Genomic DNA, 72,089 nt, shown 5'->3' on the forward strand with positions numbered 1-72,089 from the left:
CTGGCCATTCTCAGAGAACCTCCTCAGCGCCGACGAGTCTGTCATTTCACTCAGGCTGATTGGCACGGTCTTCAAGCAGCCATCAATCATCTGGACTGGTCTCCCTTCTCTACTGCCTCTGACATCAACTCTTCCTGGGAATTCTTTCAAAGTAAATTGCTCTCTCTCATGCACAGATTTATCCCATTTCGTCTTCAGTTGTCATACCCTTCCTCCCCTCCCATCCATGGTACACTGAATCTTGTGGTGAGGCAGTTGCCCTGAAACAACTTGCCTTCACCTCATGGAAGGCTAATGTAACTGAAGGTAATCTCAGTTCCTTTCACAAAGCCCGAAACAAGTGTGTGTCTACCCTCAGGAGAGCCAGGAAGCAATATCTCTCTACTCTCAAACCTGTCTCCATCCTCCAAATCCTGGTGGCGCCTGGTCAAATCCGTTTCTGGTGTTTGTGCCCCTCCATCCCTTCCTTTACCTGAAACGGCAACACGGCTGACACCACACGTGAAAAAGCCGAATGCCTCAACTCTGTGTTTGCTTCAAAATCTTGTCCCGAACCCATCTCTCTCTGTACCCACCTTTCCTAGTCGAACCCAGCTGCTCCTCGACTCTGTGTCCTTCTCTCCTGACAAGGTGAGACTGATTCTGCAACTGGACCAGACGGCATCAGCCCACGGATCCTAAAATCCTGCTCTGCCGCTCTATCTCACCCTCTCTCTGTTCTCTTCACCCTCTCTTTTGCTCAAGGTCATCTGCCATCTGCTTGGAAATCTGCCAACATCACTGCTTTGCACAAAAAAGGTGCAAAAAGAGATCCTTGCAACTACAGACCAATCAGCCTGCTCCCAATTATCAGCAAGGTCATGGAATCAATCATCGTTTCTGACATAAAGTCCTTCCTCTTCTCTGATGGCTTGATCTTGTAACATCAATTTGGATTCAGATCAGGTCATTCTACTCTGGACATGCTGCTTCTGCTGTCTCAACAATGGATGGAGGTCCTCAATGCCAAACAGGAAATCAGAGCTGTCTCCCTCGACATATCACGTGCCTTCGATACGGTCTGGCACCCCGCTCTGTTCACCAAACTCTCCTCCTATGATATCCATGGAAATTTCCACTCATGGCTTGCGGACTTCCTCTCTGGTCGTAGTCAACGTGTGGTCCTGAATGGTTTTCTCTCATCTCCCCCTTCCTGTTCAGGCTGGAGTTCCCCAAGGTAGTGTTCTAGGCCCTGTGCTTTTTCTGGTTAGTCCCCTACCGGTGTACACCGGAGGGGACTATAGGTTTGCACGCCGTCCCTCTGTCTGTCAGTCCGTCTGTCAGTCCGTCACGCAACGAACAGTTTTCCGGACTTTTTTTCTAAACTCTAAGCTTGGCACATGGTTTCCTCATGATAAGTTACAGATCAAGTTCGAACTTCACGACGTTTCGATCATTTTTGACAAAGTTATGGCACTTTGAACTTTGGTAATTCTGATAATTCTGATGATCCTTAACTCAGTGCCATTTTAAGTTTAAATTTCCTTAAAAAAAAGATTTTCTCTGCAATAATAGGAACGATTGAGATAAAATTTTCACCATACGGGGGGGACTCGGTCTGTAGAATATTTTAATGGTAATTATGACGTCACAGCTCACGTGGTTCGGCCGCCATATTGTTTTTCGTGAAAACACGAAACCCCCTTTTTCTCTGCAACGGCTGAACAAATCGAGGCCAAACTTTGCAAGCAGAATCGCATACTCATGACGCACAAAAAAGTCAACGAGCATGACGTCATGCATCACATGGTTTCAGAGTTATGACGTTTTTAAGCATGAACCTTTAAAACCGAGCTCCTCCCTCATTTTTGATCCAATCGTGAGGAAGCTTCACATATCTGTTCAGCATGTCAGTCTACTAAAATGTCCTTTTGGAATTTGCGATAGGTCACGTGGTTTGGCAGATATCGTTAATTAAACGAAAAAAAAAAATGGATATTTCTTGTTTATTCTAGAGTTCTCCTCAAGCCGCACCGCGCGCCCTCAGCCTCGTCTCGCGAACGTCAACAGCGTGACACAGCGCGCGCTTTCGGGAGGGGCGGAGCCAAGCCGAGCAACATATATATACACATCGATCATTGATCGTGAACCGGAAAATATAATAAATTACTGATATTTAGCGACTCGAAAGGTTCTTTATCAACAACGTATTTTCTCATGCTTCTGCTGACCTGTCTGTGTGTATAAATCGAAGTTCCGAGTGCGAATCACAGGTGAGCCCGTCCTGAGGTAAAATTTTACCGATTGGGAATGATTCAGAACCTGTGGGTAAATAACCCTTGGTAATTTCCCCAAGTTTTCCAGACGACAGACTGCCGGTAGGGGACATGTATTGCAGCGCAATACTCAGAATGCTGGTCTTCATCAATAAATCTCTTTGACTCTCTTGAAAATCCTCTCCATCTCTTTGCTGATGACTCCACTCTCTGCCACTCCATACCTCATCCCTGAGATCGGCAATCTGCAGCTTCCTCACTCTCTGCAGACCTTGACAAAATCAGACTGGTCAAACAAGTGGAACATGTCTTTCAATCCTGACAAATCTCACACTCTTACTAGGTCTCTCCGAAAAGACCGACTGGACAACCCTCCCATCTACTTTCTCAAAAATCCTCTCCAAGAAGTTCTGTCACTCAAGCTTTTGGGTCTCACCATCTGCCATGAACCTTCCGAGGAAAACCACATTTCCAAGCTGGCCTCCAAAGCCAGTCGCCGACTGGGCATCCTCCGTCGTGTGAAGTCCTTCCCCGGCACACCTGAGCTCCTCACCACATACAAGGCTTTCATCCGCAGCTCTATGGAGTACTGCTCTCCCCTCTGGGCTGGTGCTCCTGCCTCACACCTAGCTCGGCTTCACGCTGTTGAAACCAAAGCTTTCAGAATCATTGGAATCTCCCGCGATGAAGCTATCTCCGAGGGCCTTTCACTCACTCACCGCAGGCAGGTAGGTGGTCTTCTGTCTTCTAGCGACTCATCTCCGGCCTTGCTCCCCCAGCTCTCTCTGTGCTCTGTCCCCCAAATATTCCTACAGGTTGCACAAGATCTACCAGCAACCTTCTTATGGTTAAACTGCCAAAATCTTGGCTCTCTGCTCATCTTCACTCTTTCATTCCTCTTTTCTCCCGCCTCTGGAACAAACTCCCTCACTCTCTTCAATCCCACTCCTCCCTCCAGGCTTAAAACAGCTGTTCACCACCATCTCTTATCTTCCCCCATCCAAAACCTTGATCTTTTCTACCCCCGCTAATTCACCTCAGATCCACTTTTTTGAAATTCCAATTTCTTTCCTGGAAGTCCTTGCAGTGCCCATATGTTTTATACCTGTCCCACCTCCCCCCAAGCCCTCTCCCTCCCACAGTTCTCTCGATGTCCCTGCTCTCAAATGTTGTGTTTGTGTCCTTCCCCCCTCTCTCCCCATATTGTCTACCGCTCCCCTTATTTTGTGTTTTATGTGTCGGTTTAACTTTTTGTGTGATTGTTAGCTCTTTCACGAGCCTCGATCGTGTATACAAAAAAAAAAAAAAAAAAATCAATACCTTGATCTTTTCTACCCCTGTTAATTCACGTCAGATCCAATTTTTTGAAATACCGACCTCTTTCCTGGAAGTCCTAGCAGTGTCCATGTGTTTTTTTAACCTCTCCCACCCAACACCTCCCCCTTCCCATGCCTCCTCCCCCTAAGCCCTTTCCCTCCAACAGATCTCCCGATGTCCCTGTAGTCCGGCAGCTAAGCTAAATATAGCATAACAATTGTGCATTTTGTGAGGAAAGCACCAAATTTGGCACACTAGTAGACTATCATATGATGAAAAGATCTGGATATTGGGCCATCTCAGATTCAGAGATTTGATTTTTGCAAGATTTGCAGATTTTGCAGATTTGCAAGCTGAGATTGCAACGCCAGGGACGGCCGACTCCTTCCTGCGAGCTGCCCACGTCACCCGCATAAGAAGAGCTCATCAAATCACTGCAGCGGCACTGCACATCCTGCAACACCGTGCGTATGAACGCCACTGTATGACATATGCTGATGATGCAGAAGACCTGCCTGAGTTCGAAGACCGGTGTCATCAGAGAGGAGAAGACATTCCCAACTTTCAGTACTGGGCAACTGTGCTGGAACTATAGATGTTGGTACTGGTCTACGTGCGTTCTCTGCGGCAGGCTTCATTCACGACGTACCTTGATGCCCTGACGGAACTGGTCCCATGGTTCCATGCCTTAGACCACACACACTTTGCCAGGTGGGTCCCTGTTCACCTGAGGGACATGGTTGCACTCCCAATGAAGCACCCAGATGTAGCCAGAGAATTCAGGGCTGGCAACTTCACTGTACAGAAGACGAAGAAGGTGTTCTCTTCGATCCCAATCGAATCGAAATCTTGCAAAAATCAAATCTCTGAATCTGAGATGGCCCAATATCCAGATCTTTTCATAATATGATAGTCTACTAGTGTACCAAATTTGGTGCTTTCCTCACAAAATGCACAATTGTTATGCTAAGTTGCCCCACTACTGCTCCCCATCTTGTCTCCCGCTCCCTTTATCATGTTTTATGTGTCAGTTTGTCTTTTTGTGATCAATGTTAGCTCTTACGGGAGCCTCGATCATGTATACAAAAAAAAGAGAAAAAAAAAAAAAGAGGATGAACCGGACCCAACTGCAGATGCTTAGAACATTGCCTGAGGAAGAAAAAGGGAAATGGAAGGACTCCCTTGATAAAGTTGTACATGTGTACAACCGGACACAGCACGAGGCAACAAACTACTCTCCATTTTCCTGCTATTTGGACATTCTCCTAGACTTCCAATTGACCTGTTGTTTGGGTGCCAGCGTGGTGAATCAGTTAACAACCATTCTGACTTGTAACTGACTGGCAATGGCGTATGACATGGCGGCAAGGCAATCCACGAAGAGGGCTGCTGCCAACAAGCAGCGATACAACAGGAAAGTACATCACACAACTCTGTCCAGGAGACAGAATTCTGGCGAGGAAGTTGACCCCTCAGAGTAGACCAGGAAAACCTCCTTCTTATTGGGAAGAACAGGTACATGTTGTGGTTCGACAATTGCGTCCCAATCCAGTGTTCGAGGTCAAACAGGAAAAGGGGTATGGCCATGTCAGAGCCCCACACAGGAACTTGTTGATGCCACGTGACACCTGCTGATCCAGTGCCCGCGCCAGAGAAGGAGGTGAAACGGAAGGCTGCCAAATAGAGGGAAACATTGCTGGTTGACTTCTTCGGATTCTGATGATGAGGACATCATCACTGTTAACTACCCAACAGTAAATCATGCCGATGGCTGCCTCAACCCACTGACCCCAGAGTTCCACCTGCGTACAGTCAGTCGGTGCGCCTCTGTTCCCAATTCCTCACATGGTGAAGATCCTGAACCAGCCATTCAGCATTCCCAGCCAGATGTTGGTGACAATATTACAGATGTTACCCCAGTCGACAGCGACGTCCTCCATTGAGACTTACTTACCCCACCATCGGTGAAAACCGGAGCTTCAACGAATCCAGAGTGTATCACTTATGTCGAACTCGTAATACTGTTGTAATGTAAATTACTCATTGTAAATATTATGCTGTTATACATGCACTGTTTCTTCTTTTCGTGTTGTGTATCCTGATCCCGATGTAATTGATATTATATCTACAGAATTTAACTGTATGAATTGTAAGAGCTTCCAGTGTTGTATAGTGACAGGCTTTGTAGTGGGAAAGCATCACTCCAATGTTGAGGGATTGTTAATGAGACGTAGTTAGATGTTTAAACCAACTAGTCCCAGCGAATATTCGAGTTCCGTTTCCATGAAAGAGTTCCGGCGGAAACCGTGTTTCATGTGATGTTAGGGGAGCAACAGACAGTGAAGTTCACCCTAATACAGTTGGTCTAAATGACAATTGGAAAAAAAAAAAATGTCAATGACATTAATTCGGGGGTAGGTGTGAAGCATACAGAAAAATACGAGCATGCCTCACATGGTGGGGGGGGAAAAAAAGGACAACCGGAAGTAGGAAGTGAATGTTTGTACTTTTCTCTTCTGAATAAGGTTTATTAGATTCTTTTACTTTTTTCCCTTTTTATCTCTATTATAAAAGAAAGTTTTTGTTTGTTTGTCTGCGCAAGCTAATCTCCTGAACGGTGAAAGATAGGAGGAAACCTCCAATACAAAAAATGTCGGGACGGGCCCCGGGAAAGTTTTAGGCTACGTGGCGAGGCGGGTGGAGGCCGCTTCGGCCGAGCCGGGCCCATTTCACAATTAAAAGCTGAGCTGAATTATAGTAGTCAATCTTCTACGGCCACGAGTAAAAGCTGAATTATAGTAGTCAATCTTCTACGGCCACGAGTAAAAGCTGAATTATAGTAGTCAATCTTATACGGCCACGAGTAAAAGCTGAATTATAGTAGTCAATCTTATACGGCCACGAGTAAAAGCTGAATTATAGTAGTCAATCTTCTACGGCCACGAGTAAAAGCTGAATTATAGTAGTCAATCTTATACGGCCATGAGTTAAAGCTGAATTATAGTAGTCAATCTTCGACGGCCACGAGTAAAAGCTGAATTATAGTAGTCAATCTTCTACGGCCGCGAGTAAAAGCTGAATTATAGTAGTCAATCTTCTACGGCCACGAGTAAAAGCTGAATTATAGTAGTCAATCTTCTACGGCCACGAGTAAAAGCTGAATTATAGTAGTCAATCTTCTACGGCCGCGAGTAAAAGCTGAATTATAGTAATCAATCTTCTACGGCCGCGAGTAAAAGCTGAATTATAGTAGTCAATCTTCTACGGCCACGAGTAAAAGCTGAATTATAGTAGTCAATCTTCTACGGCCACGAGTAAAAGCTGAATTATAGTAGTCAATCTTCTACGGCCACGAGTAAAAGCTGAATTATAATCAATCTTCTACGGCCGCGAGTAAAAGCTGAATTATAGTAGTCAATCTTCTACGGCCATGAGTAAAAGCTGAATTATAGTAGTCAATCTTCTACGGCCACGAGTAAAAGCTGAATTATAGTAGTCAATCTTCTACGGCCATGAGTAAAAGCTGAATTGTAGTCGTCAATCTTCTACGGCCGCGAGTAAAAGCTGAATTATAGTAATCAATCTTCTACGGCCGTGAGTAAAAGCTGAATTATAGTAGTCAATCTTCTACGGCCACGAGTAAAAGCTGAATTATAGTAGTCAATCTTCTACGGCCGCGAGTAAAAGCTGAATTATAGTAGTCAATCTTCTACGGCCATGAGTAAAAGCTGAATTATAGTAGTAAATTCATTCAAAAAGAACCAAAAATGTCGGGACGGGCCCCGGGATAGTTATAAGCTCGGTGGCGAGACCGGTTGAGGCCCACCTCGGCCGAGCTGGGCCCATTTCACAATTAAAAGCTGAGCTGAATTATAGTAGTCAATCTTCTACGGCCGCGAGTAAAAGCTAAATTATAGTCATAAATTCATTCAAAAATAACCCGGGCAATGCCGGGTGCTTTCAGCTAGTTAATAATAAGTCGATTCCTTTATTTAAGGTGATTATTTGCTTGGGAAGTTAACAGGGTAGAAAAGATAATGGTTTTGGAAATTGTACAATCTGAGATGGGGTGAACAGCTGAAATGAAATTGAAGAGAATGTGGAAATTGGTTTCATCGGCCAGAAAAAGTAAGAAGGAACATCTGAGTGGAGGCGATTCTGGATTTCGGTAATTTCACCAGTTTAAGGGGGTTGCTGGTGGTGGGAATGCGCCCTGCGGAAACATGGGGGGGAGGGAGATGATAAAACATGGAACGAATATAGGATGCAGGAGCAGAAATGAGGCGAAGGCTGATCATAGACAGGTCGGTGGTGTCTGCTCAGACTCGAGATGGGGAGGCAGGGGAGCCAGCCACAGAGGAGAGCAGTACTCCATCAAGCTGCAGATGAAAGCCTTGTAGGTGGATAGGAGCTCAGGTGTGCCAAAGAAGGACTTCACACGATGGAGGATGCCCAGTCGGCGACTGGCTTTGGAGGCCAGATTGTAAATGTGGTTTTCCCAGGAAAGATCATGGCAGACAGTGAGACCCAAGAGCTTGAGTGACAGAACTTCATGGAGAGGATTATTCAGAGTGGATGGGACGGTTGTCCAGTCGGTCTTTTCGGAGAGACATAGTAAGAGTGTGAGATTTGTCAGGATTGAAAGACATGTTTCAGGTCTTTGAGCAGCTTGTGATTTTTTTCAATGTCTGAAGAGAGGGAAGAGGGTGCAATCTGTCTGATGCAAGGATGAGGAATGTCACGGCAGAGGGTGGAGTCATCAGCAAATAGATAAAGACGATGTTCCAGAGATACAGAGAGATCATTGATGAAGATTAGGAAAATAACTGGGCCCAGAACACTGTCTTATGGCACTTCAGCTCTGACAGGGAAGGGAAGTGATAGGATTCCATTGAGAGCCACACATTGCCTACTACAATAGAGGAAGTCAGTAAGCCATGTGTGGAGTTGGCCTTCGATGCCACGGGCAGAGAGTTTGGGAGAGTAAAGCAGACCGTATCAAAAGCACCAGATATGTCCAGAGAGACAGCCCTGAACTCTTGTCTGACATTGAGGGCCTCCATCCATTATTGGGCAAGTTACATTGTTGGCAGCATACCCAAGGTCTAAAACCAAATTGGTAATCTGAGATGAGGCTGTTGGAGAAAACAGGATTTCATATCAGGGGAGAGATGCGGAGGGGTGTGTGGATGGGTGGAATGCGGGGGAGAACGGGGGTTGCTTGGAAGGGTGGGACGAGGAGGGGATGCAAAAAGAGGGGACGTGAACTGGAGAGATGCTGACTGTGGAGTTGGAAGGACACAGGCTTGTAGGATATGTGGGGGAGGGTACTGACATGGAAGGGTTTGACCCCGTTAAAGACATGAAGGGGATTATATTGCCATGAGCAGACAAGCTCTGCAAGCTGGATTTCTAAAGATTCACAAACTGGATATACGGAGATAAGGATCAGGGTATGTGTGGAAATGATTTTTGTTGAAGGCATTGAGGAAGGTGGTGCTGTCGATATGGTAGGAGGGTTAGTGGACCAAGTGCTTCGGTGAGACAGGTTTGGAAAAGAATCCTTTTGAAGAAGAGGAAAAACAATTAATGGGGTACTGATGATGGAGAACTAAAAAAAGTGAAGCATTAAAAAAGTTGAAGATTTGAAAGGAAGAAGTATTTCATTTATTGAAGATTCAGTTTGGAGATATTGAGGAAAAAAAACATTTTAAAAATGTAGTACAGGAAGAAGGAAACTCAGACAGATGGAGATTGCTTTGGAGTAAAAAGTTTTTTTTTTTTTTTTTTGAAGCAAGGAAAGGGAATAGGAACATTGAGGATGCAGAAAAGACTATGCTTAGGGGGTAAAAAAAAAGAAGCAGAATGAGGAACGTGGCGTCAACATAATTTGTACGCCGCCTATCTGAGTAGTAGGCCTTAAGCAACACAAAAAGGAATTTGACAATGCATTACAGCACAACACAAGGTACGATTTAACATGGAAAATTGGACGAAAACACAAACAGCAAGATAGAGACGAAAATATATCAAAAATACGACAGATCCGGTTCGGAAGACTTAGCTTTGAAGAGGTGGAAGGAGCAGCTGCGGATTCAACCGAAACGTGGAGCAAACCCCTCGCCGGAAGGTGCGATTATCAACATCAAATTTTAATCAGGATCAGAGGAACTATTCCATACTCAGGATAACATGTGTGCAACTCTGGATTCTTAAAATAGCAAGCACCTACCGATTCAGAACCTGAAAGAATGAAAATAAATAAATAAAACATTTACATGGAAACAAAACAAGTCAAATAGAAGAGAATATAGACACAAGACCCAAAAGGTACACAAAGCATAAACTCAACCTTTATTTTATAAGAAATAAAACTGAGGAGGAAGTCAAAATGCAAACTGTGCAGTCAAAATTCCTTGTCACAGTGAAATATGCCGTCACCTCCACTTCCAACAGTTTCAAAATAAACGGTAATCCGGCAATTAAAGCTTCAGCAGATGAAGCATTAAGGCAACAGCAAAGAGGTACGTACTTCAACTGCTGGGCCTGCGGCTTTTCTCTTACACCCTGCGAGTGTCGTTCATTGTTGAACCTGGGGAACTCTGCCGGCACCGGCACTGTCCCCAATCAGCGCCACAAACACAACTTTCACATTAAATTTTGTAGTTGAGCAAGACCTGGGTGAGGATTTGGCAGTGGGGAAGGAGGGCTGTTTAAGGAAGATGGAATGGCGTAATTTTATATATATATATATATATATAAGTTTCTGCAGAATATATATACGTATATATATATATATATATATATGCGATCCCTGGTTTTTGACATGTTTATCATAAAATAACTTTGTATGTTGGAGTCGACAAGCAATGGGCTTCGGACATGTCCAAATGTGTTTGCGAGGGCATGCAGAATTTACTTTGTCACTCATTTTGTACTCATCTGCAGACAGATCATTACGCACAAACCAACTCTTCGTCCAGAAACATAAAGAATCACATCGCCACTCCACCATGTCCATAGCAAATGGGTGGTTGGGTTATTCTGACTGCTCAGAAAAAAAAAGAAAAAAGGTCACATTTTGGGGCAAAATGACAATTTGTTTTCCTCTAAAAACCCCTGCCCCTGCTCACCTCAACTACAATCAATACAAAATGCCCGCAAAAACAGGGCTTTAAAAAGAAAAACGGAAATTTTGCAGCCTTTGATACAAGGCAATGCAAAAAGTCCAGAGCAGGTCGGAAGGCCCAATCGTTCCGCGACTGTTCGAGCCGATTGTTTTTATTTTTTTACAAAAATATTCACGCTTTGCAGAGAACTTATGCATTGCATTGCTCAGACAAAAAAGAAATGACTGGGTTTTAAAACAATAATGATGGATTTGAGCTACGATCACAGTCTAAGCTCTACAAAAACCGGGGATGTAAGCAGTTTGTCTCATTTACAGTCAAGATAAGATCTAATCCACGAGGAAGGACTGTGATTGGCTGGCACCACAGATATAATAAATACAGTACAACAGCTGCTCGTCCTGTTCACATAAAATACATCAGCTGTTTTAACTCAAGCAGCTGGAAGGATCGGGAGAGAGGCCCAAACCACAAAACAGCGCAAGTCAGGATCGAGACCTTCGAGGACACATGCTATTATGAAACCCCGGTCGCCACAATCTGCTTACGCAGCCCTTTCAGACCCGAGCAGTGTTCAACAAGGCCGACGGGGTCTATGCAAGCCTTAAGGAACCTAGGTTTGGGCGTGGTCCAGCCTTGCACACCAGGAAGTAATGCAGCGTTAAGCAACTTCACGTGTATCTATCGAGAGATGCGGTAGAAAGAGGAAGAAAAAGAAAAGAAGAGAGAAAGATGACAGAATTTGATAATGGCACTTTGGAATACTGATGCTGCATACAAATCAATACAACGTAAAAAGGGTTCACATTTCGGAAAAAATTAATAAAAATAAAAATAAAAACAACCGACCGTCGATGGCGCAATCAACGCCAGACATGGTGTGCTCAAATTGTTCAAAAATTATTATCGCACCCAGGCAGCTCAAACCATGCTTTCACACATCAAGAAAATATTTGTATACAAACTCACAGTCGCCCATTTATCACTGTGCCAACAAATTGCAATGGCCATTGACCAAATGTTATGCATCTTGATGACACCATTCCGAGGACAGGTGCAATGCACTGCTCGATCCCATTGCCGAGCCGCACACAATCCTCAGAAACCTCAGTCTACACGGATGGAAGCGCCGCCGGCCGAGTTAATCAAGCGTCCGACGTGCAATTCGCAATACAAACAAGCACCAATCGGACCACAACCATTTTGGTTTAAACCACGGCGTCTCCTGCAATGACATGTTTGGTGTGCGAGCGGAGGAAGTTGAAGACCTTCACAGCTGGGGTATAACAATATGGAATGGCCAGAATGGTGGACTGAAGAGATGGTATCGTTAGGTGTTGCTGATGAACCAAAATATGACGAAATGTGGGGACATTTCCTTGAAAGTGACAGTAGTTAAGCTCGTGGTGGGAGATGGAAGGAAGTGAGGGAGAGCGGTGGGATGGAATTATATAATAGGAGGCAAAATTAAAAACATATCAGTACGAAGAATGGAAGTGATGTGGCACAAAGAGCGCAGCAAGGGGATGAGTGACAGAAAGTGCTCTCAAGATGGATAAGACGTTGGAGAAAGCAGTCCAGGTGTTGGTTGCTCAGTTGTTGTAGCCAACTGCCCATCACTTTCAAGCCCCTGTGCACCACCTTGTAGTTTCTGCAGCTGTTCCGGGCTGGCCACACGACGTAGGAGACGGTTCTCCTGCTCTAGATGGACATTACGTTCAAGTAGATCTTTGATCTGCTCGCGTAACAGCTCAACTTCCTCTCGAACAGCGTACATCAAATGGGATTTCACCAGATCCTGAGAAGATGGAAGGAGGGGGGGAGGAATAAACAAGAAAGAAATAAGGCACAGTCAAAGTGAATGATCTCACTCCAGATGTGGACTGCACAACTACAAAGGGTATGGTGTAGAAAGGAAAAGAAGATATTTTAAGTAAAATTATATTCAACATCCAGTTCAGTAGGTGTGCCGAATATATGAGAGGTATTCGACACACCTGCCAATGCATGACTGGTTACGGAATTCAACAAAGGACAGCAGCAGCACCACAAACATTTGATCGGGTATAATGGCGTCAATCACAAGTTGAAGAAACAATACGACACCAAACATCCTAGGTCACCCCCTCCCACCCCCTCTTGCAATAGATCATTCTTCGATACCGTTTCGGTTGTGGAAAAGGGAAAAAGACCCCGGAGGGTAACACTCGACACAAAGGAACCCTTAGCTAGATATCTCATGAGTAATTGTGCTTAGTCAGGTACCTACCACAAGTTTCATCCCTGTTGCAATTCCCCACTTTCCATCCTTCATCTACCCATCCATCCCAATCTCTCCCTCACCCTACCCCCCCCCCCCCCCTCTCGGTCCTCACAAACCCTGTAAATCCCCCTTTTCATTTAATCCATTCCAATCCCTTCCATACTCAATCACTTTGAATCCTTATTCCCCATTTTGCCCCCCCCCCTGCCCCCCACCCCCGGCACCTTCCCACAGCGCAAACCACACCGACACACAAAGCCAGTTCTACACTTCCAGTGAGGAAAGGCTGCAGGACCACATGCAAGCCGTATGGCGGACGCGTGCCGCCAACAAGGGAAAACCGTGGGGCTGCATGCAAGACACGTGGCGGAAGCCGCACGGTGAGTGAGCGGGGATGCCCGGTCAATGAAGGTGCACGCACGCTAATCAAAGGTGACGTGGCAGAGGTTAATGCACTTTGCAGCGAACTTTGCTCCATAAAAGACATGTTCCATCTACAAGCCGATACAAGTTGGCACGCGCCAGAGTTCTGTGTCTGTCGAGTGCATCCAGGGACCTGTGAGGATCAAGACTGAATCTTGCCTTGCTGCATTCCGTTACGAATGGCTGTCTTTACGAGTTACTGCCACATGAATCTGTACGAGTCATTTCCTGGGCCAGCTGGTAAGGGGGCATTGCATCAGCTGCAAAGCCGCACCCCAACAAAATGATGCAGCCAAGCAGCCACAGGCTGCATATGAATACATAAGTTGCCTAGGATGACCCACTGCCGTTCGAGTTGTGCAGATGAAAGGAGCTTAGGGGGTAGAAGGCATGCTGTTCCTGTGTGCGCAGCAGCTCCAAACAGATATACACGACAGTTTCTATCTCTAAACACCCCTAATTCGTCAACTTGAGATGCACGAAAGAGTCATCAACAATTAACCTCTTGACCCATCTGGGCATGGTAATGAAATGCACCTCATGCCTTTCCTTGAACACCTAAACTGCACCCACTGCACCTTCCCTTCTCTCCACTTTCAACCAACGCACGCTTCAGGTTATATCAAATTGGGGTGGGTGGAAGTCGATCCCGGTTCTCATTTTCCAGAACAAACTTTGTTCAAATGGGAACAAGGCAGAGGCCACCCTCTGGCCAGCATTTCTCTGGAAGAGCTGGTAGTTGGCATAAATAACATAACATAAATGGCATAAAAAATAACAGGAAGTTGAAAGGGCAAAGGATCCAAATTGCAGAGCATCATCTGGACATAATCAATGACGAGCGGCCTCCAAATTCCTCACTTTACCTTGACCAGCTCTTTGGAAGCTGAAGTATGCTGTTCAGTAGGCTAAGACTAGTGTCCCTGGTCCAGATCGTTTGACATGCCTTGTGGTCAAGCATTTGGATGAAAGGGTTTTGAGAGTTCTCCTTTCACTATTTAATAAGAGTTTGGAGGTAGGGAAACTTCATTGATTGGAAGCAAACAGTGATTGGAAGCACTCTCTTGTAATTCCTATTCTTAAAGATGGGAAAGATGGTGCAGCCCCATCCTCATACCGTCTGATCTCCCTCACTTCGGTTGTTTCCAAATTAATGGAGAAAATGGTTCATAATCACTTGGTTTACTTCCTGGAAAAGAACAACCTCTTCTACAAAGGTCAGTGTGGGTTTAGAAAGGGACGGTCAGCTATTGACCACATCACGACACTGGCTAATGAGGCCAGGAAATCTTTGAATAATCAAGAGTCACTTCTGGCCGTTTTTCTTGATATCCACAAGGCTTATGACACCATTTGGAAAGAGGGCCTCCTCCATAAGATTCACAACCTTGTGATTGACAGCAGAATGTTTAGCTGGATCAGGGATTTTCTGTCTAATAGATCCTTCCAGGTTAGAATCGGTATGAGCCTCTCCTCAGTTTTTTCACACAGATTAGGGGATTCCCCAGGGCAGCAGCCTGAGTCCAACACTTTTTAATATTATAATTATTGACGTAGCTTCCAAACCTAGGCTTCATAGCAAGATCCTTTTGTTTGCAGATGGCATTGCCATGTGGACCTGCAGCAAGAAAGTGGCCCGTGCCGGAAAAAAAACTTCAGACCGATATCGGTCGAGTGGAGCAATGGGCCGAAGTCTGGTGGTCTAAGCTGTCTGGAGGCAAGTCCAAATTTATCATTTTTTCCCGTAAAAGAAGGATGGGGGGACACATTGATGGTAGTGAATGGCACTTCCCTTAAAGTGTCGTGTGAAGTTTCCTTTTTAGGCATCGTTTTCGATAAGGGATTAACATGGACCCCTCTTGTTAAGAATTTGGCAGTTAAATGTGCCAAAGGCCTAAACTTATTGTGGTGCATATCCGGCACTGAGTGCACAGTGGGGAGCACACAGGGAGAGCCTCTTCCTTTTATATAAGGCTTTTATTCGCTCAAATCTGGATTATGGCCGTCAGGCCTTTTGGAGATATGTCCAACAGCAATCACCTTAAACTGGAGAGCATCCAGTCTAAAGCTCTCTGTGTTTGTTTAGGGGCTTTCATAAGCTCCCCAATGACAGCGCTTCGGGTGGAAGCAGGGGAAATGCCATTGGCCCTTTGTTGAGAATTTTCCAGAATTAAATACTGGGCTAAAACGGTTTCATCTGGAGATAATCATCCTGGTAAAGCCATATTCTCAGATTGTTGGGAATATCAATGGCCGAGAAAGAACTCCATTTCGACTCCCCTAGGCTAGGGCTAGCCTGTATGGAGGTCGCCAAGGACATAGGGGGGGGGGGGAGGGTGGCTGGTGCGGGGGAGGGGGCCAGCAGCCCGGGGCAGAAGTGGCAGGGAGGGGGACACAGTTGGGCCATGTTGACAGCCATTAAACCCCACAATCCACACTCCTGAGGGGGTGGTGAGCAGGGCTCAAACCCCAGCCATAGAGCATTTCCACCCATACACAAAGACCCCAGGAATAACGCACTGTATCACTCCACCAGGTTCGGTACATAGAGGACCCAACCCACACATTTGCTGCCAAAGCACGTTTCAAGCCTCAGACAACTAGAGAGGTTCCAGGGAACCTGAACTCAACTGGTCTATATCAATATGGTTAAAACCACCGTTTAGAGGCCATTTTTATCAATATGTCATGTCATATGTCATGTCATATCAATGTCATTTTATCAATATCAATATGTCAATATGTCATTATTTATATCAATATGGTTAGAATATGCATAATAGAACCACAAACTTTATAGTTTATATGTGCTGAAAATATATGACAAAAATTTATTTTTCAATATGGCCGCCCTGCCGCGCCCATTTTTGGGCGTGCAACGCCCAAATGCAATCCCAAACTAGTTTATGTCTTAAAGATGCTGCATAACAAGTTTCATCAAATTTAATCAATATTTGTGACTTTTAGAGCGTAGACGTCGAATTGTTTACAGACGACAGACAGACAGAGACGGACGACGGACACTGGGTGTCGACAAAAACTCAGCTGGACATAGTCCAGTTGAGTTAAAAAGGCAATAACACGATGAAGCAATTCACCGACCTCAGAAAATGTTAGAATGAAGTCCCCTCAAGAGAATGCCAAGAGATTCTCCCAACCCTCCTCCCTTTTTTCCAACAGCCACAACCATCAATGGTGTGCTCCTGTCGGGTTGGCCGGAGGGAAGTCTCCGGCCCAAGTCCTTCACAAATCAACTGGGGTAAGTGGTAAGTCCCCCCCGAACACACATCAACAATGCAATTAAAGGTTTGACAATAACAAAGCAAAGCAAGGAAAAATCTCGAAAAAAACAACAGTTATCATACGTCTCACAGCCCCTAAATCAGGAGGAAAATGCAAGGGAGAAAGAAGTCAAACCCAGCACCAGGCGGGGCGGGAACGGGTGACGTCGAGGCCACACCCACAAACTGCCACAATATAATTTTGAATTTCATCTAGCGATATCATCATTAGCCATGGTCATAAAAAAAACCAAGTAGCCCATGTTGAACAGGACAGAGGAACTGTGTCAAGTTTGGTGGCAACTGGCCCAGTAGTTTGGGCATGATTGGTGTTTCACACAGACAGACAATGACTTATTTATCAGATTTGCTGCGGTGTACCAGGCAGCAAAAGGCAGGACCAAAATGATGGGCAAATCACCAAAATTGTACATAATAGACAGATACCAGGATGAGAACACTTACCATGGCTTGTTCTATTTTGTTGTCGATTGCCACTACGCTGGCGCCGGATGATCTGAAAGTAAAAGAACAGAAAGAGAGATCAAACGTGAAAACTTGAGAATAAGTTCGCCAAAGTTTTACAAGTACAAAGCAGGGATCGAATTTTGTCAAATAATGTGGTGGACCACAAGGCTAACAGCTCAAAGACTAATGTAGGGGTTTATATATATGCCTCATTCCTCAAACCATACAAAGCAAAAGAAGAGGAGGAAGCGGCTGAAAGCTCTTCAACCACTATTTTCATGCAGGTCTGCAGTTTCTGCACTTTTACTTCTGAAGACACATGTCTCTCCCTTTTTATTCCCAAGACAAAAATCATACCAAAATACAACATCCGTATTTGTCTGCCTGACCATAATACACTCGGTTGTGTTACGGATACCGGCCCAAATAATGGTGGTTCTTGTTATCAGGGTTGATGCTTCTTGCTTATTGATGATGCAGAGGTTGATAATGCTTATTGTGGTTAAAAGGGTTAAAAGCGCTCTGGGTAAAAGGTGGCCGGAAATCGGATCGTGACCCAGAAGAGATAGGGAGATGGGGAGGAGAAGCGGGGAAGATCATGAGGAGACGTGTTCTGATTGCAGCTCCAGACCGAGGAGTCGAACGTGCAGGACAAGGGAACTTTGCCTCTTTGAAAAGAAGTCCGCACGATAGGAGATCGCCGAATTGCTGCGGCGCCCGTGGTCGGGTATCCTCGTGGAGGTTGCCGAGTATCCTCACCTCCCAACCCAAGTGCAAGAGAAAGCCGACCGCCATCTTCGTCACGCGCATCACCGGCAGTGACCGGGTTTTTGCGGCGCGTCGACCAGGCGTTACTCTCCGGCGGGCTGCCGGGGACGGCTGTACAAGCCAGTGGCTGTGGGACGTGGGAGGGTTATTGAGGAGACTCGCGGATTGAACGTACCCGAAATCGTCTTTGGGGGAGGTTTCCCATTCTACCGCCATCGTGCTGGAGATTGGACCACGTGGCCTGCGGGTTGGTTCGATCGACTCCGCTTCCCCAGATTGGAATCGGAAATTGATTCCACGCTCGCTGGAGCGAATCGACGTCGCCTTGGAGGAGTCCAGAGACATTGGGGCACGGGCCGTGAGCTTGGGGGTTAAGGGGCTCGGTACGGTGGATAAAACATCTTTCTGCCGGGGACCCTCTCGGGGTTCGGAGGTCCACCGAGACCAGAGGTAAGGGGGGGGACCCCGTAACAGTTGTTATTTAACCAATCTCAACCAAACTTGCCAGGGGGACTCACGGTCATACGATGGAGGTTGGAGCAACTTAATTTGTCCCCCTCTCCAATGGGGTTTCCAACCTTGGACAAATGCAGTGTTAAGGTGTATATATAGCCTATAGTGGCATTTTCCAAGGCACTTGAATGAATGAATGAATGAATGAATGAATGAATGAATGATCGTTTTAAGGCCATTTTCCCCGCTAAAGCGGGGGTTAGCCTTGTGGGCCCCATGACAATCATGGTTCCCTGTTTGAGGCAATGTTTTTATGTGCACTTCTAATAACAAAATAAATAATAATGCCGAGGAGAGTTCATAGAACACGATACCCCACACAGTGTTAAGTATATACTTCAATTTTAATAAAAATAATGATTTTAAGCAAAGTTTAAAAAAAGAAAATCTGGACGTTTAGCGCCACTGAGGCAGTCTTGTACACTATAATAAGACGACATCGAATCACAGTTTAGGAGATGGAGGCTTTATTGATCACCACAGAATGCAGCGTCAACCAGCATCATATTTAGCCATATTGATAACTTCTTCACCCCGATACTGTACCCTCTCACATGCCACACCCACTTTCCGGGGGATGAGCTTGACAGCTCCTATTACATACACCACCCGACAGAACATATCCAAGTACTGCAAAACTGGTGGTTCTTGGAAGTATTATGAAGGCAATTTGTGTTCTACGGTGTGCAAGTATATATTTTAACTTAAAGTTGAAAAGGGCATAAATTAATTAATTCCTGGTTTTACTGTCGTTTTACCCAATGTCGATTACATCATCCTACACCATTATGTCTAATATCAGGGTTTAAAATAAGCGGTGGCCCGGGTGTCAAATGCCACAAAGTGAATGAGTCATTGAAGAACAACCTATCTAAGCCACCGATAAACAAGACCAATTCCGATTGGATGCTCTCTGCTGAGATCATAATCTCCTAATGCTCCAGGATGGAGGAGCATGTTCAGTGTTCTGTGCTCCAATTGGAGGTTGGAGAGTGTGGGGCGGGGCCATTAAAGAATCCTCGTCATCAACATTTGTGACTGGCAGATGAGATTGTGTTCCTCTTCGACTCCGACTTCTCTGATTGTCTAATTTTAAGAGAAACTGCATCACATGGGGCTGCTCTGATTACGTGGTGCTGCTCTAATGATCACATGGTGATGAGACTCCATCTTAGAGAAGACAAGCACTTTGGTTTTCCATCATTTCATGACTACAATAATCTCCTCAATAGCTGAAAGTTGTGCAGAGTTAACAATTGTTTTGAAAAAACGCAATAAATGGGTTAATATATGAAGATATTTCTCCTCAGCAAACTTTTTTTTCTTGTATACAGAATCGAAGCTCGTGAAAGAGCTAATATTTATCACACAAACAAATCAAACAGACAAAGAAAATATATAAAAAGAGGGAGCGGTAGACAAGATGGGGAGAGAAGGGGAAGCACACAAACACAACATTTGAGAGCAGGGACATGGGGAGATGTGTGGGAGGGAGAGGGCTTGGGGGGAGGAGGCATGGGAAGGGGGGCGGGTGGGAGAAGTATAAAACACAAGGACACCAAGGACTTCCAGGACAGAAGTTGGTATTTCAAAAAAGTGGATTTGGGGTGAAATTAGCAGGGGTAGAAAAGATCAAGGTTTTGGATTTTTATTTTTTTTGTATACTGAATCGAGGCTCGTGAAAGAGCTAACATTTATTTCACAAACAAATCAACAAGACAAACAAAATGTATAAAAAGAGGGAGCGGAAGACAAGATGGGGAGAGATGGGGAAGCACACAAACACATTTGAGAGCAGGGAGATGTGTGGGAGGGAGAGGGCTTGGGGGGGAGGAGGCATGGGAAGGAGGGGCGGGGTGGGAGAAGTATAAAACACAAGGACACCGAGGACTTCCAGGACAGAAGTTGGTATCTCAAAAAAGTGGATTTGGGGTGAAATTAGCGGGGGTAGAAAAGATCAAGGTTTTGGATGGGGGAAGATAAGAGATAGTGGTTAACAGCTGTTTTAAAGACCTGGAGGGAGGAGTGGGATTGAAGAGAGTGAGGGAGTTTGTTCCAGAGGCAGGAGAAAAGAGGAATGAAGGAGTGAAGGTGAGCAGAGTCTTAATTTTGGCAGTTTAACCATAAGAGGGTTGCAGGCAGATATTGTGCGACCTGTAGGAATATTTGGGGGACAGAGCCCAGAGAGAGCAGGGGGGGGGCAAGGCCAGAGAGGAGTTGGTAGAAGACAGAAAGACCACCAACCTGCCTGCGGTGAGTGAGAAAAAGGCCCTTGGAGTTAGCTTCATCGCAGGAGATTCCAATGATTCTGAACGCTTTGGTTTCAACAGCGTGAAGACGAGCTAGGTGTGAGGCAGGAGCACCAGCCCAGAAGGGAGAGCAGTATTCCATTGAGCTGCGGATGAAAGCCTTGTATATGGTGAGGAGCTCAGGTGTGCCAAGGAAGGACTTCGCACGACGGAGGATGCCCAGTCGACGACTGGCTTTGGAGGCCAGATTTGAAATGTGGTTTTCCCAGGAAAGATCATGGCAGATAGTGAGACCCAAAAGCTTGAGTGACAGAATTTCTTGGAGAGGATTATTCAGAAAGTGGATGGGAGGGTTGTCCAGTCGGTCTTTTCGGAGAGACAGCGTAAGAGTGTGAGATTGGTCAGGATTGAAAGACATGTTCCACTTGTTTGCCCAGTCTGTGATTTTGTCCAGGTCTGCAGAGAGTGAGGAGGCTGCAGACTGCCGATCTGAGGGATGAGGAATGGAGCGACAGAGAGTAGAGTCATCAGCAAAGAGAAAGAGAGGATTTTCAAGAGAGACAGAGAGATCATTGATGAAGACCAGAAAAAGCACAGGGCCCAGAACACTGCCTTGGGGAACTCCAGCTTGAACAGGAAGAGGAGATGAGAGAAACCCATTCAGGGCCACACTCAGGGTTGGGTTGAACCAGGGTAACCCACTCAGGGCCACACTCAGAAACCCATTCAGGGTTGACTACGACTAGAGAGGAAGTCCGCCAGCCATGCGTGGAGATTTCCATGGATACCAAAGGAGGGAAGTTTGGTGAGCAGAGCGGGGTGCCAGACCGTATCGAAGGCATGTGATATGTCAAGGGAGACAGCTCTAATTTCCTGTTTGGCATTGAGGACCTCCATCCATTGTTGAGAAAGCAGAAGCAGCATGTCCAGAGTAGAGTGACCAGGTCTGAAACCAAATTGATGATCAGAGATCAAGCCATTGGAGAAGAGGAAAGATTTCATATCTGAAGCAATGATGGATTCCATGACTTTGCTGATAATTGGGAGAAGGCTGATTGGTCTGTAGTTGCTAGGATCTGTTTTTGCACCTTTCTTGTGCAAAGCGGTGATGTTGGCTGATTTCCAAGCAGATGGCAGATGACCTTGAGCAAAAGAGATGGTGAAGAGAACAGAGAGAGGGAGTGAAAGAGCAAAAGAACAGGATTTTAGGACCCGTGGGCTGATGCCGTCAGGTCCAGTTGCAGAATCAGAGTCGAGGGTTGACAGAAACTTTTCCACCTTGTCAGGGGGAAAGGACACGTAGTCCAGGAGCAGCTGGGTACGACTGGGTACGGTGGGTACAGAGAGGGATGGGTTTGGGACACAAGATTTCGAGGCAAACACAGAGTTGAGGCATTCAGCTTTTTCACGTGCGGAGTCAGCCATGTAGCCGTTTGAGGTGAGGGACGGGATTGTACGGGGAACAAACACCAGAAACAGATTTGACCAGACGCCACCAGGATTTTGAAGAGGGAGACAGATAAGAGAGTTCGGTCTTGAGAACGGAGAGATATTGTTTCCTGGCTCTCCTGAGGGTGGACACACACTTGTTTCAGGCTTTGTGAAAGGAAATGAGATTTCCTTCCGTTGGATTTGCTTTCCAGGAGACGAAGGCAAGTTGTTTCTGGGCAACAGCCTCACCACAAGATTCCGTGTACCATGGACGTCAGGAAGGGTATGACAACTGAAGACGAGATGGGATAAATCTGTGCATGAGAGAGAGCAATTTACTTTGGAAGAATTCCCAGGATGAGTTGATGTAAGAGGCGGTAGAGATGGGAGACCAGTCCAGATGATTGATGGCTGCTTGAAGACCGTGCAAGTTGGCCTGAGTGAAATGCCAGACTCGTCGACGCTGAGGAGGCTCTCTGAGAATGGTCAGAGAGATGTCCACTTTAACAAGCACATGATCAGATGAGCCGATTGGAGCAGAAGAAGCGCAGCAGACATTTTCAGGGAAGTTAGTCATAACCAAGTCCAGAAGAGAAGATGCTCCGTTGACTGAGATCCGGGTCGGGAAATTGACAGATTGTGTCAGTCCCAGTGAGTCGCAGAAGTCCTTTGCTGATGAGCCATGGCTGGTGAGAGAGGTACCCACACCCAGCCAACTGGCATGGTGACAACTGAAATCACCACATATGAGGAAGAGAGAGTTGGGATGGGTAGATAGAAGTTGGTCCATATTATCAGACAGCGAGATGTAGATCGAGTCATCACTGTTTGGTGGACGGTACAACACACATATGAACAAAAGGTGGGAGCGAAGGGGAAGCCGTAGCCAAAGGTATTCCAGGGGGTGAGGTGGAGAGAGGGCAGTGCAGGGCGAGTGAGGAAGAGTTTTTTAAATAAATATAGCAACTCCACCTCCAGGACGAGGCTCAGGTCTATCATACCGGAGGAGGGAGTAACCTGAGAGAGATACCAAGGAATCAGAGACATCATGAAGGAGGAAAGTTTCTGTTATGCAGATCACGTCTGGTTTGTCAGAAGCAACCTGTATGGAGAGATCAGTCAAGTTTGAGCGAAGGCCCCGGATGTTTAAGGTCCATACCGTTAATGAAGAGGAAGGGGGAGCATCGGATACAGAACAGGGGGTGGGGGGAGGGGTAGGGTAAGATGTGGAAGAGGAGGAATTGGTAGGGAGAGCTGTTGAAGGTGTGTCAGAGATTTCAGAATAGCTTGGAGAAAGGGAAGAATGCGGCAGACAAAAGGTTTGATGGTGATTGGGTGAGGCACAGTGAGGTGTTATTTGAGGAGGGGGAAGAGCGAGGCAGAAGGTTGGGGGAGATGAAGGTGAAAGTTGGAAGGGGGAAGAAGCGGGGAGGACGCTTTGAGGAGGAGGGGTGAGAGGGGAGTCTAGGAGGGGAGGAGTGAGGGAGAGTCTCGGAGGGGAGGGGTGTGGGGGGAGTTTAGGAGGGAAGGGGCAAGGGGGGAGATTTTAAAGGGATGGGTGATGGGGAAGATTTGGAGGGGAGGGGCAAGGGGGAAGATTTGAAAGAGATGGGTGATGGGGAAGATTTGGAGGGGAGGGGCAAGGGGGTAGATTTGGAGGGGAGGGGTGACGGGGAAGATTTGGAGGGGAGGGGCAAGGGGGAAGATTTGAAAGAGATGGGTGATGGGGAAGATTTGGAGGGGAGGGGCAAGGGGGTAGATTTGGAGGGGAGGGGTGTGAAAAGTGTCGTGAAAATGGAAATGGGGGTAAAACACCTTTAAAATTGTCCTAGTCTTATTTTGCTGTAACTTAGTATGATGATTGAATATCTGACAGGAATGTTCTGTGATTACGAGTTGAGAGGTTGCTGGTATGAAAAGCTCTGAAATTTGATCTGTGAGTGTCATGAGAAATAGTAATTTCAACGTGGATACTGATTTTTATGAACTTTGATTCACCAGTAAATATAATATACTGTTGGGCCACCAAAAAAAAAATTAAGTGTGACCCCTGAATATACATATCATATATGTATATATATATATACATACATATACATACATATACACACACATAAATATACACATACATATATATACACACACATACACACATACATACATTTTGACATTGTGCTCCCTGCTCTTGGTTTTCCGACAAACATGGTCGTTTTTCAGGAAACCGCTCCTTCAATAAACTTGGATTATGCTCGCAAACCTCATTGTTCCCGAATGATCCTTCTCCCCGTTGGCGTGGTGGCAGCATTATCCAAACCTGCGTCCTTTGATCAGTGAGGTGGATAATTCCTACTTTCTCATTGAACAGACGAAGAAATTCGCACTCCAAAGATGGTGGCACATCGGGCTCCTAAACAATGGAGTCTAACAAAGCATGAAACAATTACGTCTTTTGAGAACTGGCAACAAAATCTTCAATATATTCTATTCCTTGACCCAAATTTTTCATATTTTCTCATCGACATCTTCACATGGGAAAAGAAAACCAACCAGTCGCTCCTTTGGGGCCTTGCAGATAATGGAGAGGAAATTCCTGCTGCCGTGTGATGCAATGCACAACAGAAAGTGGCATACTTGGACCTAATGCAGGAGAAAATTGCGAATTATTGTCCAATCATCTCCAGAAGCTCCACTGTGAAGGCCTCCACATCTCTGACCTCCATTTGTTAATCCATTCAGCTCCATTGCGGACTTCAGATATCTGGTGCCCATTTCATAAACTTGGATTTTATACAGTGTTCACCTGATGACCACCCAGAGGATGTTTCCCAAAAGCTTTGGGTCTTTGTGGAGGATACTCTGCTGCAGAAGGATGTTCTGCCCATAACCCATCGTGGAGAGTTCCCAAACATTGATGAAGGACTGTCTCCTACCTTAGAAAACGTGGTGGTGTTAATGAGGCTTAAGCTTATCCACCCGGAGTTACCTCAGCTCATTAAGCAACAGTATGCACTTTGGCATCCATTAAACCAGAGATGTATTTGGCTTTGCATTATCTGCTGTCAGAAATTCAGACATCTGAAAATGCCAGAGTTATTCGTTCCTTTCAGCAATAACCACAACAAAATAGTTCACCAGTTATGACCTGAAAGACCGTTCTTGTGTGCCGAGTAAATAATGTCACTGCGTAATGCAACTGGTCGGCCTTATCAGTATTTCTTAAGTGCAAGTTTCTTTCTGAGTCAAACCATCAATTTATGGCAAGTATTAGTCACATGGAGATTATCAACTGTTGACGGTGAAGAAGACAACCTTGATGTGAAACTTGAGCCTCCCAGCCCTAATCTGGCTGTGAGATGTGTGGATGTGAACAAGTCCCAAATTCATGTTCAAATTTTTTCAATGAGCATCCCTTTCATCTTAAATTGGGCAGTGGTTCAGAAACAAACATGACATGCTTGCCAACAACCAGAAGTGTGGACACGAAGAATGTGAAAATTACTCAAAGCGCATTTCAAGCTGACGGTGCCACACCTTAAAACATCGTGGGCGAAACTCGACTCTTATCGAGGAACTATTTTATACTCCAACTTTACGGTGGTCACTGAACTGGATGCGGACGTACTAGCAGAAACACCATTCTTGATTGCCAATTATAACAGCGTCGTCCAGCTAAGCAACTCATGATAATCTCTGACTATGAACAAATTTATTATGGAGAGGCAACTACGAGACCTGGGCACAACACTCATGTCATTTGTAATACACGAGGGACTCTGCACGCTCCTGCTGGTAACCTCATCATTTGGCCTAGAGACTACATTGAAATGGTGATTCCGGAGGACATCGACCATGACTCTTATTTTGCCATCGAGCCCTACCCTAACTCCCCTCGTACCTGCTCGCTGCCACCTTTGGAATTTTGGCCTGAGTTTTACTTTGTTCACTCTGTGGCTGATCAGATCAGAATTTCCAACACCACTGACCTCACCATAAACCTCAGTAAACACTTTCCAAACCCAGTCATTGAGCAGACAACTTTGAGCCCCCAGACATGGTAGCCGTTTCCTTTTCTGCCAGCATCCTTATGTACAACAGGCATTTTAAGGCCATTTTCCCTGCTAGAGTGGGGGTTAGCCATACGGGCCCCATTACAATCTTCTCCATTTTGCCCTATCCTTAAATACTACCCCCAATTGATATTTATTCTTTGGCTGTGACTTCCTTCACCATCACCTGTTTTATAAATGACAAACGCGAAGCTACACCACTCGATGCCCTGACTGATTCTGCAACTGTAACTGACGGCATCAGCCCACGGGTTCTAAAATCCTGCTCTGCCGCTCTTTCACTCCCTCTCTCTGTTCTCTTCACCCTCTCTTTTGCTCAAGGTCATGTGCCATCAACTTGGAAATCAGCCAACATCACCGCGTTACACAAAAAATGTGCAAAAACAGATCCTTGCAACGACAGACCAATCAGCCTTCTCCCAATTATCAGCAAAGTCATTGAATCCATCATTGCTTCGGATATCAAATCTTTCCTCTTCTCCAATGGCTTGATCTCTGATCATCAATTTGGTTTCAGACCAGGTCACTCCACTCTGGACATGCTGCTTCTGCTGTCTCAACAATGCATGGAGGTCCTTAATGCCAAACAGGAAATTAGAGCCGTCTCCCTTGACATATCACGTGCCTTCGATACGGTCTGGAACTCCGCTCTGCTCACCAAACTCTCCTCCTATGGTATCCATGGAAATCTCCACGCATGGCTTGTGGACTTCCTCTCTAGTCGTAGTCAACGTGTGGCCCTGAATGGGTTTCTCTCATCTCCCCTTCCTGTTCAGGCTGGAGTTCCCCAAGGCAGTGTTCTGGGCCCTGTGCTTTTTCTGGTCTTCATCAATGATCTCTCTGACTCTCTTGAAAATCCTCTCTATCTCTTTGCTGATGACTCACTCTCTGCCGCTCCATTCCTCATCCCTCAGATCGGCAGTCTGCAGCCACCTCACTCTCTGCAGACCTGGACAAAATCACAGATTGGTCAAACAAGTGGAACATGTCTTTCAATCCTGACAAATCTCACACTCTTACTATGTCTCTCCGAAAAGACCGACTGGACAACCCTCCCATCCACTTTCTGAATAATCCTCTCCAAGAAGTTCTGTCACTCAAGCTTTTGGGTCTCACTATCTGTCACTGATCTTTCCTGAGAAAACCACATTTCAAATCTGGCCTCCAAAGCCAGTCGCCGACTGGGCATCCTCCATCGTGCGAAGTCCTTCCTTGGCACACTTGAGCTCCTCACCACAAACAAGGCTTTCATCCGCAGCTCAATGGAATACTGTTCTCCCCTCTGGGCCGGTGCTCCTGCCTCACACCTAGCTCAGCTTCACGCTGTTGAAACCAAAGCTTTCAAAATCATTCGAATCTCCCACGCTGAAGCTAACTCCGAGGGCCTTTCACTTACTCACCGCAGGCAGGTTGGTGGTCTTTCTGTCTTCTACCGACTCCTCTCCAGCCTTGCTCCCGTAGCTCTCTCTCTGGGCTCTGTCCCCCAAATATTCCTACAGGTCGCACAATATCTGCCTGCAACCCTCTAATGGTTAAACTGCCAAAATCAAGACTCCCTGCTCACCTTCACGCCTCTTTACTCCCACCTACGGAACAAACTCCCTCACTCTCTTCAATCCCACTCCTCCCTCCAGGTCTTTAAAACAGCTGTTGACCACCATCTCTTATCTTCCCCCATCCAAAACCTTGATCTTTTCTACCCCCACTAATTTCACCCCAGATCCACTTTTGTGAAATACCAACTTCTTTCCTGGAAGTCCTTGCAGTGTCCTGATGTTTTATACTTCTCCCACCTCCCCACGCCTCCTCCCTCCCACAGATCTCCCGATGTCCCTGCTCTCAAATGTTGCGTTTGTGTGCTTCCCCTTCTCTCCCCATTTTGTCTACCGCTCCCCTTTTTTCTACTTTGTGTGTCTGTTTAATTTTTTGTGTGATAAATGTTAGCTCTTTCACGAGCCTCGATCCTGTATACAAAAAAAAAAAAAAAAAAAAAAAAAAATCCATGATACATAGATTCCCTGATTAGAAATATCGTTAGTATTTGAGCCAAGTAGTCCCCCACCCATGGACTAAGGGAAACAGGGCATATGTGTTGTGAGGACTGTAGTTGGATCAACTTCTCCTCTGCAACCCTCCTGGTTTTATGCCTTCGTCGACAAAGTCGCCGGAGGCAGTACGTTTTCAGGTTGTCCGTCCGTCCGTCCGTGATAGGTTTTCGTTACCGCGATAACTTGAGAACGGTCAGATGTCATGTCAGAACGATCTTAGTCAAAATTGTGCAGGTATGTATAATGAGGTAAAGATGAACTGATTAGATTTGGGGGTCACGAGATCAAAGGCCAAAGGTCATATTAGGTAAAAATCCTGTTACGGCAATAACTTGTGAACCATTGATGGGTTTCTGACCAAATTTGGTACAATTATGTAAAGATGAACCGATTAGATTTTGGGGTTAAGAGGTCAAAGTCTGTAATGGGGTAAAACTTGACAACGGCTGAAGTTATCCAATTCAAACGAGGTACAGGTATGCATAATTATTTAAAGATTAACTGATTAGATTTTGGGGTCAAAAGGTCAAAGGTCAAGCTCTGTAATACATCTATAACTTTATAACAGCTGAAGTGATCCAATTCAATCTTGGTGCAGGTATGTGTAATGATGTAAAGATTAACTGACTAGATTTTGGGGTCCCAAGGTCAAAGGCCAAAGGTCAGATGTCATGTCAGGTAAAAATGCGAACTTGAGAACAGCTGAATGAATTTAAATCAAACTTAGTACATGTGATGAATCAGAGGAAGAAGAAGAGGCGTGTTGCGGGCATGGAATAAACATCTGTCTGCCATGGGTGGATGCCTGCTGATGTAAGAGGATTTAAGTATTTAACCAGCTGAAAGAGTTACACTGCCAGTGCTGCTATGAATTCTGAGAGATCTTGGTAAGCTGTGATTACGAGCTTTGACTAGTGACTTAGATGGCTTAGTTCATTTAATAAACGGTCTTGATGTGCCTTCGGTTGCTTTGTAGAGCTAATAAGATGACTGCTGTGTTTATATAGGTGAACGCCAAGTCGATTACAATAAAGTCTCATATTCTGAAGAGAGGTCTTGGTGTCTGATTTTCACTACAATTGATTATAATCGACTTCTGGAACGACCAAGGAGTATGGAGAAGCTGATCTGGCTGGAACGCTTCTGTGGGGATCCAAACGCGAGCGACGCGGCCGACCAGCTGACCCACTGGCTCAATTCCCTGAGACGTTTTACAGCCTTGGTTCCAGACATTTTGGATGCACAGAAACTCGATGTTCTGTCCAGCAACGTGTCGCATGTCATCTACAGATATGTTTCTCATTGTGAGACGTACGACGCTGGTGTGGACGCCTTGAAAGCGCATTTTATCAAGCCGTGCAGCACAATATACGCTCGGCACCTCTTGGCTACGTGCAAACAGGAAAGCACCGAGTCCCTGGATCAATACGCCCAGGTTTTACGGCAACTTGGCCAGGACTGCGCGTTTCCGGACCACACGGCCGTGCAGTGCACGGACGACCTGGTGCGTGATGCCTTCATTACTGGGCTTCAGTCTCCTGCGATCCGGCAGCGTCTTCTCGAGAACGATATGCTGGATTTCAAAACTGCTTTCGACCAAGCCCATGTTCTGCAGTCGGCTCAAGCCATATCTGAAACTTACGGCCGACCCTTTGAAACTGCCTGTGCTACCGCCCACGCGAACGACTGTAGGGATTCTGAAGCAAACGCTGAGCGAGCTTCCGCGTGTGCTAGCACGCGCCGGTGGAGAGAGCTGAGATGATGAGGAGGCGAGCCAAGCACCGCAGCCATGGCTATTCCTGCTGGTTCGACCGCCAAATGCTACTGTTGCGGGAACCGCCGTCACCCTCGCTCGTCGTGTGCCACACTCATTGTCTGTTGTGTGCACGGGAGACGCCGTGCTACAACTGCGGGACATGGGGGCACTTTGCTACGGTCTGCCAATCGGCCAAAACTAAATGGGCTACGCTCGCGGGGGCGCGAATGTCCGCGGGAACACAAAGAGCTCTGATGGGCCTCGCGCATGCTGTGGTTCCGGTGCAAATCAACGGCCAGTCTGTGGAGGCGCTGATCGACACGGGAAGCGATCGGAGCTACATAAGCCATCAACTCGTTGAGAGTCACTGGTGGCCCACCGTTGTTGCGACTCAGCACGTATACATGGCCTCGGGTGCCCTGTGGCAGCGATCGCGCGGATTGTGTGTGGTTAAGCTAGTTGCTCATGATGTGGCTTACGCTGATGTTAAGCTGTTGGTGCTTCCGAACCTCTGCTCGGACGTCCTTCTTGGGCACGATTTTTTGAATCGGCATAGGCGATTAGAGATGCAATTCGGCGGGACTCACCCTCTCCGTGGGGTCCGGCCTGGCCCCGGTATGCGGCCTCGCAGAGATAGCGGTTGAACCGCCTCAACTATTCCTGAGCTAAACAGCTAATTGCCGACCGGTCATCATGAAATCTAGACAGTATTCACAGCCAGATGTAATCTTTATAGCCGAAGAAACTAAACACCTTTTGCTCGAAGGCATCATCGAACCCAGCCGTTCACCGTGGCGAGCACAGGTGTTGGTCGTAAACACCCCAAATCATCGTAAACGGATGGTCGTGGACTACTCGCAAACGATTAATCGTTACACTCAACTCGATGCATACCCGCTTCCCCAAGAGGAAATGGCGCCATCTACGGACCGATTCCACCATGGCGTAGGCCTCCTTTTCGATGGAGGAGTGGCTCCACTCACTGTCAGATAGAGTGCATGAGAAGAAAGCTACCGGTGGGCCCCCCTGACTCAGACCTGCGGCACTTTCTGGAAGTGGCTCGTAAATACCAGTTGACCTTCAACGAGGCCAAATGCAGCTATTCTGTGAGAACCATAAATCTCTTGGGCTACATGGTGTCCGGAGGGGAGATAAGGCCCGATCCGGCTCAGCTCCAGGCACTACTCGACCTTGCCCCTCCGGTCGATTGGGTGACTTTGAAGCGAGCTATGGGCTTACTTGCGCATTACAGTCAGTGGGTCTCGAGGCTCTCAGAGAAGATAAGACCGCTCGTCGAGTGCAAAACATTTCCGCTGACCTTGGCTGCTCAAACGGCTTTTCAACAACTCAAGAGTGACGTCGCCGGCGCAACTTCAATCAACGAGACGTTCCCCTTTGTGGTGGAGACGGATGCGTCAGATTGCGCGATTGCCGCAACACTGAGCCAGGGGGGCCGACTGGTAGCTTTCTTCTCACGCACTCTATCTGGCAGTGAGTGGTGTCACTCCTCCATAGAAAAGGAGGCCTACGCCGTGGTGGAATCGGTCCATGGATGGCACAATTTCCTCTTGGGGAAGCGATTCAAAGTAATTACTGATCAGCAGTCCGTCTCGTTCATGTACGACAGGAAACATTCTCAAAAGATTAAGAAAGAGAAGATCGCACGGTGGCGCATCGAACTGGCTGACTATTGCTTTGAAATCGTGTACAGACCGGGGAAAGAACCATGCGGCCGAAGCTTGGTCTAGGCCTTGAGTTGACCTTTAACCTCAAAAATAGCTAGCTTCCCTATTTAGTGACTCAGTGTGCAAATGCTGTTCAATTTTCAAGTCAATCGGATGAAAATTGAGGATTTTAAAAAACTTGGCCGATGTTCACCTCAAAAATAGTTGGTGGTTGAAATCAGTGACCATATATGTAAATCCTCTTAGAATTTCAAGTCGATCAAATGAAAATTGGCGATTTTAGAAATTCGGCATATGTTGACCTTTTGGCCTATGTTCACCTAAAATATAATTTGTGGTTGAATTCAGTGACCAGACATGCAAGTCATCTTCAAATTTCAAGTAAATTGGGTGAAAAGAGGATTTGAGAAATTTGGCCTATGTTGACCCTTTGGCCTATGTTGACCTTTTGGCCTAAGTTGACCTCAAAAATACTTGGTGGTTGAATTCAGTAACCAGATCTGCAAGTCCTCTTCAAATTTCAAGTCAATCGGATGAAAATTGAGGATTTAAGAAATTTAGCAAAGTTGGTGACCTTTGGCCTAAGTTGACCTACTTGGTGGTTGAATTCATTGACCAGATATGCAAGTCCTTTTCAAATTTCAAGTCAATCAGATGAAAATTGAGGATTTTAGAAATGTGGCCTATGTTGACCTTTTGGCCCATGTTTACCTCAAATATAATTGGTGGTTGAATTCAGTGACCAGATATGCAAGTACTCTTCAAATTTCAAGTCAATTGGATGAAAATTGAGGATTTTAGAAATTTGGCCTGTGTTGACCTTTTGGCCTATGTTGACCTCTTAGCCTATCTTGACTTTTTGGCCCATGTTGACATCAAAAATACTTGGTGGTTGAATTCTGTGACCGGATATGCAAGTCCTCTTCAAATTTCAAGTCAATTGGATGAAAATTGAGGATTTTAGAAATTTGGCCTATGTTGACCTTTTGGCCTATGTTGACCTCAATGACTAGATATGCAAGTCCTCTTCAAATTTCAAGTCAATTGGATGAAAATTGAGGATTTTAGAAATTTGGCCTATGTTGACCATTTGGCCTATGTTGACCTCAAAAATACTTGGTGGTTGAATTCAGTGACCAGATATGCAAGTCCTCTTCAAATTTCAAGTCAATCGGATGAAAATTGAGGATTTTAGAAATTTAGCAAAGTTGGTGACCTTTGGCCTATGTTGACCTTTTGACCTATTTACCCCCAAAAACAATAGGCTTCTTGCTTTTGACCAACTCTAAAATTTGGTGAAGTTTCGTGAAGATCCATTGAAAATTGTGACCTGTAGGCCGGTGACAAACAGACAGACAGACAAACAGATAGACCCACAAACACAACCGACCAATATACTTGAAAAATCTTCGATTTTGCAAGTAACAAGGAGACATCATGCGGAGCACGATACTTGCAAAATACGCCCCCCACCCCGAAGAAAAAAAATTCCATTGATAAAGCAAATTGTCCATTTCATCAAGATTAAAATTGACAATCTTGATCAAAGCTCGGGTCAATAGGAAGAAAAGTGATGATTTTTCATATGAAAAATGATTTTGGAAGGTTGAGCTTGAGTTGACCTTTTGACCTCAAAAACATTCAATGTGCAAATGCTGTTCAATTTTCAAGTCAATCGGATGAAAATTGAGGATTTAAAAAACTTGGCCTATGTTGACCTTTTGGCCTATGTTGACCTCAAAAATAGTTGGTGGTTGAATTCAGTGACCATATATGTAAATCCTCTTATAATTTCAAGTCAATCAAATGAAAATTGGTGATTTTAGAAATTCAGCCGATGTTGACCTTTTGGCCGATGTTCACCTAAAATATAATTTGTGGTTGAATTCAGTGACCAGATGTGCAAGTCCTCTTCAAATTTCAAGTCAATTGGATAAAAATTGATGATTTTATAAATGTGGCCTATGTTGACCTGTTGGCCTATGTTGATCTCAAATATACTTGGTGGTTGAATTCAGTGACCAGATATGCAAGTCCTCTTCAAATTTCAAGTCAATCGGATGAAAATTGAGGATTTTAGAAATTCGGCCTATGTTGACTTTTGGCCTATGTTAACCTTTTGGCCTATGTTAACCTTTTGGCCTATGTTGACCTCAAATATACTTGGTGGTTGAATTCAGTGACCAGATATGCAAGTCCTCTTCAAATTTCAAGTCAATCGGATGAAAATTGAGGATTTTAGAAATTTGGCAAAGTTGGTGACCTTTGGCCTGACCCCAAAAACAATAGGCTTCCCAATTGGGACGACCTATACAACTTGGTGAAGTTTAGTGACGATTGGTTTAGAATTGTGACCTGTAGGCCGGTGACAAACAAACAAGACGTCATGCGTAGCATGATACTTGCAAAATCCCCCCCCCCCCCCCCAAAGTTTTCCATTGATACAGCAAATTGTCCATTTCATGAAGATTAAAATTTACAATCTTGATCAAAACTCGGGTCAACAGGATGAAAATTGATGATTTTTCAGATGAAAAATGACGATTTTGGAAGGTTGACCATGAGTTTACCTTTGACCTTTTGACCTCAAAACTAGTTAGTTTCCCTATTTAGTGACTCGATGTGCAAATGCTGTTCAATTTTCAAGTCAATCGGATGAAAATTAAGGACATTAAAAATTTGGCCTATGTTGACCTTTTGGCCTATGTTGACCTCAAAAATAGATGGTGGTTGAATTCAGTGACCATATATATATAAATCCTCTAAGAAGTTCAAGTCAATCAAATGAAAATTGGTGATTTTAGAAATGTGGCCCATGTTGACCTTTTGGCCTATGTTGACCTCAAAAATACTTGGTGGGTGAATTCAGTGAGCAGATATGCAAATGCTGTTCAAATTTCAAGTCAATTGGATGAAAATTGAGGATTTTAGAAATTTGGCCTATGTTGACCTTTTGGCCAATGTTCACCCAAAATATAATTTGTGGTTGAATTCAGTGACCAGATATGCAAGTCCTCTTCAAATTTCAAGTCAATTGGATGAAAATTGAGGATTTTAGAAATTTGGCCTATGTTGACCTTTTGGCCTATGTTGACCTCAAGAATACTTGGTGGTTGAATTCAGTGACCAGATATGCAAGTCCTCTTCAAATTTCAAGTCAATTGGATGAAAATTGAGGATTTTAGAAATTTGGCCTATGTTGACCATTTGGCCTATGCTGACCTCAAAAATACTTGGTGGTTGAATTCAGTGCGCAGATTTGCAAGTGGTCTTCAAATTTCAAGTCAATCGGATGAAAATTGAGGATTTTAGAAATTTAGCAAAGTTGGTGACCTTTGGCCTATGTTGACCTTTTGACCTATTGACCCCAAAAACAATAGGCTTCTGGCTTTTGACCAACTCTACCATTTGGTGACGTTTGGTGAAGATCGGTTGAAAATTGTGACCTGTAGGCCGGTGACAAACAAACAAACAGACAGAAACAGACAGACAGACAAACAGACAGACAGAACCACAAACACAACCGACCAATATACTTGAAAAATCTTCGATTTTGCAAGTAACAAAGACAGAACCACAAAAGGAACCAACCAATATACTTGAAAAATCTTCGATTTTGCAAGTAACAAGAAGACGTCATGCGGAGCATGATACTTGCAAAATACGCCCCCCCAGATGAAAATTGATGATTTAAAAAATTTGACTAAGTTTATCTTTGACCTTTTGACCTCAAAAATAGTATGTTTCCCAATTTAGTGACTCGATATGCAAATGCTGTTCAATTTTCAAGTAGATCGGTTGAGAATTGACGGCTTTTTAGATGAAAATTGATTGTTAAAATTTGACATTAAGTTGACCTTTGACCTTTTGACCTCAAAAATAGTATGTTTCCAAATTTAGTGACTTGATATACAAATGCTATTCAATTTTCAAGTCAATCAGATTTAAAATGGCGATTTTAGAAAGTTGACGTCCAGATGACCTTTGACCTCAATCAATAGGCTTCTCAATTGGGACGACTTATACAACGTGGTGAAGTTTCGTGATGATCGGTTTAGAATTGTGACCTGTAGGCCGGTGACAAACAGACAAACCACAAACGGAACCGACCAATATACTTGAAAAATCTTCGATTTTGCAAGTAACAAACAGACAGGGGTGAAAACATAACCTCCATCCACCTTCGGTGGTGGAAGTAAATATGCTTGAGCTCTGGTTGATCAAGAGTTTTCCGGAACCGGGTGTAACCGGAAGTGAAACGAGTGCGTTTGGTTGGTCACGTTTGGCATAAAGAATCGACTCGGATTCCAAACGCCTCGGACATCTTTTCCGTTCACACTAAAGTCCCTCATCGTCAATAACACTCGAATGAAACAAAGCCAATGGAAATCTGACGCAACAAACCCGGGCAGTGTATAATCAGTGGAGGCCAACAGGCCTAATGTGTTAGGCCCAGCAGAAAACCCATGATGGCAGCCATATAATTTTGTCTCGGTACTATGGTTGGTAGAGTCAAGCAACAGATGCGAGTGTGGTCTGGCAGCTGTCCGACCAATGGGTGCACATTTCAAAAATCGACCCCCGACAAGTACCCCAACAACAATAGCAATGTGAAGCTCTTGTAGACTTGTGACATGTCACAGGTAAAAATCCTTAAGTTTAGTGCTATTGAAGTTGTCCAGAAGCAGCCAATAACGCCACCCTTATACACAACCCGTTTGAACCTTTATTACCCTTGCCAGAGGAGAGGGTATTGCATTTGGGTCCGTTTGTTTGTTTGTCCACACAGAACGTTGAGTACAGTTTTCTCTGCAACCGTTTGTCTGATTGACACAAAATTGACACGATTGAGCAGCTCCTTCTGTATATTTTTGAATGATAATTATTACTTTAATGAACAGGGTTACAAATAATTAAATTGGTATATGTGGGAAAATTACATGCCCAGACCGGGAATCGAGCCTAGGTCCTCTGGTGAACCGTACCAGTGCTCTGCCATCTGAACTATATTCACTATGCCCCCCCCCACCCCAGTGGTGTTTGCAATAGTGGACATGGATTTGTCCCCCCATGAGAAGAAGACCCTCTCATGTTCAGGCCGTTGGTGCTCCTATGGTTGCCAGCGAGTGCCCCGGAAGCATTGACGGAACGAGTGGCAATTCTATGTGTGGGATAATTACATGCTTCATCAGGGTCACCCAGATGGCCAGGGTCTGGGATCTCCGATTGCTTTTTCTTGTTTAAATTGAAGTACGAACTGCAAAATTTGAGGTTTCTGCAAGTATTGTGGCACATGATTTGTGTTCTTCAGTCTTCAAGTATACAATTCAATTTAAATAAAATAAAGACTGTAAAGGTCGTATGAATAAATTGATTCCAGTTTTACTGCCATTTTCTGCAGTCCTATCTAACACGTTACACATTAGTTATTCGTGCCCATCGTAAGTGTCCATTACGACGTCCTTAAAAACAGTAGGTTTGCTGTTTGGAATGACATTGATTTTGTTTCACTGCCAGGCAGGCAGAGTAAAAAAAAAAAAGATCTCACACCTCTCTGCACATGTGGATCGAAACAAATTCTGAGCCAATGTACGGTAAAACGAAAGACGTGTCTTCCTATTCATTTTGAAAATATAACATTCAATTTAAATATGTTGTTCCTTGATCATAAACTGACAAATATAAACTGATAAGACAGACAGAGACAGACAGTAACCAATTGCTGAACCCTGCTTTTCACTTCACGTGCGTGGGGTAATGACCGACTATACACCGACACCGACTCGACTAAAGCACACTATACTACACTAAACACTGACAATACACCGACACTACTAACAACTACAGACAATGCACCGTATATTGATAATACTACAGCGTACATCGACACCAAGACAGGATAAACCGACTATATTCCACTACACACCAGCACAAACTATACAACAACACACTAAACTCGATACTGGCGATAACAAACTTTACATGGACACTGACTAAATTAGACCATACAATGACACCACTATAAAACGCCATACACCATGCACCGGCAATACTACACAGTGCACTAATTTCACACATTATACACAGACTACAACACACTATAACCGATGATAACACACTCTACAACTACAAAGTTCATAGAACACAATACCCCACGCAGTGTTCAAGTATGTACTGTATATACTTAAATTTTAATAAAACAATGACTGAAGATTATTATAAATAAATTTAAAAAAGTTTATCGCCAATGAAGCAGTCTTACACACCACCCTTATACGCTGTAATAAGACGACATCGAGTCACTGTTTAGGAGATGGAGGCTTTATTGATCACCATAGAACGCAGCATCAAATCGGCATCGTGCATTGCCATATCGGCGGCCTCTTCTTATCCCCGATACTGTACCCTATCATGCCATGCCCGCTTCCCAGCGGCTATGCTTAACAACTCCTATTATATACACAACCTAAAAAAACAGGGGTCGGCAAACTTTTGTGCAGAGGATCCAAACGAAATTAAAACCTTGACCAGTTGGTGCACAAAGAGCCAATCACACAATTTAAACACAATTAACGTAGCCTACTTCATTGTGGAAGTGCAATTATGAAATAGTAAAAATTTAAAGTTTATATTGCACTTACAATGCTTTTTCTGTTCAAGCAAAGCTCAAGCAATGTTCAACTCCTTATTAAAAATTTAGAATCTGTTACGTGCTCCTCCCCAACCCCCGGTCACGGTGTACCTCCGAGTCCTGAGAGGAGTCACGGCAGAAAAATGTGTTATTCTGTATGTCAAAGATCAATGGTGAAGCCACACCAATTGTTACCAACAAACAAATATTGTATTAAGATCACACAAGAATAACAGTACAACAACAATAGTAATCAATTGTACAACCAATATATATTTCCTATGATGGTACCATCAGGTTCGTACAATATAACTCACTGTGCTCCAAGTGAGCAAAAAGAAGAACATTCCCCAATGTCTCTATTCCGGCATCAAGCCCAAGTCGATCCGCTCCAGCGATCGTCAGAACGATGTCCAATCAAGACCAGAATCCCGTTCGGATGACAGTCACAGTCACGCGGCCAAAGCTGCGCAAAGGTGCCCTCAAGGCGACGGGGAAATCCAAAGGCGCCCTCCAGGCGACTGGGAAATCACACCCTCGGGTATGGACGTTTCACGGCTCCAAATCGGCGAACCGCAGATTTACCTTCAAAATCCACGTTACACACACACACACACACACACACACACACCAAATAAACGTCTGGATGCGGTGAAAATGGTTGAAGCGAAGTGAAAAACCTTGCGCGAAGCGCGCGAGTCAAAATGGCCGACGGCCCGTTCTCGAGGCGTAACGGCACGACGATGATTCTCCTTGGAATCAACCGCAAATCCTGACACGCAGGTTGATCTGTCATAGCAATAACAACTCTGTCGCAGGAATCCCTTTCCCGGGAAACCCGAAGTTCGCTGGTGACCTCCGTTCATCAACATTTGCTCCAGTCCTCGAAGCAACTAGGCTTCTTCCCCGACTCACTCGCTCCGCCTTCCTCTCCTCCTCTTCCTCTTCGTCCGGTTCCGGTTTCATTTAAAACATTGACTTTTTACCTTTTGAAAATAGTAACCTCTATCTCCCTTAAACGACAACAATAATAGTACATGGAATCAAAAATGTTTACAGTGGATGAAAACCACAACAACGGAAGTGACGAATCCATAACAAATTCCAGAAAACTTCCAGTAAAAACTAAGATTAAACTATTCAAATCCTTACAACACAGGTGAGCCGATTGAAAAAATAATTTGATCAATGAAAACAAACTCAATGAAACTACAGGCTCAATAATACAAAAGCAACAATAATATCAATCTCTGTCAAGGGCCTGTTCGTGCAGAACAGGCCAGAAATAAGGTTCTGGAACAAGTCTGGGGCAATAAACAACAACAACAACAACAATTGCTTTGTAGTACACGTCCTCTACTGGTCCCACTTAATGCTCTTGTTCCAAGCACTCAGCAATTGCGAGCCATATACAGTAGGACAAATTGCTTTCGGTATGCAAAGCTACATAATATGTTGCAGTTTCTGTAACTTATAATAAAGCCATGTACCAAGTTTCAGTTCAATATGTTAAAGGGTAAGAGCAAAAAGTCTGGAAAACTGACCTTTGTATAAAAACCACCTTTAGAGGCCATTTTTCCCCGCAAGCGGGGGTTGGCCTTTTTCGGGAACCGTGGTTGTTGTTGTTTTTCGGTCCCCTTTTTGAAGCAATGTTTTACGGCCGGATGCCCTTCCTGACGCCAACCCTTTTTGCCGCCTTTAACGACAAACAGGGAATTACCAGTGAACTGGTCCTCAAAACTGACCTTTGTATAATATGTGGTATTTTCAAAGTCCAAAAAGGGTAAAGCTCCGTGAAAATTATGAAACACCCTGAAACTCAAACTTGTTCTGTAACTTATCATAATAAAGCCATGCACCAAGTTTCAGTTGAATATGTTAGAGTACGGGAAAAAATGCAGAAACCACAGGTAGGATGGACGGACAAGATGGAGAGCAAACCTACAGTCAGTCCCCTCCGGTAAAACCGATAGGGGGACGAATAAGATGAACGGGTAGAATGGTAGGTGGATCTGAATTAAATGAATATGCACCACAAATTTACAACTAGTGGTATGTTTCATGAACAAATATCACAAGTGACTTCCCAGACTCTTCCTCGAGCCAGCTGCCTGTTTATTCAATCTTTAAGTATGTGCACTTGCACCAATAAACTTTGAGGCTCTGCGAGCCACATTGGGATCTTAGAAAAGCCAGATAGACAGCGCCTTCAGAAAGTATTCACACCCCTTGACTTTTTCACCTTTTGTTGTGTTACAGCCTGAATTAAAAATAGATTAAAACGAGATTTTTGTCACTGATCAACACATAATACCCCATAATGCAAAAGTGGTTTTTTTTTTGGTTTTTTTAGAAATGCTTATAAAATAATTAAAAATGAAAAGCTGAAATGTCGATTCAATAAGTATTTAACCCCATTGCTGTGATTCTCCAAATTGAGCTCAGGTGTATCCAATTTCCTTTGATCATCCTTGAGATGTCTCTACAACTTAATTGGAGCCCATCTGTAGCCAATTCAATTGATTGGACATGATTTAGAAAGAAAACTTTCTATACAAGGACCCACAGTTGACAGTGCATGTCAGAGCAGAAACTCCACCATGAAGTCCAAATAACTGTCCGTAAAACTCCGAGATAGAATTGTGAGGAGGCATACATCTGGGGAAGGGTATAAAACAATTTCTAGTGTTGAAAGTTCCCAAGAGCGCAGTGAGCTCCATCATTAGGAAATGGCAAAGAATATGGAACTACCCAGACTCTTCCTAGAGCCGGCTGTCTGACCAAACTGAGCAACCGAGTAAAAAGGACCTTGGTCAGGGAGGTGACCAAGAACCTTATGCCCACTGTGACAGAACTACAGAGTTACTTGGCTGAGATGGTAGGACCTGCCAGAAGGACAACAGTTTCTGCAGCACTTCACAAATCTAGGCTTTATGGGAGAGTGGCCAGACGGAAGCCACGCCTGAGAAAAGGCACATGACAGCATGCCTAGAGTTTGCAAAAAGGCACGTGCAAGAATCAGAGCACGAGGCAAAATATTCTGTGATCTGATGAGACGAAAATTGAACTCTTTGGCCTGAATGCAAAGTGCTATGTCTGGCGAAAACTGAGCACAGCTTATCCCCCATTTAACACCATCCCTACCGTGAAGCATGGTGGTAGCAGCATCATGCTATGGGGATGCTTTTCAGCGGCAGGGACGGGGAGACTTATAAGGATAGAGGGAACAATGAGTGGAGCCAAATACAGGCAAATGCTTGAGGAGAACCTGCTTCAGAGAGCAAAAGACCTGAGACTGAGGTGAAGATTTAAGTTCCCACAGGACAATGACCCCAAGCATACAGTCAAAGCAACACTGGAATGGCTTCAGAACAAGAACGTGAAAGCCATTGAGTGGCCCAGCCAAAGCACAGCCTTGAATCTCGTTGAGAATCCGTGAAAAGACTTGAAGTTTGCTGTTCACTGACTCCCCCCATCTAACTTGGCAAAGCTTGAGAAAATCTGGAAGGAAGAATAGGAGAACCTCCCCATATCAAGATGTGCAAAGCTGATGCAGACATACCCAAGACTTGAAGCTGTAATCGCTGCCAAAAACGCTTCTACAAAGTATTGACTCAGGGGATTGAATACTTATGTAAATTAGATATTTCTCTATTTCTTTTTCTTTTTTTTCTAATAATTTCAAAAAAAAAAAAAAAACCACTTTCACATAATGGGGTATTATGTGTGGATCGGTGACAAAAAAATGTATTTAATCCTTTTTCAATTCAGGCTGTAACACAACAAAATGTGAAAAAGTCAAGGGGTGTACATACTTTCTGAAGGTGCTGTAGCTCACGAGACATAGGTTGCTGCCATTTGCTATAAAACATATAAAAGTACTGCAAATTGGAGGTTCTTGGAAGTATTATGAAGGCAATGTGTTTGACAGTGTTCAAAAGTTTATGATTCACTTTAAATAAAGGTTTCAAAGCGTACAAATAAATTAATTTCGGGTTTTAGCTTTTCCCAGTGTCTATTACACCACCCTATCTAACACGTTACATTAGTTATTTGTGCCTGTTGTTTGTGTCCTTTATGATGTCCTTAAAACCAGTAAGTTTCCTGCTTGGAATGATTTACAATTTTGTTTGACTGCCAAAGCAGGCAGAGCAAAATATGATCTCACTCTGTGCATGTGTGATCAGGACGAATTCAAAGCCGAAGTACCGTAAAACGGCAAACTTATTTTCCTATCCATGTTCCGATTTGTGTTCAAAATATAACAAATTTAAATAAGCTGCTCCTCGATCATAAACTGACAATCACAAAATGACAAGACAGACAGATCATAAACCAGCTTTTCGCTTCGCATTCCTGGGTTAATTTTATACCACACTATACACCGGCACTGCGCGACACCACACAATACACTGACACCGACACGACATACAACACCACATGATACAACGACTATACACGATCACAACAATATATAATCACCATAAACTGACACCAAATACACACAATCACGATCACAATCAACCGACACCGACTACACACGATCACGATCACAATCAACCAACATCGACTACACACGATCATGATCACAATCACCATCAACTGACACAAACTACACACGATCATGATCACAATCAACCAACATCGGTTACACACGATCACAATCAACCGACATAGACTACACACAATCACAATCAACCGACACCGACTATACAAGATCATGATCACAATCACAATCAACAGACCTCAGCGATACATGATCATAATCAACCAACAGACTACACACCATCATGATAACAATCAACCAACAGACTACACACCATCATCATAACAATCAACCAACATTGACTACACACAATCATGATCACAATCAACCAACATCAACTACACAGGATCACAATCACAATCAACCAACATCAACTACACACGATCACAATCAACCAACATCGACTACACACGATCATGATCACAATCAACGGACGTCGACTGTACACTATCAAACAACACAAAACCGTCAACAGACACTAATACACATGACCACCTACACCACTACCACACTATACTATGCAATGACACTACTACACGACACACTGATGATACTAAACTTTACACCGACTAAACTACACAATAGATTAAAGATTGGTGGACGTTAAAGATCCGATGGTGTCCTTCGCTAAGAGTAGGCGAGCTATTGCCGGAATCATGGTTAAGTTCCAAATACACACAGTGACTACAGATGACCACATACACCAACTACACATGACCACCGACACCGGCCACACACGACAATCGACACAAAAGCCTACTATGACATCGACTACTATGACATCTACAGATGACTCCTAAATTGTGACATTTATTGTATGTAGGTATTGGGGAGGACTGTCTGCTCTTCTCTTTTACCAAGTCTTACCAGGTATGGTACCTACTACACCGACCTACTACCAACTACCTTACCTACTGATGCCATAGTGATGGGTAAAATAGTGGCAAGAGGCTTTGGCTTCACCGGCTCATTGCGGCTTTGCAGTCGGGTACTCGTAATCTATCTATAATTCCACTAATCTCTGTGTGTATGTTTGTTTGTATGTATGTTTGTATGTTTGTCTGTGACCGCTGTTTCTCGACAACTACCGGTCCGATATACTTGAAACTTGCCAGGTATATTGCTGGGGACCCGAGGATGTGCCTTTTCAAGGTTTTTAATTAATCGCAGAAGTAGTTACCGAGCTATGTCCAAAAAACGATTCAACCAATCAGAGAGCAGCGAGCTATCACGTGTGCCGAACGTGGCGAACAGACTCTGCCTCGGATGGCACATTTGAGAGCGTATTCATTTATTTCCCGTCGGCAAACTATGTTGCCGTTAAACTATGTTTTAAAACTAATAAAAACTAATTTGCGATTCATCGTATTCATCGCTTCACATTTGCGACAGTGAAGACTTCACTTCCGGCAGCCAATCACAGAACGCGTTGTTGCGAGCCCGAGAGCCTGCGCCATTACGGTTCGTAATTCGATTTCTTCCGGAGAAAATAATAATTTCTCGATTTCTTATGCGCATTATTTCTCCCAATTCAGTCAGAGCGAAGGGCGGAAGCGAAGAGCGTTGTTTTTTTTGTTTACGGGCGTACGGGCGGGGTAGAGCGTACGGGTAGCGTTTTTTTTTTTTTTGGGCAAGGAACGGGCACCCACGTATGGGCATGCCCTAGCGACCATTGAACCGTAGCGACTAGGGCATGCCCGTACTATATATATATCTAAAATTATATCCCCCCCCTCTATTTACATGGAATGGTTTGGTCCATTCGCAAAGCCAAAGGCAAAGCGAACGGCTTGCGAGTACGGTGACAATCCCCCCCCTCTATTTACATCAAATGGTTTGGTCCATTCGCAACGACCACAGAACCCCCCCCCTCTATTTACATGAAATGGTTTGGTCCATTCGCAACGCCAAAGCGAACGGCGAACGGCTAAATCGCCATAGCTCGGTAAGTACTTGTCCGATTAATTTCAAACCTTGAAAAGGCACATCCTCGGGTCCCCAGCAATATACCTGGCAAGTTTCAAGTATATCGGACCGGTAGTTGTCGAGAAACAGCGGTCACAGACAAACATACAAACAAACAAACATACACACAGAGATTAATGGAATTATAGATAGATATACAAATGGAAAAGTCATTTTGAGAAAGGTTATACACAAAAATGGACTCGTGAATTATTTAAAATCATTGATGTAATGGATACAGTCCCTTGGACCTACAAATTATATGATTTAAAGGGAGAAGAAATCTTGGGTTCATTTTACTCGCAAGAATTACAAAAAACACAAGTAAGCAGATAATACCCTTGAAAATAATAAATAAATAAATAAAATGTAATGGGGATACGTTTTTAAATCTGTGAACCCCAAACACAGAATCCCACAACTTTTCAGTTGGGGCTTAACTTTTGTGTGTGTGTGTATGTGTGAGTGAGTCATAATAATATACAAACCCGGGTCCCCAGCAATATACCTGGCAAGTTTCAAGTATATCGGACCGGTAGTTGTCGAGAAACAGCGGTCACAGACAAACATACAAACATACAAACAAACATACACACAGAGATTAGTGGAATTATAGATAGATTACGAGTACCCGACTGCAAAGCCGCAATGAGCCGGTGAAGCCAAAGCCTCTTGCCACTATTTTACCCATCACTATGGCATCAGTAGGTAAGGTAGTTGGTAGTAGGTCGGTGTAGTAGGTACCATACCTGGTAAGACTTGGTAAAAGAGAAGAGCAGACAGTCCTCCCCAATACCTACATACAATAAATGTCACAATTTAGGAGTCGCGGAAGGCGAGAGAACGAGGCCATTCATAGGGTTCGAAGATGGTTTATTGTAACAGCAAGATCCAGCACACTAAATTCGAACGGAAGTCAGCATGCTTATATAAAGCCAAAAGCCCTCTTCGGAGGGCGTGGCTCCGGCAACCGCGCGTGCGTCACGTCCGCACAACCACAAGTCCAACAGGTCCGTGCACGTGTATTATGCCCAAATAAGGTAATCACATAAGGTAACCGCCACATACGTCCCCCCAGAATGCACTCCACGGGCCTATGCGTAGGCCGAGGCGACCGAGGGGCTGGGCAAGTCCCCGGGGGAGGCTGCCGAGGTTCCTCCGTAGCGACAATGCCACACTAGGGCATGCCCGTACGTGGGTGCCCGTTCCTTGCCAAAAAAAAAAAAAAACGCTACCCGTACGCTCTACCCCGCCCGTACGCCCGTAAACAAAAAAAACAACGTTCTTCGCTTCCGCCCTTCGCTCTGACTGAATTGGGAGAAATAATGCGCATAAGAAATCGAGAAATTATTATTTTCTCCGGAAGAAATCGAATTACGAACCGTAATGGCGCAGGCTCTCGGGCTCGCAACAACGCGTCCTGTGATTGGCTGCCGGAAGTGAAGTCTTCACTGTCGCAAATGTGAAGCGATGAATACGATGAATCGCAAATTAGTTTTTATTAGTTTTAAAACATAGTTTAACGGCAACATAGTTTGCCGACGGGAAATAAATGAATACGCTCTCAAATGTGCCATCCGAGGCAGAGTCTGTTCGCCACGTTCGGCACACGTGATAGCTCGCTGCTCTCTGATTGGTTGAATCGTTTTTTGGACATAGCTCGGTAACTACTTCTGCGATTAATTTAAAACCTTGAAAAGGCACATCCTCGGGTCCCCAGCAATATACCTGGCAAGTTTCAAGTATATCGGACCCGTGGTTGTCGAGAAACAGCGGTCACAGGCAAACATACAAACATACAAACAAACATACACACAGAGATTGCTGGAATACTATGCAATGACACTACTACACGACACACTGATGATACTAAACTTTACACCGACTAAACTACACAATAGATTAAAGATTGGTGGACGTTAAAGATCCGATGGTGTCCTTCGCTAAGAGTAGGCGAGCTATTGCCGGAATCATGGTTAAGTTCCAAATACACACAGTGACTACAGATGACCACATACACCAACTACACATGACCACCGACACCGGCCACACACGACAATCGACACAAAAGCCTACTATGACATCGACTAAACTACACAATAATACACCACCATCGACACAGACAATAATACACCACACTACATACAAAACAATGCACCAATGCAACGCACTGTGACACCAACGCGAGGCATGGTGACACCGACATGATGCACCATAAACTGACAATACCACACTATACACCGACACTGACACAAACTATACTACACAATACACCGACACTCACTGTCCGTGTATCGTATAGTAGAGTTCAGGTGTAGTACAGGTATCCTTCGATTAACGCTTTTCTCACGAAAACAAAAATTAATTTTTAGCCGCGTCGCAGACGCTGCTCATAGAGTGCCCTCTGCTGTTGTTCTTGTTCTTCTTGTTGTTGTTCTTCTTCTTCTTCTTGTTCTTGCAGAGAAGACAAAACCTCAAAGCTCCACCCATTCTGGGAACCATAGCTCCACCCATTGTGGGAGAGGCTTCATAAAAACAAATATCCACCACTTTATTAACTCGCATAGCTTTGAGGCCTGTTTTGTAGGCCCGTGGTGTCTTGCTCTCTCACACAGTTTTCTTTCAAAAAAAAATTCGATATATCATTTCATTTTTCACAGTCGCTAACATAGTTTTAGACTCGGTTGAAAAAAAACGTGAGGAAAATCCGATGAAAGTTGCCCTTTATAGAACTAAATGAATTCTCAAAGGCCTGTAACTTCAAGTCCATTGAGATATATATTTTTTAAATCGCGGCATGGTCAGTCATACACCGCCCGAAATAACAGACGGGAAAATGCCGAGATATATTGTTTTTTTTTAAAATCGCGGCATGGTCAGTCATACACCGCCTGAAATAACAGACGGGAAAATGCCGAGATATATTTAAAATTCGTCCATTTGATGATAATCGTCACGATGAAATATTTAATTTATACGTCGTCACAATAATGTGGAGAGAGGAGATAGCTTCGTTCACGTGTCGCCACATATGGGAAATTGCCGAGATATATATTTTTTAAATCGCGGCATGGTCAGTCATACACCGCCTGAAATAACAGACGGGAAAATGCCGAGATATATTCAAAATTCGTCGCCACACACGGGAAATTGCCGAGATATATTTTCACTTTGCACAAAAATAACATCAAGTAATCGAATCAATAGGAATGTCCTGTGCCTATAACAGACGTTATAGGCAAAGCTGCATCTAGGCATTGTGTAACATCGATGTGGCTTTTGTTTTAATTAAAACTTTTTGTACTTGTTACAGTACGTTTTTCAATTTACATTCGTATTTTTCACAACACAACTCAAATACTGTACAGTACAGTATAGTAGTACATTCATTCATTCATTCACAGTATAGTAGCGAGCTATGGATGAATTTTCAAACAGCGCTCCACTCCTTTAGTGAGCCATGTCACAGCCAGGCGGACATGCATATGACGCATGTCACGCAGTACCAAGTGTGCTCTCCATATTGTGCCTCTCGTTGTGAAGTGCTTCGTCATTTAAAATCGGCCAGAATCTCGCTCATCCCTCAAGATATCCAGCAAGAGACCTTCCTCCAGCTCAACCGCTGCCCCAGTGAAATGTTCTCGCCAGGCTACAATGCTGGACATGAAGATGGGCAAAATACGTGATGAGAAGGATGAGAAGAATGAGAAACTCACCGTCATTTCCCGTTCGTGGTGAGCACATACACCTTGAAAAGATTAAGGATTTCATATTTATTTAGCATTAACGAGGATTTATTAAGGCAAATGTCTTCTTATTTTAGGATTTTGTTGGTGCCATTTATAACATTATTTAGCTTACATTCTAGTGAAAGAAAATATTACGTTAGGCTGGAAAAAAAATTTTCTCTTTTATCTTTAAAATAATAAGCCCTGGTGTTGGGCTAGCGGCTAGGGTGCCGGCTTAGGATCCTAGGATCCTGGGTTCGAATCCCGGTCGATCGCTGAATTAACGCCAGGGGGGTTGACTCAGCCTGTCATCCTTCCGAGGTCGGCTAATTGAGTACCAGCTCACTGGTAATTCCCTGTTTGTCGTTAAAGGCGGCAAAAAGGGTTGGCGTCAGGAAGGGCATCCGGCCGTAAAACATTGCTTCAAAAAGGGGACCGAAAAACAACAACAACCACGGTTCCCGAAAAAGGCCAACCCCCGCTTTGCGGGGAAAAATGGCCTCTAAAGGTGGTATCTTTAAAATAATAGGAAAAGCGATTTCGATTTAGGTTTTTTTGGTTTACGTTCAGTTCACGAGGAATGCATCCCTATCGTAAATTGAGGGATACCTGTACTGCAATATACACTGACGATACGACACGATAAGGCCACAGACACAGACAAAGACTATACTACATGATATACTAGCATGATACGATACACAGACACGACTACAATAACACGATACACAGAGTATACAGCCTACACTGCCTATACACGGACACTATTATACACCAATACCACACAATACTACACAATATTACACTACCATACACGACGACACAGACACTGACACAAACTATCTGACACAAAGACTATAATCTAATACACAGTCCACCGATTATACAATAGTATACAGTAGAGAGACATTGACAAAGGCTATACCACACTATTAGTGTACACCGACACGACTGCATTATACTATACAGTGACACCAACTCTATTAAATATACACCAGTGGTTCTCAACCTGTGGCCTGCATGTGGCCCAATCAGCCCACATCTGTGGCCCAAGTGATATCCCGTTTTCAAAAAATGAGCTGGAGCCAAGTCGATGGAATTCCATCACAAATCCCTACGCTTCCCACCCAAAGCAAAGTTCAAAGATGGCAAAACGTTCCACCAGGAAGGACCGAATATCAAATTTTGAGTAAAAACATCTTTGTTTTGACCTCGATGAGCAGACGTCCCCACCTCATAGGGAATGAACCAGCTGACAGGATGGCCTAGACCCTAGAGGTACGCACACTCGCCTCCAAGCTGTCTAGCCTGGGTTCGAATCCCAACCAGGCTATAAACAAGTACAGATACATTCAAAGTACACCGCCCCCATGCCAAATAATTAAATATTCTACAGCGCGGCATTCTACAGCGCGGCAATACCGCAGTGCAGCTCATAGAGGCTGCATTGGGAGGGAGAGGTGTACACTAATTGATCGATTAATTGTATAATTAAAATCAATAAAAGATAAATAAACAATAATCATAAAAAAATTAAATAGTTAATCAATTGGCTCATAGAATACATCAACCACCACCATTTCATCCGAATCTGTAACTTAAAAAATTAATTAATTCGGTTATTCATTGAATAATTAAATAATTAATCGATTAAATGATTAATCAATAAATCAAAAATATCCTTGATAGCCACATCACTTGGTCACATGTCCAAATATTAGCTTCCCAGCTCAAAGGGTGCCTGAGATATTGGCCAAATGACAAAGAAAATAAATAAATGATTAATAATGAAAATAAATAAATAATAATCATAAAAAAATTAAATTCTTAATCAATTCGGTCACAGAACACATAAACCACCACCATTTCATCAGGATCTGTAACTAAAAAAAAAGAAAAAAAAAGAAGTCATTAATCGAATAATTAAATAATTAATCGATTAATTGATTAATTAATAAATCAAAAATAGCCTTTGCAGCCAAATCACCTGGTCATTGGCATGTCCAAATATCAGCTTCCTAACTGAAAAGGTGCCTGAGTTAATGGTCAGAAGAGAAAGGAAATTTGATTAATTAAATAAGCACTTAATCGCTAATAATTAAATAACTCCTCAATTAATTGATTAATCAAAAAACAAAAAATACCGTTTTTGATAAAGGACTTGCTCACTACTGTGCCGATATTTCAGCTTCCTAGCTCAAAGGATGGCTGAGATATCGCCCGGACAAACAAACAAACAAACAACCAGAGTGAAAACTGAGTACTCCCTTTCAGCGTGCGTCACTGCCGAGCCCCCATCGGTGCCCAGCAATGACGATTTGCAATGCCTGGAGATGGCATAGGAAAGGAGCGGTGTACAACAAACAGTTCTCAGGCAGATGATTCATCAATGTGTGTGCCCCGTCCCTCGGATGGACGCTAAACGGGCGTACCGTCTGCCTCCGTCTTTGTGATGGATGTTATCCTATGGTGTCCTCCACGAACAGTGGGCGAGCTATCGCTGGCATCATGGTCAAGTTCCAAATTCCTGCCCTAACCAGCAGAAAGCATTGCATGAGCGGCACAGCTGTGCGCTCAGCCAATGCTGCTGCCCCACAACCTTGTGCAGCATACCAATGAAGAAAAATGGCATGAACTGGGGGACAAATCCCCCCCAAAAAATCATTACATATTTCACGCATCCCCCAATGCTGATTGCATTTACAAAGGTTAATGTCTTTTAAATTTAAAAATGTGTCCATAATTGCATTTTTTTTGCTATTTGAACTTTTGACCCAGGGCCTCAGGGGGCGAAGCCAAAGATGATACTGCTCTCGCACCATCTTGCCATGTGTGGTGGTCATAACAACCAAGTTTGATGAATTTCTGCACAACCGATTAAGAGGAGATAGGGTGGTAGACAGACAAACAGAGCTAATTACAATTCCCACTCCGCCCCCCCCCAACCCCCCACTCCTGTTTTTGGGTTTAAATGGTGGGGATAAAAAAACTGCTTCGAGTAAAGGGAATTGCCAGACATCTACTGCAAATGTTAAACTAGAACGGCAGTCGGTAGAGCTACCAGGCTACCAGACTGAACAGTTTACATTTTGTATCCCACCGATAGGCCGGATCTGCATCCGGACATGAGCCAAAGTCTTGTTTGTTTTGTTTGTTGTTTGTTTGTTCTCGTCACCAAACCAACTCATCCACCTAGTTTTGCCACAACTAGTCCACACTTCTTTGAAATATCTTGCGATACTGTATATCGTTTTTGGCCCCATCTCTCATTGGTGATGAATCAGTTAAATTATCGCATCCGGATCCTCACCGAAATCGAATCAATTATACCGGGTCATACACCCAACCTCCCCACCATGTTTTGTCCAAATCCGCCCACAACCTTTTGAGATACCCTGCTCACAGACATCACAGGATTACATGATTACATTTCGGTGAAGATCAGGATCCGGATGCTATGATTTTTAAAAGTGGCTCTTCAACCATCGAGAGATGGGGCCAAAAATGATACGTAACACAAATACTCAAAAGGTTGTGGACGGATTCAGACAAAACTTGGGCGACATGTTGGGTGTGTGACAAGGAAGAATCGATTCCATTTTGGTGAAGATCCGGATACAAATTTTTTGTAAAGAGATTCTTCACTTGAATTTTTGATAGGGCCAAAAACGATATACAGCATTGCATATTCCAAAAAGTTGCGGACGAGTTGTGCCAAAAATTGGTGGAGTTGGTGCTTCGGTGACAATAACGAGCCGATTAAATTTTGGTTCAGGTCTGGATGCAGATCCTGCCCAACAGTGGGATACAAAGCGTAAACTGTTCGTCCTGGCAGACGGATGCGCTTTACCGAGAAAGAGCCATTCTAGTTCAAAAATGTGTTTACTAGATATTTGGCAATGTGGAAAAGAGAAGCGTTACAGAATATTGATTTGTATTGTGCATTACTGTCAGATATCAGATAAAACATCTTATAAATATCCAGACACAGGCAGCGACACACCGGCACCGGCACAGACACAGACACCAAGTGTGAGCCAATGCTGTTCACCGACTATACTCCGATATATTACAACAAATCATCAGATTGCCGTGGATTTGGGATAGGAATCAAAACGTGGACTTTCAGCATGACGAGTGTAATAAATGCATCGTCGTCATCGTAAACAACATTTTTTTTAAACCTAATGGGACAAACAATTGCAAGCTGCAGCTTTGTGCCAATCAGGTTGCGTCAGTAGACGTTTCACATTCGCCAAATCATTAATCAGCAGCTTGAGTCACATCAAATGCAAGCACAAACTCGGCATTATCGAGCACTCGTGATGAAAACAAGCTATTACATCACAAACTCGACTTCCACGTCGAACACAAGAACCGCCATGCTCGGGAAAAACACAGTGGCCTCGAACATCGCTGAAAAAGTTTAAATCCACCTGCTAACACCGAACTGCACAACGTACAAAGAGGGGCTCAAACTTGTACGGGCTGTCACAGACTACACACAGGCCAGGGGGTCTAAAGAACCCACCACCGACTACACACATGTCATGGGGTCTGAAGAACCCACCACCGACTTCACACATGTCAGGGGGTATAAAGGACCCACCACTGACTACACACATGTCATGGCATCGAAAGAACCCACCACCGACTTCACACGTCAGGGGGTATAAAGAACCCACCACCGACTTCACACACGTCAGGGTCTAAAGAACATACCACCGACTACACACGTCAGGGGGTCTAAAGAACCCATCACCGACTACACACAGGTCAGGGGGTCTAAAGAACCCACCACCGACTACACACATGTCAGGGGGTCTAAAGAACCCACCACCGACTATACACATGTCAGAGGGTCTAAAGAACCCACCACCGAATACACACAGGTCAGAAGGTGTAAATAACCCACCACCGACTACACTCAGGTCAGAGGGTGTAAAGAACCCACCACCAACTACACACAGGTCAGAGGGTGTAAAGAACCCACCACCGACTACACACGTCAGGGGGTCTAAAGAACCCACCACCGACTAGCAAGAGTCCTAAGCGGTGTAAACGTGCACAGAGAGAGTCGCTACCCTAACCACAGCTTACCCATCTTCACAGCCAAGTGTATGCAAGGGAAACGCGGGGTTGCTGCAAGTGGGCAGAGACACGGGTAACAGCAAGGGTTGTGCAGCCAACAGTGGAGATGTCGACAGAGGGAGGTACCCAGGGGGAGACAGGCCGAGGGCTAGATTGGCCGAAGGCGTCGGAGGGATCATGGGGGTCGCGGTCGAGCCTCCGAGCTGCTCGGGTGAGACCAGGAGAGGACCCGCCGCGCCACCCACGTGGAAGTCCGTGCAAGTCCATCGTCCGCGGCGGAACGGGTCCAGGCGCACGACCCGGAACCGAGAGGAACTCGGGGGGTTCAAGGGTGGATGCGCCGGGGTTGACTTTTGCAAGGAAGTCGGAGTCGCCGCCGATGGAGTGGTGGTGATCTGAAGTGGGTTTCGGGACGTTGCAGGAGATGCGATGTTATTGGCTGGAACGTGATCTGCAAGACAGAGCGAGCTGCGGTCTTCGGGATTGTGCGCAGTCGTTCCCGATTGGGGCCAACTTGGTGTTATAAACTCTGGGCTTGGACCCTCGCTGCTCGCAGGCGCCAAACCATTGAGCAAGAACCCCAGGGCGAGGGGTGAAGGCAAAGGGGAGTGTCGTCCGCCCTCCCGCGCTCTCCCTCCGTCCAACTCGTCCGTGCCCTCGGGCTCCTCAGAATCCTCGGCTAAACTCCCGGACGAGGCGGGACGTGACAGGACCACGCTGGTTATTTGGAACCCGCTCTTCTTCCTCACCGCCATTCCCGCCGGACCAGCGTTCGCGTCCTGAGCCCTTTCTCTACTAGGCCGCGATGCAAGCCACGGCCTCGACTAGCGCGCCGCAGCGGGCAGAGCGCGACGCAGGGCGGCCGAGCCCCAAGCACCGCGCCCGCTCCACTCGCGACACATGGCGTCGGATGCTCGGGGCGCGGCTCGACCGGCGATCGGGGAGGTCTGGCAGGAAGAGAACGCCAGGGAGCCGACCTGCGGCGGACAGCACGGTGTGAGAGAAGGACGACGCAACACAACAACCGTGAGAAGATGGCGACGCGGGATGCCCGCGACCCGCCTGCCGGAAATGACCATAAAGGACCGATCCCGATGATTTGCGCGTCGTTTCCGTTTCATTCACGATCGAATCCTTTTGCATTCACCTCAGCTTAATCGCTTAATTCTTAAAATATCAACAACCCTTTGTTCAGAAATAAGCACTGCGTTCTGCATCAGAAAAAATCAATACTGTATTAAATAATTGCATTTTACACAACCCAAAAAGGGATTTTATTGACAAATAAGACCAAAAGGAATGCCTACGCCTACCGCCAACTATACCGATATGGCTCATTCGTCGCGGATAATTGACTGGCGTGTCGTCTAACCAATACACCTCCACAACTACCTTTCCAAAATGAATATTGTACATTGGCATGAATACTAACTGTTGTCCTCGCGACTAATTAATTACATACGAAGGCATTTCATTCTACCAAGCCGATTTTCGGCGCCTCCAGTGCTTATTTACTTCACATATGTGAATTATACGTCCATCAGTTTGTTTATACGCCTTGAAAAGTCTGGCGAACTTTCCTTTGCATTTTGAGAACATACTTTCATTGGCGCCCTTGTCATGCCACGCCCCCAAAGGCCGCACTGCTTGTTGCCATTGTTGGGGACTTCCGCCAACAGCCACCAATACCATTTAGGTGTGACCACACCAACTTGCTGCCTTACTTGCCATGCCATTCACTTCACCTACTGTGTTCAAGTCGTTAAAGGCCAAAGTGTTTTTCAGATCGATGGGCCACCTGCTCAAAGAGGCCAGTGAGAGCTGAAAAGACTCACAGAGCTGAGACTCAAAACTCAAAGAGGCCATTCAACTCCGGCGACTTGGCCTAAGTGACTCCAGAGAGAGAGAGAGAGGCCATGTGGGTCCACTCATTCATCGTTGTGGCCAGTGGGTCATTTCATCGTTATTTCGGGGCAGAATAAACCCCAGGGGCTGGAGGGTAGTGTACCCCAATGATGGCCCTGTAATGATGCCCTCCAGGCCAGAAGTTTGTTATGAAAGGCCATTGAGGGTCAAGAAGACTGTTGGTTAATATGGGCCATGTGGGTCGCGAAGATCCCCACCGCCGGCCACCCACATGGTCCCACCTGCTTGCTGCGGCCAGTGGGCATTTTGATCATTATTTTGGGGCAGAATAACTCCGATTGACCTGAAATTTTAAGAACTTGCATGTTAGGTCACTGAATTGGTTCACCAATCAAAAGCTAGAAACCGGATTATTTTTTCGATCAAAAAGGTCAAGGGTCAAGGTTGTGGAAAATTGTCAATTTTCATCTGATTGACTTGAAATTTGAGCAGGGTTTGCATATTCGGTCACTGAAGCCTTTGCTTTTGAGGTCAAAAGGTCAAGGTCACTGAAATCATCCATTTTTTGTATTTCATTACCTCCACCACCGAAGGTGGATGGAGGTTATGTTTTCATCCCTGGCTGTCTGTTTGTCCGTTTGTCAACAAGATATCTCAAATAGTTGTGGACGGATTCGGACGAGATTTGGCGGAGAGGTTGGGTTTGTGAAAAGGACGAAATGATTTGATTTTGGTGACGATCCGGATTCGGATCCGGCTAGTATATATTTTTAAGTGATTCTTCACCATTGAGAGAACGAGCGAAAAGCGATATATACCATATTTTTAAAAGTTGTGGACGTGTTATGAATAAACTTGGTGGACGAGTTGGTTAGGTGACAAGAACAGGCTTTGGTTCAGGTCCGAATCCAGATTCGGCCTATCAGTCGGATAGAAACCATAAATTGTTTAGCCTGGCGGAGGTATGCGCTCCATCGAGTGCCCTTCTAGTTACTCCCGCCAGAGAGTAATGCATTCGCTCGTGCGTGTGTGTGTGTGTGTGTGTGTGTGTGTGTGTGTGTGTGTGTGTGTGTGTGTGTGTGTGTGTGTGTTTGTGTGTTTGTGAACAAGATATCTGGAAAAGTTCTGAACGGATTTGGATGAAAGTTGGTTGGATGATTGCCCTTGGGATAAGGAAGAATTGATTAGTTTTTGGTGAAGCTCAGGATATTATTCCGGATCCAGGAATTTTTTGAAGGATTGTTTACCATTGGAAGATAGGGCTCTTTTTTTTTTAACATTATCTTCTATATATTCTATATTTAACATTGTGATATGAAAATAGTTTTCATATTTGTTGTAAATGTAGTTTAAACTCGTGGTTATGCGTTAGAGCGGTGTATTTTTTTTAGCAGCATCGTCTTCAATGTTCATTTTTTTTTTCTAATAAAGACATATTCTGTCATTTTAAAACCACCAAAGTGTGTATTCGGTTTCCCAGTTTCATAAAATGTATCGTTTGATACGTATAATGCTTTAAAACTGTTTTTTTTTTTTTTTTCCACCTCAGAAAAGATATCAACATTTACCTCAGCGAATGTCAATCGCGGTGTCAGTATTTGATGAACTTATAAAGACTTAGGTGACTTATAAGTGTGACCAGCATGTGCACGGGATTCTTCCCAGAAGAATGAGTGGTCACATTAGCTTGTACGACTTAAAATGAGCGAGTTTTGTTTTGACGTTTGGACCAGTTTTACATGTTGTATCCCCAAGGAATGAAACGAACGTTTTTTCTGGCTTACAATTTTATTTGAAGTCACACATGCCTCAAAATACACTCACTTATATAGAATTGAACGCTGAATCCGAAAATGTAAGTGAAATTGCCTTGTTTTTTTTAACATTATCTTCTATATATTCTAAATATATATATCTGTGCAGCGTCTGTCTTGTGTTGTCTTGTCTTGTGTTGTCACTGAACTACTCCCTCAAACTTTTGTGAAATCGTACTATTCCAACTTGACCCACGGCGGGAGTATGCGCTCTACTGAGTGGCGTTCTAGTTTTAGCTGTTTTCATCATATTTAGCATACAGAAGAAGAAGTCTGAATACAAACGGACACATACAGGCTTTGCATTTTCAGATGCTTTCTAGTTTTTATGTTCAAAGAGGCCAGTGAGAGCTGAAAGTGAGAGTTCAAAGAGTTCAAAGAGGCCAGTGGTGGATGGTTCAAAGAGGCCCGATGTCCCTGCTCTCCATCTTGTTCTCCTGCTCCCTTTATCATGTTTTATTTTTTTGTGTCAGTCTGTCTTTTTGTGATCAATATTAGCTCTTACACGAGCCTCGATCTTGTACTGTATACAAAAAATAAGGGCGGGGGTGGGGGGGAAGGGGGTACATGTATGCATCGTCTCACTTGGGTTAAGCGAGGTAAAACGTACCAGGGGGTATACACCGTGTAAAACTATTGCTCAACAGTTTACACAGGTGTTGGCAGACTCGAGTCTTGTCTGGGGAGGAGGAAGTGTTATGGTCTTGGAAAATATACCCTGGGGGAGAGCATTAATATACACATAGGAATCCCTAGACATTTATTTCTCTCGTTTGTAGGGAGACTCCAGGTGTGCCTTTTCCCATTGTACAGGGGTTTGGAGGGGAAATGTGTTGTGAGATTAGTCTGTATATTCCCGGTGTGATGTTTCCCCATTTTCCTCTATCTCTCTCTCTCTCTCTCTCTCTCTCTCTCTCTCTCTCTCTCTCTCTCTCTCTCTCTCTCTCTCTCTCTCTCTCTCTCTTTCTCTACCATCGGTCCGTTTCAACAATCTCTCTTTCTCTCCACCATCGGTCCGTTCCAACAATCTCTTTCTCTGTCCACCATCGGTCCGTTTCGACAATCCATCTTTCTCTATCCACCATCGGTCCATTCTGACAATCTCTCTTTCTCTATCCACCATCGGTCCGTTTCGACAATCCCTCTTTCTCTATCCACCATCGGTCCGTTCCAATAATCTCTTTTTCTCGATCCACCATCGGTCCGTTCCAACAATCTCTTTTTCTCTATCCACCATCCGTCCGTTCCAGCAATCTCTCTTTCTCTATCCACCATCGGTCCGTTCCAACAATCTCTTTCTCTGTCCACCATCGGTCCGTTTCGACAATCCATCTTTCTCTATCCACCATCGGTCCATTCCGACAATCTCTCTTTCTCTATCCACCATTGGTCCATTCCGACAATCTCTCTTTCTCTATCCACCATCGGTCCATTCCGACAATCTCTCTTTCTCTATCCACCATCGGTCCGTTCCAATAATCTCTTTTTCTCGATCCACCATCGGTCCGTTCCAACAATCTCTTTTTCTCTATCCACCATCCGTCCGTTCCAGCAATCTCTATTTCTCTATCCACCATCGGTCCATTCCATCAATCTTTTTCTCTATCCACCATCCGTCCGTTCCAACAATCTCTCTTTCTCTATCCACCATCGGTCCGTTTCGACAATCCCTCTTTCTCTATCCACCATCCGTCCGTTCCAACAATCTCTCTTTCTCTATCCACCATCGGTCTGTTTCAACAATCCCTCTTTCTCTATCCACCATCGGTCCGTTCCAACAATCTCTCTTTCTCTATCCATCAGCGGTCCGTTCCAACAATCTCTCTTTCTCTATCCACCATCGGTCCGTTTCGAAAATCCCTCTTTCTCTATCCACCATCGGTCCGTTCCAACAATCTCTCTTTCTCTATCCACCATCAGTCCGTTCCAACAATCTCTCTTTCTCTATCCACCATCGGTCCATTTCGACAATCTCTCTTTCTCTATCCACCATCAGTCCGTTCGAACAATCTCTCTTTCTCTATCCACCATCGGTCCGTTCCAACAATCTCTCTTTCTCTATCCACCATCGGTCCGTTCCAACAATCTCTCTTTCTCTATCCACCACCGGTCCGTTTCGACAATCCCTCTTTCTCTATCCACCATCGGTCCGTTCCAACAATCTCTTTTTCTCTATCCACCATCCGTCCGTTTCGACAATCCCTCTTTCTCTATCCACCATCGGTCCGTTCCAACAATCTCTCTTTCTCTATCCACCACCGGTCCGTTTCGACAATCAATTTCTCCCCTTCAGCCTCCAAGGGTCCGCTTCACCAAACCTCAATTCACCTACCCCTCCTTCATCCCATCGGTCTTTCTTACAACCTCGCAATTGGTATATTCTTGTCCATCGGTCTGTCTTTTCAATCGTACTCCTCACTCGGTTATTCCCTCACCATATGGACCCTGCAGTTTTTTTATCATTCCCAATTATCTATCTGTTCATCCGTCCCTCATTCTTTTATTCCCTCGCTATTACCTACGTGTTCATCCGTCCCTCACAAGACCAATCCTTCATTCTTCTATCATTCACATTAACTATCCATTCATCCAACTCTTTACTCTTATTATTGAAAATCAACGAACCGTTCAACCTCGTAGTCGTACATGCTGGGAGATCCCTCATGGTTAGTAACAATGAATCCTCCGGACAGGTCGAGTTGCTTCCCTGCACATCAACATTTGTAACATTCTTCCATGCACCTTCCCTGCACTCCAACATTCGTCACACGCTACAGCGCTTCTCAAATACGTAATGTACACTGGAGCATTTAAGCATGCAAAAGACGGAATGGAGAGCTTATTGCAGCCATGGGTACACGAAAGGTGGGACGATGGCACCGTCATATACCTCCACAGTGACGCAGGGATTTCCCACAGCTGCATCACGGAAGCCGCCCCGCCGGGCATGCACCAATGGGAAAAGGGTGCACAGGGCTGAAGGGTGCTCTCATGCACCGCACTCAACTCCAAGGCACATCTGGTGTGGCAAGTATAAATCCCAGATTGCTGTGTGGTTCACGGCTGTTGTGTGTGTGTGTGCCAGGAACACGACATCAAGAGCATTGCCTGCTCAAAGGATCGCCTGCTGGGATGAACTGCGCTTGGTCCCAAATGAATTGCTCTGGTTCCCGAACGAGTCACGCTGTTCCCAGGACAAGCTGCGCTGGGTCCAGAACGAAGCAAAGCTAGTGCGTAGTGACACCATATGGTCCCTGGTGCACCACATAGCTCCACCACACTTACACCCGACGACCCTACTTACCACGACCTTACCTCACTGCTTACCATACCACGCTTACTACTGCAGCACGACCACGACCCTGCTCTTTGTCCAGACACAACCTGTCTTGATTGTGGGAGGTAAGCGAGGAGTCACCCCCACACTCCAAACTGCCCCTTTCTTTCTGCTGCCCTCTTCTTCGTGGAATGAATGATGGTGCCATGTCCTGTGTGCAGGTAAAACTGTATTTGGGTACTGTTCCGTGTTACCTCGCTAAACCCCAGTCACGGTGCCCCTCAGAGTCTCGAGACGGAACGCGGCAGAAAGATTTGTTATTTTGAGTGTTCTAATAAACCATGATAAAACCACACCAATGCAATTGTGTAGAACAAAATAAGTAATTGTATTAAGAACTCTCACATACACAATAATAACGCTCTAAAAGAAAGTACCATGAAAATATCACTTGCTTCTCAATTTTCTCAAAATATCACTTCTCAATGTCATGAACACTACACATGATGGTACCATCATTCCCCAATACTCTCCAATCAATAAACTCAGGATACGCCAAACGTCAGTGGAATGTAAAAATCCCAAAGTCCATGCACGAATCCCCATGCTGGGTGAAGGTTGAAGTCGTGCAGAACGGCAAGAAGAACAGGCAGGTATCAGCTACATGGCCTAGGAACACCACCTGTGCTTTTACAAACTTACTCTTAGCTAACTTGATGGTCAACCTTGCCTCAGTCAATTTCTTGAAGAATGTATGAAGTTGTTTAAGATGATCTTCCATTGTCATGGTATGGATGATGACATCATCTAGATATGCCTCCACCCCCTCAAGGTCTGCAATAAGCTTATTAATTAGTCGTTGAAACGTAGCAGGACCGTTTTTCAACCCAAAGGGAAGAACCTTGTATTGATACAACCCATTTGGTGTAACAAAGGCCGAAATTTCCTTTGCCGATCGGTAAGAGGAATCTGCCAATACCCCTTCAGCAAGTCAAATTTGTTTACAAATTTAGCTGGGCCTATTCTAGCAATACAATCATCAATCCTCGGGATGGGATACGAGTCTGTCTTTGTCACTGCACATGTGCTGTGTTATTTTCCATACTGGGCTTTTCAACCAACATCGGATTAACTGAAACTCGACCACCGGCCAAATCGTTTCCGATAATAAAAGAAATTCTCTCCACAGGAAGAGTGGCTTGTAAACCTACTGTGACCGGTCCTGACACCAACTCGGACTTTAAATGGATCACATGAAGAGGAGCTTTAACGAAGCCACCAAACCCTGTAAGAGGACACTAAGCCCAGTTGCAGTTTTTTTCAGACAATGGCAAATGCCCTCAAGCATCAAAGCTTGATGTGCTCCCGTGTCCCTCAATACCCTAACAGGTCTCTGGTTAGTTAAGTTCCCATCCAATGACACAAATCCCTAGGAAATGAAAGGTTTGTAACCATCTTGGACAAGGTCGTTCTCCGATTCAGTAAGTTTGGCACGGGGACCTTCACGTCACTGCCCTCCAAGGACGGTTTCTTGCACTGGCCAACGCATTCGGAGTTGAACTAGCCTGACTCTGATCCTGATTTCTCCTTTTCAGGGCGTACCATTGGGACATCAAATGCCCAGGTTTCTTATAAAAAGCGCAAGTAGGCCCGGAGGAAAATCCCGTGGTCTGCCTCGGGCCCCCTGGAAGGTAGGTCTGCCTTGGACAGTCAATCTTTTGATCACTAAAATTTGAGGTACCAGATTTTTCCCGATACTCCTCTCTGGGCCGCCTCCATGAGAATTTGCTCTCCAAACCTGATTTAATGTAACTCCCCTAGCTACCTCTAGGTGGGAAGTTAGGTTTGTGAAACCCCATCCTGTGTGTCAAGGCATAGTCATCTGCCACTTTTGCTGCCTCATAAAACTCAGGTACTTTTTTTTTTTTTACATCCAAATGAACTTTAATGTCCGCGTGGACACATTGTTTAAATTCTTCCACCAAAATCAATTGTTGTAAATGGTTAAAGTCTTCCCCCATCTCTTTCGAGTCACACCACCTATCAAACAGTTTCCTTCTCTGGCAAACTCCACATGGGTCTCATTCTCCCGCTTCCTGGCATTCCTAATTTTTTTTCGGTAAGCTTTGAGAATTCATAGGCTTTGAGAATGGCTTTCTTAACTGTCTCATAATCTGCACATTGGTCAATCAGTAAAGCCGAATAGATATCTTGAGCTTTACACACCAGAACACTTTGTACTAAGATAGTCCATGACTCCACAGGCCATTTCAACATCTGAGCCACCTTCTCAAAGTGTAAAAAGAACTTGCCTACCTCCTTTTCATTAAAGGGTGGAACCAGTCTTGCATGCCTACCACTATCCCAAGAGTTCTGACTTGTCGAACTAGCTGGCACAGAAAAGATTTCTCTCTGTCCTCCCAGTAATTCAAGCTCCTTGAGTTTAATTTCCCTCTGATACTCCATGTACCATTCGTGTAAGCTTTTCTTTCCTCTGCTCTTTCCTCTTCGAGTTCATTTTCTGCTTTCCTCCCACTCATTTCTTTTCTGCTTTTCTTTTCTCTCATTGCTGTCTCCTCTCTTCCAATTCCAACTCTTTTAATCTTTCCTGGCTCTGCAGTTGCATCTCCATTTTCCGGAGCTCCATATTTCCTTTTTCCTCTGGTAACCAATCCAATGCTACCTCTTCCCATTTTTTGTCTTGCACTAAATATTCTACCACCAACGTCTGAATCTCTGTCTTCTTCATACTGACTCGGACCTCCAAGTTACAGCATTTGGCCAACTTCCTAAGTTCCGATCTTTTTAATGCCTGGAACTGTCCCTTGTTAGGGGACGTCACAAAATTTTCCACGTCAAAACACCAGTGTGACTATTAGTTAGCGAGCCTGTTAACCTTCACAAAAAAAGTCAAATTTGGGAATGTTTGGGAATTAAATCCCAGAGGAGCCCCCAATTTCTGTTACGTGTTACCTCCCCAAACCCCGGTTACAGTGCCCCTCAGAGTCTCGAGAGGGAACACGGCAGAAATATGTTATTTTGAGTGTTCTAATAAACCATGGTAAAACCACCCCAATACATTTGTGTAGAACAAAATAGGTAATTCTATTGAGAACTCTCACATACACAACAATAACACTCTAAAAGAAGGTTCTCTTAAAAAGTTTAAAGTTTCTCTTAAAAACACTCAACACTTCCGGCTTTGAGTATTTTCCCATTCGTGTCTTTCAAATTTCCACTGGTTATTTTATTGCGTATGTGTTATTGTGTGTTTCTAGTTCGGTTTGGTTTTGTAATTATTGCAAACTTGTGTGCAATTGGTCGTTTTTTGTTCGCACCTTGTGCGGCTCATCTCTCGGCTCTCTCCACCCCGTCGGTATATTGTGAATACAACCTCTTTCCTTCACTGTATTTGCTGGTTTCTTTGATTTTCTTTTCTCCCCCTACCTCCCATGAACATCTTACCCTTTGTCTAACATTTCAAATACCAAAATAATAATAATAATAATAATTCCTTTATTAATTATTTCTCTCCTCGCAGATACGTGCTTGTTCTCTTGCCCCCTTGTCTCGCCTTGTGCCTCACGCTCTTTTTATCTCTTTTTTCTTCCACCTCTCCAACCTTTCCAAATCCAGTTTCCTCCATACTCACTCAACCCTTTATCTTTCTTTCTCAAATCCACGTCCTCACTTAGGGACTTTTCCCAGATTGTTTTTCACAGTTTTGTTTAAATATTATTTAAATATGTTTAAACTTTCCCCTGCAGTGTTTTATTCAGTGGTTTATTACAACATGCTGTTTTTCTTCCTATTTAAAAGGCTTTTTTCAATTTCCTCTTCAATTCATTCCACTTCAAAAAATAATTCAATCTCCAACAGTTCTTCCTCCCTACATTCTCTAAACTCACCTTCATTCCACCCCTCCTCTCGTTTTCAAACAGATCTCTGACTCGAAAATCACAATAAACCCAGTTTGTAACAAATGTTCGTTTTTCATGAATCATCCACTTTCTAAACACCCCCCTCATACCTCCCCTTCTAAATTCCCTCCTCACCCCTCCCTTTCAATTCTCCCCACTTGCTCCTCCCCTCCTAAACTCCCCCCTCCCCTTCAAATCTCACCCCTCCCTTTCAATTCTCCCCCCTCACCCCTCCCCTCCAAATCTCCCCCCTACCATCTTATTCCAAATCCCCCCTCCTCTTCAAAGCTGCCTCTTCCCCACTTTGTCTCCCTTCTATCTCATACCTCCACCTCCTACTTTGCTCTGCCCCCCTCAAACAACTCCTCACTGTGCCTCATCCCATCACCATCAAACCTTTTGTCCTCATCCTTCCCCCTAACTCTTCTGCAATCTCTGACACACTATCAACAACTCTCCCTACCTCCCTGTCTCACCCCTCGTCTTACCCTACCCCTCCCTTACCCTGTCCTGTACCCGATGCTCCCCCTCCCTCTTCCTTAACGGTATGGACCTCAAACATCAGGGGCCTTCACTCAAACCTGATTGATCTCTCCATTCAGGTTACTTCTGACAAACCAGATGTAATCCCCTCAACAGAAACTTTCCTCCTTAAAGATGTCTCTGATTCCTTAATATCTCTTCCTGGTTACTCCCTCCTCCGTTATGATAGACCTGAGCCTCGTCCTGGTGGTGGGGTTGCTATCTTTATCAAAAACTCTCTTCCTCACTCTCATTGCACTGCCCTCTCTCCACCCCACCCTCAGGAGTACCTCTGGCTACGGCTTCCTCTCCGCTCCCACCTTTTGTTCATATGTGTTTTGTACCGTCCTCCAAACAGTGGTGTCTCCATTTACATTTCGCTGTCTGACAACATGGACAAACTTCTATCCACTCATCCCAACTCTCTTTCCAATGATCCTAAAAGCCATGGTTTCTGCAGCATGAAGCCGATCTATGTGTGAGGCAGGAGCAACAGCCAAGGGGGAAGAGCAGTACTCCATCAAGCTGCAGATGAAAGCTTTGTAAGTGGTGAGCAGCTCAGTAGTGCCAAGGAAGAGCTTCGCATGATGGAGGATGCCCAGTCGGCGACTGGCTTTGGTGGGCAGCTTGGAAATGTGGTTTTCCCAGGAAAGATCATGGCAGATTGTGAGACCCAAAAGCTTGATTGACAGAACTTATTTGAGAGGATTGTTAAGAAAGTAGATGGGAGGGTTTTCCAGATGGTCTTTTCAGAGAGCCAATGAGATTTGTTGGGATTGAAAGCCATGTTCCACATGTTTGAGCTTGTGATTTTATCCAGGTCTGCAGTGAGTGAAGAGGCCGGCTGCTTCCTGCCGATCTGAGGGATGAAAGATGAAGCAGCCAATGGTGGAGTCATCAGCAAAAAGATAGAGGATTTTGGAGAGACCATTGATGAGGGTTTTTAAAAGCACAGGGCCCAAACACTATCTTGAGGAACTCCTGACTGGACAGGAAGAGGAGATCAGAGAATTCAATGTAGAGTCACACGTTGACTATGACAGGAGAGGAAGTCTACGAGCCATGCATGGAGATTTCCATGGATACAAAAAGAGGAGAGTTTGGTGAGCAGAGCGGGGTGCCAGACCGCATCGAAGGCACGAGATGTCAAGGGAGGCGGCTCTGATTTCCTGATTAGCGTTGAAGACCTCCATCCATTGGTGAGACAGGGTAAACACACACTTGTTCTGAGCTTTGTGGAAGGAACTGAGATTGTTGGATTTGCCTTTCATGAGGCAAAGGCAAGTTGTTTCAGGGCAACTGCCTCACCACAAGCTTCAGCGTACCATGGGCGAGAGGAGGGGTATAACAACTGAAGACAAGTTGGAATAAATCTGTGCATGAGAGAGAGCAATTTTCTTTGGAAGAATTCCTAGGATGAGTTGATGTCAGACAGTCAAGATGGGAGACCAGTTCGGAAGTTTGATGGCTGCATGAAGACCATGCCAGTCAGCCTGAGTGAAATGCCATACATATCGGTGCTGAGGAGGCTCTCTAAGAACGGCCAGAGATGTCTACTTTAACAAGCAAATGATCTGATGAACCGATTGGAGCAGAAGAGCAGCAGACATTTGCAGGGAAGTTAGTCATCACCAAGTCTAGAAGAGATGATGTACCATTGACTGAGATCCGGTTTGGGAAATTAACAGATTGTGTCAGTCCCAATGAGTCGCAGAAGTCCTTTGCTGAGGTGCCATGGGTGGAGCAAGAGTTACCCACACCCAGCCAGCTGGCATGATGACAATTGAAATCGCCACATACGAGGAAGATTGAGTTTGGATGAGTGGATAAATGTTTTGGTCCATGTTGTCAGACAGGGAGATGTAAATTGAGTCAATATTGTTTGGTGGACGTTACAACACACATACTATAATCAAATATACGTATAATCAAAAGGTGGGAGCGGAAGGGAAGCCATAGCCAGATATACTCCTGGGGGTGTGGTGGAGTGAGGGCAGTGCAGGGAGAGTGAGGCTGAGATTTGATAAAGATAGCAACCCCACCAGGATGAAGCTCAGGTGTATCATACCGGAGATAAAGATAGCAACCCCACCAGGATGAAGCTCAGGTCTATCATACCGGAGGAGGGAGTAACCAGTGAGATACTAAGGAATCAGAAACGTCTTGAAGGAAGAAAGTTTCTGTTAAGCAGATAAAGTCTGGTTTGTCTTCTACAATGGACTCTTCACCCCAAAATCTAATCAGTTCATCTTTACATCACACTACATACTTCATCTAAGTTGGATTTAAATTCCTTCAGCTGTTCTCAAGTTAATGTGGTAATGAAAACCAATCACGGACACACGGACAGCCAACCCAAAAGCATAATGCCTCTGGCGACTTCCTCAGCGGAGGCATAAAAAGAGAAACAGAAAGGTGGGGCTTGGAGGGGAGAGGAGGAAACCATGCAAGAAGGTTGGGTTAATTGCGTATAAAATATCCCAGGTAGAGATGGGCGATGAAATGAGGGGGTGGTGGTTGAAAGAAACGCGATCAGATTGGCCTGTTCATGTTACAATCAGTACCCGTGGCTCATGATGCAAGGAGCTGAGCTTCAAATCCCAAATACCACTCACATCCATGTTGTAATACACGTTCAAGTACATAGTCTTTGTATGACATGAACAAGCTCCACCACGAGCCTTGGATCACTGTAGTTAAAAATAAGTAAATAAATAAATAAATCGAAAGCACAGCAGAAACAAAAACTAGAGAGTTAACAAGTGAATCCTCTTGGATTGCGCTGAGGTTCGGGCATGGAATTTCGAGCCTCGATCATGGTTCGAGCCTCGATCTTGTATACAAAAATAATAATAATAATAATAAGAACCTTGGGCCGAATCTCGCGCTTCACCAGTGCGCGTGCGCGAATTTACGTCACGTCGGCAGCGAGAAGGGGTTCCCCAACACGAACCAATCAGGAACTGCCACGTCACACTTATATGATCTCAGAATTCCTGTGACAGGAATTCGCGTTACACTGGCTGGAAGTCATTCGCTAGAGGCGCTTCCTCAGCGCTAATAAAACACGATACCCCGTGCAGTATTAAAGCATGCAATTCAATTTAAAGAAAGGTTCAGAGGTTTAACGGCACATAAATAAAGAAATTCTGGGTTTACCGCCGATTTTCCCAGTGTCTTTTACATCACCCTATCCAACACGTTACATTTGTTCTTCATGGCTGTTGTCTGTGTCCTTTATAACGTCCTGAAGTTTCCTGTTTTTTAAAATGATTTACAGTTTTGTTTGACTGCCAGGCAGGCAGAGTATAAAAACAAACAAACAAAAAAAACAACCTCTCAAACCTCTCAATTCAGTCAAAGCACGGTAAAAATGGCAAACTAGCCTTTTTTTTTCTTTTTTTTTGTATACAAGATCGAGGCTCGTGAAAGAGCGAACATTAATCACACAAAAAGTCAAACCGACACACAAAACACAAAAAATAAGGGGAGCGGCAGACAAGATGGGGAGAGAGGGGGAAGGACACAAACACAACATTTGAGAGCAGGGACATCGAGCCTTCCTATTAATGTTCAAAATATAACATTCGATTTAAACAAGTTGTTCCTCGATCATGAACTATCATAAACTGAGAAAACAGATGGACGGTGCAAGGTAACAACTAGATATCTGTGATTACAATCTGTGATCCTGGTTGGGGGAGGCTTACCCATGGCGATTGCCTGAGACTTAGCCTTGGGCCACGATCCAATGATGGAAATTCTTTTTTTTGACTACCTCATGATCTTGACCTTCAACATTTTGGGAAAGTGTAAATGACATCAACTGACATCAACTCAACAAAACCTTGATCTTTTCTACCCCTGCTAATTCACCCCAGATCCTCTTTTTTGAAATTCCAACTTCTTTCCTGGAAGTCCTTGCAGTGTCCATGTGTTTTATACCTCTCCCACCTCCCTCCCCCTCCACAGATCTCTCGATGTCGCTGCTCTCAAATGTTGTGTTTGTGTCCTTCCCCCTCTCCCCATCTTGTCTACCGCTCCCCTTATTATATGTTTTATGTGTCGGCCTGACTTTGTATACAAAAAAAAAAATTTTTTTTTTTTTTAAAAGAAAATGTGTCCTCATCTGCAATCTTTCCAAAAATAAATAAATCAAGTAAAATTATTTAAGTTTTAATAGAAAAAGTTTTTTTTTTGTTAATCATGTCACAATCAGAAAATTGTAGGTCAATGACACTAACCCAGAAAAAGGTGCACAACTTCAGTGCAGGTTCACTATTATGATGCAAGAACATAGTGGAAGGCCAAGTGGTCTTTGAGATTCCACATTGGCAAAATTGAAAACTGTGTTGTTTTGTCTTCCGACCGCAATTCGACTTTGACCTTTAACCCAGAGGCGTATGATACAAATTAAGTGTAAATGTGGCTCTCTACCTCGGCTATCTAGCGAGAGCAATAATTTCGTTCTGATCAGACCAACCTTAGTCGAGTTTTGGTGAAAAATGTTAAAATATCTATAATTGGGTCATGACCTTAAAATAAGTCAAGGGAAAAATGTCAACCCAGCATACTTTTTTCCCCATTATTGATGCAGATTTTCACTCCTAAAGTCCGTCGGATCCGAGATACTGCTCAGACTTTGGCCAAAAAAGGAGAAAAATCTAAATGGTGGTTTAATACTTCTAAGGGTGTAAGTCCTTCACCTTTAACCTGGATGGGTATGATGCAAATTAATCGTAAATGTGCCTTGCTCTCGGCTATCTAGAGAGGGCAATTTTGTTCTGATCAGACAAACTGTAGTCAAGTTATGGTAAGAAAATGTAAAAACGTCTATAATTAGGTCATGACCTTAAAATTAGGCAAGATCAAAAACTCACCCCCACGTACTTTACATTCACACAAGCAGGAGTACCTGGCGTTGCTGGTGATGTTCTAATCCTGTTGGCATTTTGAAGACATCAATTTGTTTTTATTTCTATTTTTTGTGGGTGCCGAAAACACTTCGACACCCACTAGGGAAAATTATATTTAATAATTATTATATCTCTCTCTCTCTCTCTCACACACACACACACACACACACACACACACACACACACACACACACACACACACACACACACACACACACACACACACACACACACACACACACACACACACACACACACACACACACACACACACACACACACACACACACACACACACACACACACACACACACACACACCATTTTAAAAGCCATTTTCCCTGCTAGAGTGGGGGTTAGCCTTGCGGTCCCCATGACAATCTTCTCCATTTTGCCCTATTTTCTGCATCTCCCCTTGTTAACCCCCTTGCCCGCATTTCTTCTTCCACCATCTTTAGCCAAGTCTTTCTCGGTCTTCCCCGTCCTCTACTTCCTTTTACATTCATTTCCATCACTCTTCTCAACCAGTCACTTTCATCCTTCCTCAACACATGACCAAACCATCTCAACCTGTTCCTCTTCACAGCATCAATCACAGGCTCTATTCCCATCATCTTTCGCAATTCATCATTTGTCTTCCTCTCTCTCAACGATACTCCGCACATCCATCCAACCATTCGCATTTCCACCCTTTCCAGCCTTCGTTGCTGCTCTACGTTCATTACCCATGTCTCGCTCCCATAAATCATAACACTTCTCACACATGCAGCATACACCTTTCCCTTCAGCTTCAACGACACTCCCCTCATCAACAGCACGCCACTCAGTTCCCGAAACTTCTTCCATGCACATCTCAATCTAGCAACTGTTGCCGAGTCTGATCCACCTTCTCCATTCAGCACGTCTCTGAGGTAGCAAAATGTTTTCACACCTTCCGGCTTTACGCCGTCTCCAAGATCCAACTCAACATTTCCTCCATCTGCGGCTCCCTCTGTGCACACCTTACATTTAAATGTAGCTGCCACACTGGTTAATGACCCTCTCAGACCACTACATTTTTGATGAACCCACTCAGCGCACATTGTACATTGAATGGAGTTCACTCCGACACCCTTCCTGCACACAGCACACGGCCACTTCCCAGTTCTTTCCACCTCACCACATGCTTTACCACTTGCCATCACCTTCGTCTTTCCGATATTCACCTTCAGACCTTTTGTCTCCATACATTCCTTCCACTTGTTCATCTTTTCCTTCAGTCCATCCATACTTTCCGCAATCAACACCAGATCATCTGCATACAACAACTCCCACGGTAAACCCTCCTTTACGTTCTGAGCCAGCACCTCCATCACAGCTACAAATAGTAGTGGACTTAGTACCGACCCCTGAGGTGAAGGTGGGAGTGCATCAGGATAATAATCATCAGGATCATCAGGACACTAAATCGGGGATAATTTAATATTACCTTTCACACAGCTCCAAAGGCTCAGGCACCGTAGAGTGATTTTAAAAATGACCAAAAAAAAAAAAAATCGAACTTCTTTTTTTATTTTTCTAAGTTTTCAACTTTTGTGGTCTAAAAACACTCCCAGGCACTCACTGATGAATCTCTAAAAGTTTGACGAAGATAAGTTCAGCCATCTCTGAGAAAAATTGCGACACAGAGACAGACAGACAAACGGCTCTCTTATAGTATAGATTATTATTGATGCTAAATTTCATTCCAAAAGTTCCAGCCGGCTCCGAGTTATGGCTTGGAAATTTGGAGTGTTGGGCGTGCAGGAGGAAAATAAATAAATTCTAAATGGTGGTTTAATACTCCTACACCTAGTCCGAGAGGGATGTAAAAAACTGGTGGCATTCATAATTGGGGGTGCATATTGTAGAAAAACCATACAATAGAAAGAAGACTTCCCCTATCCTGTAGGTGAGGCTTAATAATTACAACTGTGATGAATATAAAAGAGGTAGAAATATAAACCAAACCAAGGCAGGAATCTCATTGGTCACCTAGTAGGCAGGAATGGCAGAGAAAGTCATTATCTTGGCAGACATATACATATTACATACAATCTACAACATGTTTCAATGTGCTTTATTATGTTCACATGGTTAGAGAAAAAGCTCACATTCAAACAGCACTAAAAGATAAATCAC

The 72,089-nt window shown here is 44.5% G+C and overlaps 2 protein-coding genes across 8 annotated transcripts in view; both read right to left on the reverse strand.

Annotated features, from left to right (window-relative positions):
• Window positions 1-9,903: 9,903 nt before the first annotated feature.
• LOC137425377 (uncharacterized) lies at window positions 9,904-56,924 on the reverse strand. The gene is made up of 3 exons (XM_068113764.2): window positions 53,625-56,924; window positions 17,135-17,186; window positions 9,904-12,500 (listed from the first exon to the last, which is right to left on the reverse strand). The coding sequence occupies exons 1-3, from the start codon at window positions 54,368-54,370 to the stop codon at window positions 12,249-12,251; spliced, it is 1,050 nt and encodes a 349-aa protein (XP_067969865.1). The 5' UTR covers window positions 54,371-56,924; the 3' UTR covers window positions 9,904-12,248.
• A 15,086-nt stretch (window positions 56,925-72,010) lies between these two features.
• The window catches only part of LOC137425379 (glycogenin-1), a 122,637-nt gene continuing 122,558 nt past the window's right edge, over window positions 72,011-72,089 (reverse strand). For all 7 annotated transcript variants that reach the window (XM_068113773.2, XM_068113772.2, XM_068113774.2 and 4 more), the window contains one exon: window positions 72,011-72,089. This exon is cut by the window's right edge and continues 631 nt beyond it. The gene's annotated coding sequence lies outside the window, so the exon portion shown is untranslated.

The sequence above is a fragment of the Myxine glutinosa genome, chromosome 4, assembly GCF_964187855.1.
Source record: "Myxine glutinosa chromosome 4, kmMyxGlut1.1, whole genome shotgun sequence".
NCBI classification, from domain to species: domain Eukaryota; kingdom Metazoa; phylum Chordata; class Myxini; order Myxiniformes; family Myxinidae; genus Myxine; species Myxine glutinosa.

Excerpts from the sequence above, each read along its gene's own strand:
- LOC137425377 (XM_068113764.2), bottom strand. The coding sequence starts at position 54,370 with ATGGCGGTGAGGAAGAAGAGCGGGTTCCAAATAACCAGCGTGGTCCTG. Across the intron at positions 17,187-53,624 it reads ACACTTGGCTGTGAAGATGG|ATCATCCGGCGCCAGCGTAG; the intron begins GTAAGCTGTGGT and ends TTTTACTTTCAG. Across the intron at positions 12,501-17,134 it reads ACAAAATAGAACAAGCCATG|GATCTGGTGAAATCCCATTT; the intron begins GTAAGTGTTCTC and ends CCATCTTCTCAG.